Consider the following 72,089-nt stretch of genomic DNA (forward strand, 5'->3'; position numbering starts at 1 on the left):
TTGTGCGTATAGTTGAAGAAAACTGTGCTGGAAATCGTAGCAGTTTGCAAAATGATCTGACAAGCTGATGATTTGTTTGCTGGCTTGAAAGAAGGAACATGGTTAGTACGTTCGATTCAAAGTCTCTGATGAAGGTTATGTCAGTGGCTTGTGTAAGCCATGTTACCAGGAATGTGATACATGAGGTTTCAGAGATTTCAGAGCCCTCTAGGATGCCAATGATTCGCAAAATGCCCCTGCAGTTCCTGTCTTCCAGGTCCACTACCTCTTTGTGAAGGGTTTTCGTGGACATCCAAAGTATCCTGAGTTCTTTTTCCATTTTGGATGATGCACCTTTAATGACACTGGTTTGTTGTTCTGTGTCAGAAAGCTTGTTACTAATATTACTGATATCACTCTTATAGTACTTAGTTCTAGTTGCATTGCTTCCGTATTCATTTTAGTTGACTTGGGTAGATCATGGACATCGAACAGCTTTTTTTGGAATCATTTCCATGGTCACGTTAATGTTTGTTTTCCCTTTTATCAGTGATTCTTGAGCAGGGTGATCAGCCTTAGAGCACTTTTAAAAAAAAATTTTAATTTTATTTCTCATTTTCAAAAGAATAATACACAAAACATGTATGCAATTACAGATGAGGTATTGGTCACACAGCAAGATATATATCCAGTGCATTGGATAGAAAGCGGGTCACATAAAACATAAGAAAATGAGCATAGCCAGCAGTAGACATCATTGACACAGGGATTGCCAGTAAATACGACAGCTCAGGGGCCATTTAAGCCAGGGGGGAGGGGCTTTCATCAGGGAGGAGTATAAGCTAAAGTAGAGGTTGTACCAAGTCAGAGGCCTGGAGGTGGGGCGGTGCATCGCCCAGTCAGGCAGACACCTGGTATCGGGGTAAGTGTCATCAGGGCCCAAAGCACAACAGCACTCTGCCCGTATCTGGGGAGCATGGCGGTCGCACTCAGCCCACACCCATGGGGACCACCTGACTCACCAGTTGGGACTGGCGTGCAGCAGTAATCTTGTCGATGTAAGAGCGGTAGGGCCCCCAAATGTCCAAAGGGCGTGAAGGGGCAGGGACCATAGCCGAATACTCCACACTATTGACATTGCAGCAGGACATGCTCCGAAGCCAGGAATGCAAACTGGGAGGCTGCTTGGCACACCACCGTATGGCGATCTCTCTCTTTGCCAACAGAAAGCCCAGTGCAGCTAGTTTGCGGACAGGACTTGGAATCTGCAAGACATAACCCAAAAGGGCGATTTCGGGTATGGGGTTCAAGTGGACCCCGATTATTTGACCAAGCGTGTGGTGAATCTGGGACCAGTACACGCCAAGCAAGGGGCAGGTCCAGGTTAGGTGGGCAAAGTCAGCATAGGGAGCATTGCACTTGGGGCAGTGGTGTGGTCGGGCCGGGTCAATCCTATGGGCCAGAGCCGGGGTGTGGTATAACCTTCGGAGGAATTTAAAGTGAATGAGCTTGTGTCTGTTGTTCATCGACACTTTTCTAACAGCACTGCAGAAGTAGGTCCATTGGTCGTCTGTAATGGGGCCGCCCAGGTCCGCCTCCCACGCTGCGCGTACCTTGGCATCTAGTGCAGGGTGTGTGGTGTTGCATAGTTTATACAGCCTAGCTACCAAGTGTGTGCCCTGTGGGTGTTGTATGATAAGGGACAGAGGAAACCTCATCAGGAGCAAGAGGAAATGTAGGAAACGCAGCGCGCATCATGGATAACAGTCTAGTCAGCACAAAGGAGTCCATGAAGGTGCGATCTGTGAAGCGGGGGTCTTCCGTCATGGAAAAGGCATGTCCATCAGGGAAGAGATCCCCGATGGTGTTGATGTTGAATTTGGTTAAGGTGTGTTTAACTACCGCTTCACCAGTTATAGGGAGCCAGTGTGCGTTGGGGAGAGGCAAAGAGGGAGAGTACAATGCTACTAGTCCCAATAACCTCCTTATCTTATCCCAGGCCCAGCATGTGGAGGAGACAGTTTGTATGGAATGGAATGGAATGGAAGGGGGATTTGTAAAGCGCGATGGCTACCCAGGGGCGTCCCAGCGCTGTAGAAAAAGAATGAGTTGTGCCAGAGGGTATGGGGGAAGAGGCTGAGTGAAGAGTTAAGTTGAAGTTTTACTGAAGAGCCAGGTTTTGAACAGTTTGCGGAAGGCGAGATGGTTAGGTTCAGATCTGATGTGGGGGGGAAGGGAGTTCCACATCCTGGCTAGGTTGTATGAGAGCATGCGGCCTCCACATCTGGCCTTCCTGATGCGTGGCACTGAGGCGAGGTGGGAGGTTGCGGATCTGAGTGGGCGAGAGGGTAGGTAGGCTTCCACCAGGGGGGGAGTTGATAACGGGGCCTGTTCCCCAGTAGGAGCGGTGTGCGATGCACATGCTCTTGAACTCGATTCTGGATTTTACAGGGAGCCAGTGGAGGTGTCTTAGTCGGGCTCTGACTGAAGTTTGGCGGGGAATGTCCAAAATCCTTTCCGCACAGTTTTGGATGACCTGGAGTCTTGGGGGTCTCGAGGGATCCCCTTAGGTAGGACCGTGTGTAGAGGAGTTGGTAGTGTCAGGTCTGCTTCAGGTTTTAAGTATGGTATGCGGGCATCTGGGTGAAGCCAGGAATATGCAAAGGAACTCTGTGCCACCAAGAAGTATAGATAGAAATCAGGTACACCGAGGCCACCCTGCTCGTATGGAAGTGTAAGTACTTTCCAAGAAACTCGTGGGTTCTTATCACCCCAAACCAACCGCAATAGCAAGGAGCGGAGCTGGGGGAAAAATACCTTAGTGAGGGGGATCGGGATGTTGTTAAAAAGGTACAAGAACCGGGGGAGCACAACCATTTTAATAATGGCTATCCTACCAGCCATGGATAAGGGAAGGCGGATCCAACGATCGATCCGGTCTTCAAGGTAGTCCAGGGCTCTGCCGTAGTTTAGCCTAACTATGGCTACAGTGTCGAGGTGTATATGTATCCCCAGGTATTTGACCGAGTCAGTGCACCATTCCAACGGGAACCAACAGTCCCAGCTTGAGGTACTGGGGGTGAGAGGAAAAATGAGGGATTTGAGCCAATTAATCCTGAGTCCGGAAAAAACACCAAACCTGGTAATCTCTAAGAGGAGCGGCTCTAAATTGACATGGGGCATTCTAACGTAAAGAATAGTGTCATCAGCGTACAATGACATCAGTAGCGGGCCAGTACGAAATTGTAGGCCGCGAAACAGGTGTCTCTCTTGGAGGTGCCGGACTAAAGGGTCCATTGCCAAGATAAAAAGCAACGGGGACAATGGGTATCCCTGTCTTGTGCCACGAGATAAGGTGAATTGTTCTGTAATCGTGCCATTCAGCCGGATTCTAGCTGTGGGGCGAGTATACAAGAGGGCTACCGTCACTACAAAGCATTCCGGCATCCCCATGCGCCTCATGATGGAGATGAAAAAAGGCCATTCCAATGAATCAAATGCCTTTTCGGCGTCAAGTAAAATGGCAGCCACCGGGGTGGCAGGATCAACTCGGTGCAGAACCGAGAACAGTGTCCTCAAGTTCGGGGACGTGGAGCGGTGAGGGACAAACCCAGACTGAGCCGGTGATATGATTGATTCCATGAGGAGAGAGAGTCGGATGGCAAGGACCTTAGCCAAGATATTGTAGTCAAGGTTCAGGAGAGATAAGGGTCTGTACGAGCTACATGAGGTGGGGTATTTTCCCGGCTTGGGGAGCAGAATTATAACTGCTTCACTGAGCGTGGGGGGCAGTCGTCCCTGCTCCAATGCCTGAGCATACACCTCCGTCAGCCGCGGGGTGAGTTCCTCCTTATAAGCCTTATAGAAATCGGCCGAAAAGCCATCCAGCCCAGGGGCCGAGGAGCCCTTCAGTGCGTTAATGGCCTCGTTAATGCTGTCAGGAGTGATCGGCATCGCCCAAAAATCTTGCATGTGTTTTTCGAGATAAACCATTGCAATCTCATTTAAATACTCGCCCTGTGCTTCCAAGTCTCCAGACAATGTGGATTTGTATAGAGACCTGTAATAAGTCAGAAACGTGTCACAGATCTCCGGTGTAGAGTGGAGCAAGACCCCGGTGTGGTCCGCGAGTTCTGTGATGTACGGTGGTTGGTGTGGGGGCCTGAGTAGTTGTGCCAATAGTCTACCGGGTCTGTCGCCCTCCCCGTATTGTCGCGCCGCATGTTGTTTGGAGAGAAATTTCAGTTCTCTGTCAGCTTCCGCACGGAAGTCATTCAGTAGCGCCAGCCTCTTTGCCTCATTACATGGAGAAGGGTTATGCATTAGTAAGTCGTCTAAAGCGGCAATGTCGTGTTCAATGCGGGTTAGAGTGGATCTGCTGTCTCGTAATGCGCCCACATGTGTCGCAATACAAACCCCGCGAATCGTTGCTTTGAACCCCTCCCATAGAGACGCCCAGGTGTCTACAGACCCCGTGTTGAGCTCAAAGTAATCCTCTATGGCCTGTCGGATCGTCTCCGTGAAGGTCGGATCTGTTAACGCCCTCCCCGGGAACCGCCATTGCCTCTCATAGCCTCCTAATCTGGGGATCTCCAGTTTAAGCAGCACAGGAGAGTGATCCGAGAGCGTGCATGGAAGAGTGCGCAGGTCCCTGACCCATCCCGCTATCCCCGGTGAGAGGAGCCAGTAGTCAATTCGCGTCCATGTGTTATGGAATCCGGAGTGGTGTGTGTACTCCGGGGCGTGGGCGTGTAGTCGGGCCTCTATATCAATAAGGGAGAATTGTTTGCAAAGGTCCAGGAGAACGGGTCATGATCGGGGCTTCATGTCAGGGGAAGTAGAGGTGCTGTCCCTGGCGGGGTTCAATAAGCAGTTAAAATCGCCTCCCAGAACCAAAAGGCCGGGATCCATCGCTAGGAGTTGCAACTGGAGATCTTGAAAAAAGGAGGGAGTGTCAACATTGGGACCATAAATCCCCACCAAGGTGACCCTATGGCCCAAAAGGGAGCCGGAGACAATCAGGAATCGGCCATCATCGTCCGCCTTACAGGCTGACAGTGCAAAGTGGACCTTCCTGTGGATAACAATGCCAACCCCCCTTGAATATCTGCTGTAGTTTGAGAAATACCGATGTGGGCCCCAGTTCCTGGCAATAGCCTGATCGTCAGAGGGGGCTAGATGTGTCTCCTGCAGGAATGCAACATCCACACCATGCCTGGAGATATAGTTAAAAACCTGTCTGCGTTTCCGGGTGTCGTTAAGACCCCTGACGTTCCAGGACATCAGGGACAGCCCTGAAGGGCCTGACTGGAGACCTAGCTTAGCCATCTGTGATACCCCATCTGTCTTCTGGCAAGTAGCAGGCTAGCAGTGTGACACCCGAAATAGGAATGCATACTGTGAACAAGAATGGAAACAACAAACAACACAAAAACCCCCACCCCCCTGCCCCCACCCAGCCTCAAATAAACCCCATAGAGGCACACCCCAAACGTTTGCATCAATGTATAGAGGAGCAGAATCAGTCTTAGAACCATTTTGTACAGAAACTTCAACAATACAGATACCCCACTGAGCAAAGCTGTAGCGGCAACCGCCTTGGGGGGGGAAACGCCACGCCAAACGGGCGGACCGTCAATCAGTAGGCCTGCAATTTAAGGAAAGCGTAGAAACCAGAAGCCATCAGAAGATAAGAAAAATATCCCAGAGGGCACACAGTGATGGAGAGTCAGCCGTGACCTGTGTCCGCAAAGAGCTCCGCACTGGCCTGTGAGTCCGCGGGAGTAGGAGATCGGGAGTCATCAGCAGAACCCGCAGTCGCGCCGGATCCCCGGCGCTTGTATTGTTGGCAGAACTCTTGAGCCTCCGTGGGCGCGTCAAATATGTGGAACCTGCCATTGGCGTTTACTTTAAGGCGCGCTGGGTAAAGCATACCATATTTTAAATTCAAGTTTCGAAGGGTAGCCTTGACTCCGGTGTATTTCTTACGTGCCTCTTGGACTAATAAAGTGAAATCCGGGAAAAATGACAAGGTGTCGCCCTGCCATGTCACTGTCCCTTTCTCACGAGCCGCCCTGAGAGCAGAATCACGGTCGCGGAAGTTCATAAGGCGGGCAATGATGGGGCGAGGCGGTTGGCCAGGACGGGGACGCGGTCCCAGGGATCTGTGAGCCCGCTCCACCACGAACCCGGGTGTAAACACTTCCCTGCCAAATAGGTCTATAAGCAGTTTTTCGACGAAAAGGTCCATTCGTCCCATAGAGGCCGTCTCCGCCACGCCAATGATACGAATGTTGTTTCTTCGACCACGTGCCTCGAGGTCCTCATTCTTCACCGCCACCTCTTTAAGGATTTTTTCCACTCGTTCTAGCCTCTTTAGCGCCCGTGACGCGCCATCCTCAGTGTCTGAGATCCTAGATTCCGCCACGTCTAACCGGCGGTCGTGGGCTTGTATCTTGGAGCCCATGTCCGCCATTTTCTGTTCCAGGCTATCGAATCGGCTATCCAGTGCTTTGAAGCTCGCCCTCATTTCCGCCATCATGGCCGCGACCAGGGAGGACGTGTCGCCATGGTCAGGAATTTCCGTCGCGCCCGAGGAGGATCCCGGGGGGGGTCCGCAGAGAGAAGGGACACCTCTTCAAAGCTTAGTTTACGTTGGTTAGGGTCCCGTTTCCCCATATTGGCGACTGGATGGCGAGAGCTGCGGCGGCCAGGTGAGTAGTAGCACGAGTGATTTGTGGCAGTGGTATGCAAAGAAAGGCAGGGCCGAGGTAGCAGGTGGGGGCCAGCAGCGGGCAGTAGTGGAGAGGCCCGGATTCAGAGAACTCTCTTAGGGGTTGCAAGCAGGCAATCCAGGCTGTGGCACCCAGTGATAGAAATGAGCAGCCAACACTCAACAGGCGTGAGATGTGGGGGGGCCCAGAACAGCAGAATCGCCGTCAAGATGCAGCCGATCCGCGGGCAAGCCCGACGGGCCTCCAGCGCTGAGTTGCGGAGCGTCGGCGAGCGCACCGATCTCCGGGCGCAGAGCACTTAGACCAGCAGTAGCAGCAGGGTCAGGCCGGAACTGAGGCGGGCCGCCCCGCAGGCAGTGGAGCGCCGGCAGCCGCGGCAACCCCGTCACCCTCACTCCCGCCCCCGCAGCGTCCAGGCCGCCCAGCAATGCGACCAAGCCTCAGCGGCCCCAACTGCCGCCCCGGTTCGGCCCGGCCCACCGTGCCGAACCAGGCCCAAGGACGGGCGCGTCACAGGGACCCGGACCGAGCGCGACGCGGTACCGGGGAGAGAGAGGGCGGGGGGTCCGAGCAGGGTCACGGGCCAGAGCGCTCCGAACGCCGCAGCGGCGGGGGAGGGGGGACACGGGCACCTAGCCAGATCGACGCCACTTACCAGCCGGGCGCAGTCAGGGAGATCTTCCGCGTGAGCACCGGGCCCACGCTCCCCTCCGCCTAATCTTCGGTTCCCAGCGGCCGCAGAAGCCGAAACTTCGCTCGCCGACGTAGGACAGGATGGGCAGCAGGATGGAGTGTCTTGGGACCTTCAGCGGCGGGTGTCTACATAGAAACGCTGAAGACGGTCGCCCGGTCGGCGGAGCTTCAAGCAGAGGCGGCCATCTTGGTCGCCTCCGTGGCCACGCCCACCTTAGAGCACTTTAATGATGATTTTGAGTCTTTTTCTGCCATGATTTAAACCTCAGTAGATACAAAAGTAGGGGGTAGCAGAGTAGGTTGAGGTTACTGGGACTCAGTGTTGTAACCAGGTCGCTCTGCAAATCTCCTGTTAAGAGGTTACAGACATGTGGCGAGTTTCAAAATGACCAGCAAAAGGTACCTGCTGATGGTTTAAACAAGGAGGCTTTAGGTTGGAAAATACTAGGTTTAAGGGTACTTTTCACTTCACTTCACTTTTATTATACAGTTAATAAAAACCGTAATGTACAAACATAACAATACATGATAGAATAACATTTTAAAATGTATAAAATCATGATCAGATTCTTAGTGCTGAGCATTATGCAGTGCGGTTAAAATAATATTGACAAACTTCCCAGCTCTTGCTAGGGCCTGGGCTAAATTGTTGCTAAAACACAGAGCCGATTCTTCCCTGCAATGTCTCAGTGACTGTTCCCGGAAGACAGGAATCAGTAAGCGGCCATGGGCATCCGCAGAAATTTTTCCAGGGGGGGGGGGCGCTAACATGGCAAATGAAGGGGCCTGGCTAATGTTAATCAATAGGGACGGGGCTAAAATGGCAGACAATCAGGATTGGGTAATGCTCAGGCCAAGCTGAGGAAAAAAAAGTGGTGAATTCTACATTTGAAACTGGACAACAATTAGAGCACACCTATGAACCCTAATATTACACCCTGCCCCCTTAAAACTCATACATTCCCTAATCCCTGAAATTAGCCCCCTGGCACCCCAAAACCCATAACCCATACCCGCCCTGACCCCTAAAATTGTCCCCCTGCTACCCCAAAACCCATACCCGCCCTGAACCCTAAAATGTCCCCTCTTGCAACCCAAAACCCATACCCACCCTGAACCTTAAAATTACCCCCTGGTACCACAAAACCCATACCCACCCTGAACCCTAAAATTACCCATGCCCCCCCAAAACTCATACCCGCCCTGAACCCTAACATTACCCCTGGCACCCCAAAAAGCATATCCACCCTGAACCCTAACATTTCCCCTAGCACCCCAAACCCCATACTCGCCTTGAACCCTCAAATTATCCCTGGCACCACAAAACTCATACCCACCTTGAACCCTAAAATTATCCCTGCCACCCCAAAACCCATACCCACCCTAAACCCTAAAATTACCCCACTGGCATGCCAAAAGCTGAACACTAAGGGGCAGATTTACAAGCCCCTGCGCCACTTTTGGGTCATTATTAACATGGGAAAAGTGTCGCAAAAGTGGCCCAAGGGGCTTGTAAATCTACCCCTACAAGCTTACACTACATTCGCATATTCGGAGGGGACTGTCCTCCCTGAGGTTTCCATGCATGTAAGTCTAAAACACTGTAACCTAGATATGCAGCCAGTAGGTAATGCTGGTGATGCAGCAGAATGCATTAAAGTTACTGGTACTTACTTAAAAACTGCTGCCTGCTCTTCTGATACTATTTGGTGGAGTCCGGCTGATCAGCGGCACTGTCGTCCTGGCATCCAAAATCAAATGTCTCCTGGATTCTTTTTGCCTGGGCCTCCTCTGCTTCTTCGTCTGTGCCCTTGGATGCAAAAAGAGACAGATCCATGGCCCTGTTCACCATTTATCTGGTGAGCAGCGCCATGGATGTGTATTCCATACAAGTGCACAGACAGCAGGGAGAAAGGGATGGCAGTGCAGGTGACGCTTTCCTTCGTAAAGTCATTCCTGCTGGCGTCATAGCCCATGGTTTGCTGTCTGTGCACTTGTATGGATACACACCTATACAAGTGCATAGACAGCAAACCCTGGGCTATGATGCCAGCAGAAATTCCTATACAAAAGAAAAGCGTCACCATCCCTTTCCCCATGCTGTGCACATCTTCCCACTCCCACGCCATGACCAGGCAGCTAGAAGTGGTGATTTGTCATTCTGAGGGGTGTGAATGTTATAAGAATGTGTGTGCCCGGCTGAGACAGCTTCCCGGCACACCACACACACACAGCCGCACCCAAGTACTTCACACAGGTCTTTAAAAGACCATTTACTTGGTAATGAGGCTTTGTTGTGTTTTCACCCCTACTTAAAGCCCCTGCATCTCCACTCTGCACATGGCTTTGGCTGGATGAATTAGCCCGCCCCCCTCCCGAAATTTGAGGGAGAGTAGTTGACGTGAGGTTTAAAAGAGGGGTGAACAAGGGATTGAAGACACTGAGTGGTGACCGTGATGGGGCAGACATTTAATGCAGTTTCCTTTACAAATAGGTTTATTGTACAAATCTAATTTGACATACTCGCAGACAGCAAATGCTGCTGCCTTTCCATGGTGTCTGAAAGTTTTTTTCAGGATGTTGGGTTGACAAGCTGATTGGGTTATTTTCTTTCTTCATGTGGTGGTGATGAGTGGGTTGCAGGGCGCCTGCGCTTGTCGCCTCTGTCATTGGTAGCCCCCTCCATCTGAACGCCAAGGATCACCGCCCCCCCAACCACCGGTACCTGGAGGGGTCGCTGTGATGCCTAGAGTGACCAACTGGCATGGGTGCAAATTCAGGAGAGTGAGTGTAAAAATTCAGGACAAAGGGTCAAAATTCAGGACAAAAATTCAAGACAGGAGGTCAAAATTCAGGACAAAAGGTAAGGTTTAAAGACACACCAGAGAAGGTTGCGCAATAGTATATAAGTAAGTAAATAGACAACCACTAAAGTACAAGTGAAAATAAGTTTATATTAGGTTGAGACAATTGTGCACTTCATGGTTTGTCAGTATACGTGCAGCTTTAAGCAAATGTGCAGGTCTTTTTATGGTAACAAAACCGGCCCCACCTTTCCAGCTCCCAGAGAAAACGCCTGATGCCCGTTCCGGCCAGTCTGGCCTTGATACCACCCTCCAATGGCGCCCCTCATCTTCACATAGACCCTCTCTCATGTGTATTTAATTTCTTGTATAGTGCTACTCATCCCAAATCTGTGGGGCAGAGTTTTGGAGTGCGTTACAACACACACATATTATATAGAGAAAATCACTCATATAAATGAGAAAGTCAATATATAGGAAATGTTGCTTAAGATAATGGGACTTACAATGTGTAATCATACTTTCATCCATCATTCAGTCTTTCACGATTCATTCTGTCCTTCCATCTGTGTGCCGATCCATGTCCATATTCATCCATTTACAAACCTATCCATCACGTTTCCATCCTTCCTTTCATCTGTACACTCATCCATCTACTCTTCCACACATCCATCCATTAACTCATCCATCCAGCCATTCACCTGTTCAGTCATCCATTTACACATCCCCTTCTTCTTTCAATTCCCCTTTCACTTAGCCATCCATCCTTCCATCCACCCACCCATCCATCTACTCATCCACTCATTAATCCATCCATTGAACCTATCATTCATCTTTCCTTTCTCTCATCCATCCACCCTTTCACTCCTTCACTCATCTATCCATCTACCCGCCCTTTCACTCTCATCCAGACTTACATCCACCCTTTCACTCATCCGTCCATCCATTCGCCCTTTCACTTATCAATTCATTAATCCACCCTTTCACTTATCAATTCATCAATCCATCCATCATTTCACTCATCCATCCACCCATTCACTCGCCCGCCATCCACCCTTTCACTCATCCATCCATCCATCATTTCACTCATCTATCCAGCCATCCATCCATCCACTCATCCCATAACTTACTTACTCACTCACCTTTTCACATTAATTATGAGACCCATCAAGGACTCCACCCTCACTGTAGTTCCTAAAGTAAGGGGTGGGGTGGAGCAGGGTTCACTATGCCCCTGCACACAGGCAATCTGAAAAAGTGGAAGGCATGAGTCATGCATGATGCGCAGGGCCTTGACGTGGGGCGACTGTGACATGGTGTTGTTTCCAGAGCTTTAAGTGGGATGAGAAAACTAGGGGGTCTCTTCAAAAGGGTGTTTGATGTAACAAAATGCGTGCCTTAAAACACATAAGCTAAAATTCTGTGCTTAATATAATGTGCCGCCTGACTGGTATTTTTGTTGCTTCTGTCATTGCATCCAGATATATAATACAAGTAACGTTACACTTAGAACAAGTAACGTTACACCTACAACAAGCCAGAACTATTGGCTTTGTCAATGGTTGTTAGTTGAATAAAATAAAAAAAACTATAATCCTTTCCTTTCAACTTATTTCACGGCCTTCCTTTGGCTAACTGGATTCTCACCTAGCAGCAGCATGGGCGTTTTTGCACTTTCATGTGACAGAATGCCCTGCCCTGGACCGAGGCTGGATGAGGCCACCACATGCTGTGCGAGCCCAGACTGCCCAATTGTCATTCTGTATGGGGCAATCAGCCCCACGCAGAATGATAATGGGCGGGGTGGGGCTGCTCTTGTGCTCAGTGGAGTGCGAGGCGCCCCATCAGGGAGCTGAGGCCTTTTGTAGGGGAACAGCTCTGTTCCCTGCAATGCTTAAAAGCCCCGGCGTCAGGCCTCACTCCTGGATGCATTTGTACAGATGGGCTTGCGCAGGGGGGGGCAAGGAGAGGCGCTCCAGGGGGGGGCAAGCGCCCCTCCTTGCCCCCCCCTGCGGACGCCCATGTAAGCGGCGTCGGTCGGTAGCTAAAAATGGGCAGCAGCATAGCAGGTGGAGCCAGGTTTTGTGTATGTAATTGCAAAGCCTGCAAGTGGGCTGCTCATTCCACCAGGCCCACTGCGGATTGAAGTCAAAAATTGGTAGGGCTAACAGTCTCATGTATAGTATTTTATTGCGAGTCTGGGGATTGAGGGAATAGTTAAAATATGGTTGAGGTTTCCTCTTGATGTATGATTCATTCAGGGCTGTGAAAAGTACATTTTTAGAGAGCCCTGCAATGTCTGCCTGGAATGAAACTGAAATGATTTGATTTGTTATTGTTTTTTTCCACATTGACAGGGGGATAGTTGGGTTAGTAAGGGAGGAGGCTTCAATCTTTAGTGTGGAAATGGCAAGGTGCAACTGTTTGTGCCAAGGGGAATGTTCGTCCTTGAACACGGCTTGTAATTGTTCTTTCAGAGATTGTCCTGGAGCTCGTAAAATGTGAATGTAAAATTTAATTAAGTCTCCCAGGCAATAGAGGTTTACGCATGTCAGGCCCAGCTCAAGTCTCAACCTCGACCTCCTTGCGTGTTGCGGGACGGAGAAGATTTTCTTGTAGGTTTTTGTTTGTAAGTTTCCCAGAAATGCATCAATTTTTCCGGGGAAGGCCAGGTGGCCGTAGGTCACTGCAGGTAGTAGTTTGGCCCGTAGCACCCTTAGGATTGGTTCAGCTGAAGGTCTGTGTAGGTGACGGTTCAAACACCTCAGGCTGTGAGTGATCCCCATGCCCTTAGGCCTTAAGTGTCTAAGGTGTGCTGCTTGGTTTGCCCTAACATTAAACCAGACTCCTAAATAGTTGTAGCTGGTGCAGGTCGCTATTTGTAATCCCCCTGCTCTCCCAGTAAGATTTTTCTTTTTTTTGTAGTTCCCAAAGATCAAGGTTTTGGTTTTGGATTCATTCATCAAAAGATGGTTCTTTGTATTGTACTTATTAAGAGCGGTGAGCAATCTTTGTAGTCCGAATTTCGTGTGGTCCATGATAATAATATCATCGGCATATTGCATTGTCATTAAACGTATCCCACCCAGTTTTGGGGCGGCCAGGGCTGCGCTTGCAAGTTCTTTAGGTAAGTCGGCAGTGTAGAGATTGAATAGTAGCAGGGCTAGTACGCAGCCTTGTTTTAGGCCGTTTTTAGTTGCAATTTTTTTGGATAATGTTTTTGCACTTGTTTTGATACTAACCCAAGTTTTATGATGCAAGGATATCAAAGCTGAGAGAAGAGGAGATGGTATCCCCCAGGAATTAAATTTGTGCCATAGCATCCCTCGGTTGACTCTGTCGAAAGCTGCCCTATAGTCCACGAAGCAACAGAATAGAAGCAGCTGGTTGGCCAAGGTGGCTCTCCACGACAAGTAGGACAGTGCTAATATATTGTCCATCGTGGAGCAGCCCGCTCTGAAGCCTGACTGGGAGCTAGGCAAGATGTTATTTTCGTTGGCCCAATTTTCTAGTTCCGTCAGTAAAACACGGGCGTAGGCTTTGGCTTCAATGTCCAACAAAGCTATTAATCTATAATTGGCAGGGTTTGAGTGATTGGTTTAAGGGTATTTTTTGCGGTTTTGTGGCCTACACCTCAATGCACCTTAATGTCATGGACAGCCCAACGACCAGTTAGATAGGAGGTTTCATTGATACACGTGTTTTATTTTCAGTTGTTAAACAGAAGCTGGGAGCAAAACAGAGCAGCAGCCCATTGGTACAGTATGCACAGGATTGGGCACCCTGGAGTGGGCCCCAGATGGCTGCAGCAGAACCATTATAGAGGTAGGTGTTCTAGTGAGGATCTGCTATTTAATTTCCAAGTAAGAATATCCAAGTTAGTGCCATCATCCAGAACCACGCTTAGAAAATGCAATGGTGTAATGAGGGGGACATGGACTCGGGCCCTCCCGGCTTACAGGTGCCTATGTCCCCTCTTTCTGAACAGCACACCGACTCCTGGAAAACGACGGACATGGTATACAACCCCGCGCGGGATACCGAGGACCAGTGTTTCTTTAACTGGGCGGAGCTGGACCCTGAACCCGCCCACCTACCACTGGTAAAATCCAGCCCAGAAATCACCCAGGTGTGTTATTCACCCGAAGGTAGAGAAGGAGAGTGGCGACAGGAAGGAGAGTGGCGAGAGGACGGAGCAGAGCGGAGGTCGGAGGAGGCGAGAGGTGAACAGCGGAGGTCGGAGGAGGCGAGAGAGGAGAAGCGGAGGTCGGAGGAGTCGAGAGGTGAACAGCGGAGGTCAGAGGAGGCGAGAGGTGAACAGCGGAAGTCGGAGGAGACGAGAGGGGAAGAGCTGAGGACGGAGGAGACTGAAGGAGCAGACAGAGGAGCCCATACCATCGGAGGAGAATGGAGACGGAGCCGAGACTTCAGCGACAAGCCAGGAGGCCAACGGGAAGGAGCATCGCCCAGCCATACTTCCCGGGAAGTGTGGCTAGAGCAGGTACGGTCACGCTTTACGGGTTGGGCGGGACGTAGGTGGGCCAAACCACCCTGAGAACCACTCGGCATACCGTGCACTCCCCACCCCCCCTCACTAAATCGACACTTGTCCCTGGGTCGAGTAATTGCACGCGTGTATCCTCACTCCCTTCCCCTTACGCCTGCAAAGGTACCAGACTAATACTGGTTTCTTTCTTTCCTGGTGCTGTGGACCGGACGACGTGCCAAAACGGCGGAGGAACGGCCTACAAATCCCAGAAGGCATCGGGACTCCCGGAGGCTAGGAGTTGCAAAGTACCAGACTGAGGACACAGAAAACCCCCTCCCATATTACCGAGCGCCAATCCAGAAGAAGCGGTTGTACAAAACAATAAAGCATTCATTACCCAAAGCACCGTTGTCCGTGAGTCTGTTCGATTCTCCACTCGAAGGCCCACAAGTGGTGGAGAATGCGGACACTGAACTAGCCATCTGGGACACGAAGCTGGAAGAAATGCTACAGGCTCTGATTAAAGGCCAGGAACAATTGGGATGGGCAGTGGAGCAGCAGCTCGCATCCGCGCAACAAGACAGAGAAACCTTCAGGAATACAGTGGTGACACAACTCGAGGGGTTACAACAGACAGTCGACCCTGCCAGTAACCCTGTCAGAGACACACGACCGCACCCCACACCTTCCGGTATATCCCTGCAAAAGTATATTGCCGGCGAAGACCCCGACGCGTTCCTGGTAAATTTCGAGAGGGTGGCATTGGCATGTGGGTGGCCATTGGAGAAATGGCCGTTTTTTCTCGCCCCCCTATTGACCGGGGAAGCACAGGCGGCCTACCAGGTTGCCAACAGCAACGGGCAGACCCCATATGGACAGATCAAGATGATCATCCTAGACCACCTAGGAGTGGATGCGGAGGCCTACCGGGTACGCTTTCGCAAAGAAAGAGGGCTTACAGGGGACAATCCGAAGACCTTGTTTTTTCGGCTGAAGTCTGCTGCTGATAAATGGCTCACCCCCAACACCAGCACAAAAGAGGAAATCATGGACAAGATTTACCTTGAGCAGTTTCTCGAGGCTCTGCCCTACGGGACTCAGAGGTGGCTGAGGCAGCATTCCAACCTTTCGACAAAACAAGCCATGGAGATGGCCACCACGTTTGTTCGGGCCCAGCCCCGGTTGCATACAGGTGAGCCAGAGAAACCGAACAGACCGCCTCTCAGGCCGGACCACTGGCCACGAGTACCCCCTGGGCTCCCAGTTCCCCGTCTTGCGACCCAGGAGGTCCCCCAGTTCCGGGGTCCACAGTGCTTCGACTGTGGGGCCTGGGGACACATTGCTCGCCTGTGCCCACAAAAACGAAATCAAGAGGAACCCATGGAGGTCGGGTATTTACCGAGAGCTGTTATGTATACCGCAGAACTCGGAGGTGCATATCACTTAAGTGTCAGAGTTAATGGAACAGTGGTCAGGGCCCTGTTGGATTCGGGATGTAAACAGTCTGTGATACAGGGATGTTTTGTGAGACCCCCCCAGGTAATGCCAGATGCCCTAGTGTATATAAAATGTGTGCACGGTGATGTTAAAGGCTACCCGGTGGCTTATATTCCCCTAGACCTGGAGGGTAGGAGGACCCTGGTAGTTAAGGTAGGTGTACTGGACGCCCTTCCCGAGAAGCTCATGTTAGGGACCGACAACCCCCACTTCTTAGACTTGTTTGAGGGAAAGGTACTAAAGGGTAGATCTCCCACTGCCCCTCCTCTCCCTGCCCTGACATCCCCTGACCCCTGGGAGGGAGACAGGAGCTTCTGTTTTGCTCAGGCCAACGACTCTAACCTGTTCAACGCCAGGGAACAGGCCCATGCCGACCAGAATAATCCCCAGCCTCGATATCCCCGGTTTCTGATAAAGGATGACCTTCTCTATCGACAGGCGAAACAGGAAGACCCGTTGCAACTATTGGTCCCGACCTGCTTCAGGGAACAGATCATGTTTTATGCCCACATGCACTTGTTGGCGTGCCACACAGGGAGTGAGAAGACCACCCAGAATGTGCTGAGAAGTTTCTATTGGCCGGGAGTATACCAAGACATCAAGACTCATTGCCAGACGTGCGATGTTTGTCAACGCAAAAACACTCACAGACCGCCTGCTGTACCCCTACAACCACTCCCGATCATTGGAACACCCTTCGAGAGAGTCGCCATGGATCTCATAGGCCCACTGCCAAAAACGCGGAGGGGGCATCAATACGCCCTGGTGATCGTGGACTATGCCACTCGTTTCCCGGAAGCATTCCCTCTGAAAGCCCCCTCCTCGAAGAACATTGCTGAGAAGTTCCTGGAGCTGTTCTCGAGGGTGGGATTTCCCAAAGAAGTCCTTACGGACCAGGGTACTCCGTTTATGTCAAGAGTCATGAAGGAGGTATGTCAACTTTTAAACCTCCACCAGATCCGGACGTCTGTCTATCATCCCCAGACGGACGGACTGGTGGAGCGCTACAACGGGACCCTGAAGTCCGTCCTGAAGAAGATGCTCACGGTGAACGGAAGCGACTGGGACATGCTGCTACCTTTGGCTTTGTATGTTATCCGAGGCCATAAACAGAGCAGTTTGGGCTGCTCATCCTTTGAGATGCTTTATGGACGACAGACCCGGAGTCTTCTGGAGATGACCAAAGAAGTATGGGAAGCCGAGACCTCGGGAGAAACAAGAACCCTATTGGAATACACCCAAAGCCTAAAGAACAAACTGGGAAAGATACGCGAACTGGCATATTCCCGCTGGAAAGTAATCAAAAGAAGCAAAAGACTCACTATGACAAGGGTAAGAAATGGGGACATCTCGTCGTTGACGACTGGGCACTAGTGTTACTGCCCTCACCCACAAAGAAGTTTTACAATGAGTGGCAAGGACCATACTGAGTCCTAGAGACGATAGGTAGGACAACCTATTGGCTACAACTGAGCGGGAGGAAAACTCAGATTTTCCACATCAACCTCCTGAATAAGTGGTTGGGCTCTCCACCCGTGTCATCCAACCTCGCATCCCCCACAGAACACTTCCCGGAAACAACGTTGAGAGAACTGGTAATCAACGACAAATTATACCAGAGCGAACAAGAGGGGCTCCAGAAGGTCCTCCAACCCTTTGAGAGTATATTCTCCTTAGCTTCCGGGGACGACCAGATTGACGGAACACCGGATAGAGACCGCTGCGGGTGTCACAGTGAAGCAACGACCATACAGGATCCCAGCTGCAAAGAGGGAAGCAATAAGCAAAGAAGTTAAGGAAATGCTAAAGCTAGGAGTGATCCGACCCTCTAGAAGCGAATGGTCTTCGCCCATCGTGATGGTGCCCAAACCGGACGGAAGCAGCAGGTTCTGCATGGATTTCAGAGCACTAAATGCAGTATCGTCGTTCGACGCATACCCTATATCCAGGATAGATGAACTAATAGAGAAACTAGGGGACTCGCAGTACATCAGTACCCTCGACCTGACAAAAGGCTACTGGCAAGTCCCCTGGAGAGAGGAAGATCGAAAGATAACAGCCTTCGCCACTCCAGACGGACTCTACGAGTTCAACGTACTCCCCTTCGGCTTACACGGACCCCCCGCCACCTTCCAGAGGCTAATGAACGAAGTCCTAAGAGAACACCACGATTATAGCTCGGCGTATCTGGACGATATCATTATATTTAGCCCATCGTGGGACGAACAGCTAAAACACCTGCGGATTATCCTACAACAACTCCACGCAGCCGGACTACACATCAATTCTAAAAAGTCACGGATCGCGTTCCAGAAAGTCAAGTACGTGGGATATGTCCTAGGACACGAAGTCATAGAACCCCAGCTCGAAAAGGTTAGAGCTATAGCCGACACCCCGTTCCCCAAAAACCCTAAAGAAATGAGGGCCTTCTTGGGGCTAGTAGTCTACTACCGGAGATTCATCCCCTCTTTTTCAGACATAGCAGCCCCATTGACTGACACCTTAAAAAAACAGCCCAAGAATCCTGACTTCCAGAAACCGACCCCTGCAATGTGGAACGCCTTCCAGACCCTAAAGAGAGCTATCACGACCAGCCCAGTCCTCACCTCACCTGACTTCTCCAAACCCTTTATCCTGCACACAGACGCCTCCGACTTCGGCATAGGAGCCGTGCTGTCCCAAGAAACAGGGGCCGGTAGAGAACAACCCATTCTCTTTATCAGTCGCAAGTTGTTCCCTAGAGAGGTGAGATACCCAACAATCGAAAAAGAATGTCTCGCCATTAGATGGGCTATAGATAAGCTGCGCTATTACCTGGAGGGGCACTTCTTTATCCTGTATACAGACCACGCCCCGCTCTTATGGATGAGCCGCAACATCTCGAACAACCCAAGGGTTATGAGATGGTTCCTGGCCCTACAGCCCTTCAGGCATACCGTGCACTCCCCACCCCCCCTCACTAAATCGACACTTGTCCCTGGGTCGAGTAATTGCACGCGTGTATCCTCACTCCCTTCCCCTTACGCCTGCAAAGGTACCAGACTAATACTGGTTTCTTTCTTTCCTGGTGCTGTGGACCGGACGACGTGCCGAAACGGCGGAGGAACGGCCTACAAATCCCAGAAGGCATCGGGACTCCCGGCGGCTAGGAGTTGCAAAGTACCAGACTGAGGACACAGAAAACCCCCTCCCATATTACCGAGCGCCAATCCAGAAGAAGCGGTTGTACAAAACAATAAAGCCTTCATTACCAAAGCACTGTTGTCCGTGAGTCTGTTCGATTCCCCACTCGAAGGCCAATAAATGGGTATCACTGGTAAGGTGATTATTGGGCCAGAGTCAATACACGTGGTGAGAGCTGGGCCACCATGTCAGGCAAAGCAGGTTAACATGTCATTGTTCATGGTAACATGTCATTGTTTGTGGTAATTTTCAATCCTACAGGATGCCCCTGGTAAAAGATATCAGAGATAGTGGCATTGGTGGCGATTGTGAACATGCTAATGGAGCAGGGTACTACTTGTTTTGGGTCTTCGTTTGACTTTCTAACTAGAATGAGAAAATATACTGTCCTTCGCAGTGCCATCTTGGGGTGAGGTGTGTTGGTATATACAGTGTGGCAGAATTCTGCAGTCGTCTTTACCAGGGCCCTAGAGGCATTGTAGGCAGGTGTGTAATGCTGAAAAATGCGGCGTGTGGTAAGGAAAAAATGTTCTACTTGTATCTGGTCGCAATGAGAGTTCAGACATGTTTGATATCCACTAGCTTCGTAAAAGAGGGATCAGTGGTGGCCATTTTGTTGATTAGGATATGGGGTTGAGGTTACTGAACGTTTCAGTCAAAAACCTTTTAAAGTTATATTCACAAGCCACTTGGAGCGTTGCTGCTCTCTAGAAGTCATTTGAACCCTTTGATGTCGCAAAAGATCAATTTCAGGCTGGGTAAAGCATTTGAATCAACTTTTTAGGCCCAAGCAATCAGGAGTAGCAGAATCATGCTGCCATTGCCTCGCTGTCCAAGCCACGCCTACCACAGGGTCACAGTTTTTAAAGAGAGGATGCATTACAAAGTCCTCCCAAAAATGTGACTGGGTATGGAACTGAAGTCATATTGAAAAAAGTGGATATTGCCACTGTGCCTAATAATCTTTATCTGTTTTAAATAAAATGCCACGAAGACCCTTTAGGCCAGGTATTTGAAAAGCTCAACAAAACATTTTAGGTGCGTTGCACTTTCTTTGGTGGAACTAAGGTTGAGCTGGGGGTCTCACACAAGGCAGTAGTTCTGTCAAAATATGATAATGTTATATAGTCTTTTCAGTCTTGCTGGCTTATTATCTCCACAAGAGGACTTCCTTCTATTAAGACTGGAGCTAAATTACCAGAATCATTTAGGTTAACCTCCTCACAGATTTCAGAGAACAGCCCATTGCTTACCTAGATAGTTCTCATCATAGGTTATTCTACCTTGTTATAGTTACCCTTCAGTTTGAAAGTTTTTGGTGTGATCCATCCAAATGTCTCTATAAATCTAAAATGACCAGTTCAGAGTCATTTTCTCAAGCTCAATGCTGTTGTAAATGAGGAGTTATGCCGCTTCAGATCTTAGATGAGCTTTCAATGTTATATTTGAATATGATGCTGCTTGGCTTTAACGCCTGCTTTGTGATGTTACCTACCAGTTCTCTAACCATTGATGACTTTCCATCAACTGCATTTCCTGAGTGCTTTGTTTCCCCATGTTATTCTTCTTACCTATTCTACGTCCACCTGGGGCCTAATTATTCTATAGGAGAGGTTTTACTTATTCTAGAGCTAATTTCAATGTGTTGGGAAAGTGGTCATAATGGAAAATTCCTGGAAACCCAAGAGTGGAATTGCATGTTGTTCACATGTTTCTTGTAGACAGATTACCAAAATCGGCAAATGAAATTGGTTGTTTCTTTTTCAGTGAGAAGAGTTTGCAATTCAGCTGTTTTCATGACAAGAACCGAGGTAGCCTCCTAATACCAGTACTGCGATTACCGGGTATATTGGGCATATGGTTAGAGACTCCCACTCTGTGAGATAAGGCTGATGCTAACCATCTTCTGAGGAGCTTTTTCCACTTTTAGGGTCACACCGATAGACAGCTTTCAGCTATCTGTTTTAAAAAGACCTAGGGCCCGATTACAATGTTGTGCGGAAACTTTCCGCCCAACACCGTCTTGGAATCGGGATCGACTGACTCGAGGTCAGCGGTTCCGCCCACCCGATTACGATGTGACCGAACACTGTTCGGTCAGAGTCCCATTTTTTCCTATGGGAGCTTGTATTCCACCTGACAACACAGGCTCCTATAGGGAAACAGGGTGTGTGTGTAAAACCCTGCACCCTGCCGCGGGCACCATTTCGGTGAACGCCATAAAGTACAGGGTTTTACAGGGGGGTCCCTTAGGTACCCCCTTGGCCCCCAACTGGAGGCATCAGGATTAAGGGGGTCATGTATAAAGAAGACACAAGGGACACCATTATCACATGAAACCAGAGTACATACAGTTGAACAATAAAACGGAGTTTCCAGTGGACACTTAATGATTAATATTAATATATATATCAGCGCAATCACAATACAGTGGAGATACATAGATGTCAGAGAGAAAAATGACATATAATACTGAGTGTGTAGAGAAACAAGGTATGTTTTATGACAAATTCATATTTGCTATAGAATTACAGTGCAAAGTGTCCCAAGTGAAAAGGGAAACCTATCAAAATGGATTGTGACTTTTTGTGACATAAAAACGAGGTTTCAAAATTATTACAGAAACGACCCTTAAATGGATACAAAATAAATGGTAACAGCCTCCTAGTATAATAGAAGGAACTGAGAATTGGTTTGCTTCAAGTTGTCAACGGCGTTTCAACCCCGCTAACAGTGTGGGGTCTCATCAGGACCTATAAATGTAGGGACAGCTGAAACATGATAATCAATGTGTGAATGGGAAGCAACGTAAGCGAAGGATAGTGCCTTCTCTCTGACATCTATGTATCTACAGTATTGCGATTGTGCTGATATATATATTAATATTAATCATTAAGTGTCCACAGGAACCTCTGTTTTTTTGTTTATCAGGATGAAGGGGGCCCTGCTAAGGGCCCTCAAAGTTGCTTTGCGACAGCCTTTCCGTTTTGGACAGGCCGATTCGGAAAGGCTGTTGGAAATTGTCATTGTAATCGCGAGGTTGGAAAAGCTGCCCATAGAGGTGTACGATGCGGCTCCTATCGACAAGTATTCTCCGAGAGTCAGTGGGAACCGATTCGGAATGCCCACACGGTTTACATTACGACCGCGAACATTGTTATCGGTCGGACAGATTGAAAACCGACCGGGTCTGTCAGAAGGGTTTCACCACGGTTGAGGGGATTCCGACTGTTGGGAGGAGGCTTTCCGTCAGACATCGTAATCAGCCCCCTAATGTGGACCATACCAAAACCTGCAGTGGGCTTTGGCCCAGCCCACTGCTGCTTACTACTGGTTGGCTGTCTTGTCACTCTCATTACCTTCTTATTGGATTGCTTTGCTTCCTCTTATTGTGTTTTTCTCTCCCGCATAGGATCGCTTCTTTACCATCCTTTTGATTAGATGACTTGTATGCTTCTACTGCTCCCTACTTTTTTCATTTCCTTTCAGCCCTTTGTGAGACTATATGCATTCTTGCTCTCTACCTCGTGTGTTATTTCCCCTCTCAATTATTTGCCCTGCTAGGTGTTCTGTGTTGCTCCCTCTTCCTGCAACCCTAGCTTGTTAATTGCTTCCCCCACTTCTCCATGGTTTGTTTTCTCCCTCTCCGTGGTTCAAGTGCTTCTGTTGCTCCTCAGCCCCTACCCATTCCCTATTACTTCCCCCATGAGCATTTACTACCCCAAAATGCTCCTCCGTTTCTACCCTTCTGTTGAGTCCATTAATAAAAAAGAGTTTATTTTTAAAAGTATGATGTGCCCAGCAGCTTCCATTTGATACTAGGCTACTCCTTTTTCTTAAATGTGCTTTTGTGCATATTTTAATTCATTTTTTAAATTTCCTGCTCCAAGATCGGCATCCACCATCTTGGAATTGTTAATAGAAACAAGCATTTGCAATGCAATAGGTCTCGCATTAGGAAAGTTTGAGCTATTGGTATTGTAAATGACCATTTTTTTATTTATGTGTTGGTTTTGAAAATAGGTAAATTAATAGCTTTGTCCTTTACAATGCCAATAGTTATAACTTTCGCAAATGTGACACCTATAACCTGGGGTTGCGCTGAGTGATGCTGTGGTGGTGCTGAGTGGTGCTGTGGTGGTGCTGAGTGATGCTGAGTGATGCTGTGGTGGTGCTGAGTGATGCTGTGGTGGTGCTGAGTGATGCTGTGGTGGTGCTGAGTGGTGCTGTGGTGGTGCTGTGGTGGTGCTGAGTGGTGCTGTGGTGGTGCTGAGTGGTGCTGAGTGGTGGTGCTGAGTGGTGCTGTGGTGGTGCTGTTGTGGTGCTGAGTGATAATGTGGTGGTGCTGAGTGGTGCTGTGGTGGTGCTGAGTGGTGCTGTGGTGGTGCTGAGTGGTGCTGTGGTGGTGCTGAGTGGTCCTGTGGTGGTGCTGAGTGATAATGTGGTGGTGCTGAGTGATAATGTGGTGGTGCTGAGTGATGCTGGGGTAGCGATGAGTGATGATGTGGTGATGATGTGGTGGTGCTGTGGTGGTCCTGAGTGATGCTGGGCTGGCCCTGAGTGGTGCTGTGGTGGTGCTGAGTGGTGCTGTGGTGGTGCTGAGTGGTGCTGTGGTGGTGCTGAGTGATGCTGAGGTGGCGCTGAGTGATGCTGTGGTGGTGCTGAGTGGTGCTGTGGTGGTGCTGAGTGATGCTGTGGTGGTGCTGAGTGATGCTGTGGTGGTGCTGAGTGGTGCTGTGGTGGTGCTGAGTGATACTGGGATGGTGTTGAGTGATAATGTGGTGGTGCTGAGTGATAATGTGGTGGTGCGGAGTGGTGCTGTGGTGGTGCTGAGTGATAATGTGGTGGTGCTGAGTGATAATGTGGTGGTGCTGAGTGGTGCTGTGGTGGTGTTGAGTGGTGCTGTGGTGGTTCTGAGTGATGCTGGGGTGGTGCTGAGTTGTGCTGTGGTGGTGCTGAGTGATGTTGTGCTGCTGAGTGATAATGTGGTGGTGCTGAGTGATAATGTGGTGGTGCTGAGTGGTGCTGTGGTGGTGCTGTGTCTGCCGTCTTTAGTTATTTCAAAAATATTCGCTATTAAAATGGGATCATTATCTTTGGCGGTGCAGTTCCAATGTTTATAAACATAAAACAATATCCTGTGTTGGACAACTGTAGGGTTTGCAGCGTCGTGCCAGAGGACAGAAATAATTACCCACAGTCAAAGTATAACAGATGAACAGTTGGCAAAGGTCCATCAGAGCTCAAATAACTGTAGCATGACTCGAAGCCCCCAAGGCCGCCAAGGAATGAGTTGTTAGGACCAGCAAGTGAGAAAGTGTTTCGCAGGCTTTACTACACGGGGAGGCTGCACCACACCAGCATGAAATGAACAGGCAAAACATTTTCCAGAACAGCAAAAAACAAGTGTTGGACACATTATTTTAGCTTGGTGGAAAAACTGAAATTACATATGATACTGTATGCAGTGCAACATAATAGGAGTGAGCGTTTGTGCCACACAACATTTTAACTATATAGTGAAAAATAAGTCTAAAAGTGTATAACAATTCCAATTCGGAAACAACCTGGTCAAACTCGCTTCCTACATATGTACAGGTCAGTCCATATTTAGCTTACATGGAGTACAGCCAACAGACACCAACCACGTGTGGCAGAGAATGAAGGCGAGAATGTGCTAGCATAACAAGCTCTTGGCATTGCTGTGTGGAGGGGGAGGGGAAATGCGAGACACGGCCGCCAAGACAGGATGTGGCATAACGGCTAGAGCGGTCGCTTTTGAAGCAGGGGAACAGAGTTTGAGTCTCGGCGGGAGGGTCAAGATCCTGTGAATCTGGGCAAATCACTTAATCTCTCCATGCATAAAAATGAATCTGTCTGTGTGCATTGCAACTGGCTCATCATGTAAAGCGCTCCGATACCATCAAGCCGAGTTTGCGTTATATTAAAGTGAAGAAAAAACACAGGAGACTGAGTTCAAACACATGCACTTGTATGGAGTGTGGGGGCAAAAGGACGGCCGTATGTGCTAGCATAACATGCTCTTGGCATTGCTGTGGGGAGGGGGAGGGGAAATGCGAGACACGGCTGCCAAGACAAGGTGTGGCATAACAGCTAGAGCGGTCGCTTTTGAAGCTGGGGAACAGAGTTTGAGTCTCGGCGGGAAGGTCAAGATCCTGTGAATCTGGGCAAATCACTTAATCTCTCCATGCATAACAAGGCAACTACAGCCAACGTCAACTCAGTGCAGAGTTTAGGAGAATTTATTTAAAAGTCAGAAATCTGCCTAGGTAATTTTGTACCACTCAAGGTCACATTTTGGATTGGCAGAGGATATACTTTTTTTTCCAATGTTAGGCAAAAAACACAATACCTGAGGTTTGGGCAAAAAGTGTACACTCCCACCCTCAGTGGATATTAAAAGAATGTCTGTAGACGTCCTGTGGTTAACAACGCTCCGGTGATTACCACAGCTGTACTCGGCCTCCAATACTTTAAAAAAATCTGTACAATCAGTACAAATCATTAACGTGTAATATACATTTACTGCAATCTTCAATTTAAATAAATAAACTCCAAAGCGTTTGATATGGAGACGAGTGTTCCGATTTTAAAGCGTTTGATATGGATTTTAAAGCTGGCAGTACATCTGCTTTTATCTTTTTTTTAAATGTGAAAATATCAGTTAAAAGTGCACATTGTGGGATTCATAAATCAGAAAAAATCACTACAGCCCAGTAATCCAACCAATTGCAAGCCTTGTGGAGTTCTTCTGTTGCTGTTTCTTTAAATTGAAGCTCGCAGAAAGTTTATGTTGGTGTGGGAGGAGGGAAGGGGGGCAAGTTGGAGCCCGGCACAGCGGCTCATTACTGTAGCTGGAAGAGGCCTGCGTGGTGGGGGAGGAGGGAAGGGGGGCAAGTTTTACTGTAGCTGGAAGAGGCTTTTGCCAAATGGGCAGGCTGTTTAAGGCAGATGGCGTCTACACGCGTTCATGTGGCCTAAAGCTTGCGTTCATGTGCACGTGAATGCAAGCTTTAGGCCACATGAACGCAAGCATTAGGCCAGTAAAACAATAGTTGTTATTTCATTAGTGTCTGCGTCATTCTGAAGGTATGGTCCTGTCAGGGTAGGGGATTTTTTGTCCCTGTCCTGGTTATTTTTGGGGGTCTATAGTGGTGGTTACGATAGTTATGGTACATAAAGCTGCAGCAGTTTGAGAGGCACTCTGGGTGTTATGTTAAGCGGGCAATGAAGACCTCATTCAGCCTGGTGTGTTGTCGCAGGCCTTCGTGGATGTCACATCCCAAACGCTCTGCTGCCAGTGAGTTTGCAGTGGCAGTATTACCATGTTCACCTCAACAACAAACAAGCGTCGCAGAAATGTCAAACATGTAAAGTATCCTCCACTGAGCCGGGTTCATGGGTGGTAGAGCTGTAAAGGGTGTACTGTGAGGACGAATGACTGGAGATGTGCAGGCTGGCGAAAAGGGACAGAGAGGTTCGAATGGGGTGGGGATAGTCTTGATTACGGACAGGGCACTGGTGTTAGAGGTGAAGCAATGGGTTGTGAATAGGAAGACTGGGGACAACTTGGTGTTGTATGTATCATGTACCGTATTGTAGGGATGGGCAGAGTAATGGTAGTGTTCAATTGAAAGAGCTCCCGTGTTCAATGAAATTACCTTTAAAGTGGGCAACTGAGCACCGTGAATGTGATCTGAGGCGGAGTGGGTGCCCGGGCCTCTCTTCATGCACTCGGAAAAGGTGGGGGAAGGGAACCAATGAATTGGTGCTGAAAGGTGGGAGGGTGAAAGCAACAAATAAAACTAGTGCTACATCATAGCAGTGAGTTATGCGCTTTAGATACAGAAATAAACGAGGGAGGCTGTCTATGAGATCCATACATAAATGGCCATGCCCCTACCGTTTTTGTGTCTGTAACTGGCCTTGTGTGCGTTCTTGTGACATAAGTCAAGCACCATCGTTGCCTTGTTTCGCGCGCTGAAGTCGATGCTTTGTGCCCGATGTTAGAACCAGCAGCACTGGAAGTAACGTTCGTGGAGAAGCGAGGGTTCCTATTGGCTCTCTTCCGCACTGTGAAGCACATGCTTCGAAGCGCTACAAAACGGGATGTGGTCTCCAAGCAGTGACGTCAGGTCTCCATACAGGGAAGTTAAATACTTCGAATTTGAAACCCTTCTCAAAACTCGTCCTAAATACTAAGTATTGCTTAGTGATATTATTTAATTCATTTTCCATTGGTTTTGAGGACTCCTTTTTCTTTTTCTCTTCTACTAGGAACTTTAGGATACCTATTTGGACATCCAAAGTTTGATCTGAATTTTCAAGGATGTTTCCTAGGAAGGAGAGAACCGATTCTAATATTTCCTGTAATGAAAAAAGAGCCTTAGATAATGGAATTGTGGATTTGTCAAGATTATTGTTTTCAGTTAAGAAAGGGTCCAAGAAGGAGTCTTGTTCTTGAGATTGTTCTTGAGATTGTTCAGATGTTTTTTTTGAAAGAGTGTTTGATAGCTTTATTTCAGGACTATATTCTTCTAACTTTAAGTTAAGTATACCTGGATCCTCTGATTAATGAAGGCTCCCATTGCCTTTTGTAGGTGGTAACTTTATATCAGGACTATATTCTTCTGATTTTAGGTTGAGTATACTTGGGTCATCTAGTTTATATAGACTCCCATGGCCTCTTATAGGAGTTGAGGATTTCAAGAGAGTAGCTTTATAGTCCGTTAATTCTGGATCATTCGAGGAGTGGTTGGACTTATTAATAGAAGCCATGTCGCTTATATTGTGAGTCAAATGGGGAAACTCTGATAGGCATATTTGATCCCCAGTGCTTAGGAGTGGTTTAGTTTCGATGTCTGGAATTTTCTTATCAAGTTCCTTTTTTGATGGTATAGCAGAAAAATATTCATTAATTGCAGGGGTAAAGGAAGTACTTCGACCAGGTTTTATTGCTTTATCTGTAGATTTCCTGACTGCTTCCTCAGTACCCATTCGCTTCATAAATATTGTGCGTGAACGTAATTTTGTTAGACCCATTTCACCTTCCTGTAGGAGATTTTCCGATGGTATTACTGATGAAATTCTCGGTGAGTCGCGTTCCTGGTACGATAGACGAGTCAGCGCGAAACTCTAGGCAGCTCCTCCTTACTGGTAAAAGATTAGTTTGCCTCTTTTGTCGATAAAAAACCTTTTAACAGGGATTCAGTCTAGGTATATTTTTTGGGCTGTGATGTTAGTAAGGTGGCCCGTCCCGTCCACGATCGGCCCCGGACGGCCACAGACGGCCCGCCCTTTGCCCGGGCTTAGCCCCGGGCGCTCCCGCGTGCTCCCGCGCGCTCCCGCGCAGCGTGCCTTAAACATATTTGTAGTGAGGATAAGGGGAGGTGGGCGGGGCGGTCAGGGAGAGCGGGCCAGCTGTCACGGCCAGTGGAAGAACCGGGACTCCTGGGAAAGCGAGTCCCGGGTTCCACGCTCGCAGCCCTGCCCTGTCGCACACCCCTCTTTCCCCACAGCAAGCAAGCGCTCAGTCCTCTGAGCGAAGCGGGACCCGCGTAGCGGGTTCCGCGAGGTGTAGGCTTAGAGACGTTAAGGAAGAGAGAGTCTCTGCAAATTCAAGACTGTGGCAGCAATTAGAAGCACAAACAAGGAGTATCCCACGGCGCTGAGGCGTCCTCGCCTTTTCTGCTGGATGGAAGCGGGCGGGGCGGTCAGGGAGAGCGGGCCAGCTGTCACGGCCAGTGGAAGAACCGGGACTCCTGGGAAAGCGAGTCCCGGGTTCAACGCTCGCAGCCCTGCCCTGTCGCACACCCCTCTTTCCCCACAGCAAGCAAGCGCTCAGTCCTCTGAGCGAAGCGGGACCCGCGTAGCGGGTTCCGCGAGGTGTAGGCTTAGAGACGTTAAGGAAGAGAGAGTCTCTGCAAATTCAAGACTGTGGCAGCAATTAGAAGCACAAACAAGGAGTATCTAACCTATGACGTTCCCGTCCACGATCGGCCCCGGACGGCCACAGACGGCCCGCCCTTTGCCCGGGCTTAGCCCCGGGCGCTCCCGCGCAGCGTGCCTTAAACATATTTGTAGTGAGGATAAGGGGAGGTGGGCGGGGCGGTCAGGGAGAGCGGGCCAGCTGTCACGGGCAGTGGAAGAACCGGGACTCCTGGGAAAGCGAGTCCCGGGTTCCACGCTCGCAGCCCTGCCCTGTCGCACACCCCTCTTTCCCCACAGCAAGCAGGCGCTCAGTCCTCTGAGCGAAGCCGGACCCGCGTAGCGGGTTCCGCGAGGTGTAGGCTTAGAGACGTTAAGGAAGAGAGAGTCTCTGCAAATTCAAGACTGTGGCAGCAATTAGAAGCACAAACAAGGAGTATCTCACGGCGCTGAGGCGTCCTCGCCTTTTCTGCTGGATGGAAGTGGGCGGGGCGGTCAGGGAGAGCGGGCCAGCTGTCACGGCCAGTGGAAGAACCGGGACTCCTGGGAAAGCGAGTCCCGGGTTCCACGCTCGCAGCCCTGCCCTGTCGCACACCCCTCTTTCCCCACAGCAAGCAAGCGCTCAGTCCTCTGAGCGAAGCGGGACCCGCGTAGCGGGTTCCGCGAGGTGTAGGCTTAGAGACGTTAAGGAAGAGAGAGTCTCTGCAAATTCAAGACTGTGGCAGCAATTAGAAGCACAAACAAGGAGTATCTAACCTATGACGTTCCCGTCCAGTAAGTGTGTCACAGTGAGTGTGCTGGTGCCGGGGATCTGCTCGCTTCAGTAAGCTGACCTCTCTTCAAGGCAAAGGGAGTCTGAGGAGGCGGGAGCCTTGTAATTAGGTTATAAATCTGAGCAGAGCATCGAAGTTTCTGAGCATTACACATGAATGGAAAAGTGACGGGAAGAGGCGGCGTGAGGTGGCCGTGGCTGAGAGAGGGTGCGAGAAGGCAAGGTGGCCAGGAAGGGAGGGCGGGAGAGAGCGAGGTTTGGAAGGGAGGACAGTGAAGGGGCGAGGTGGGCAAAAATGATGAGGGCGCAGGGGTGGGGGGGCAGGATCGAGTAGGTGCTGGAGGTTAGCTTACATGGAATTCTTTCAACATGGCGACGGGGGAAAGGATATGCAACAAAAGAAAACAAGGGGGAGCGGCATGCATACTCCTGATCTAGGAAGAAGCCCAGGGGAGAATTTGAAGCTCTCGGAGAATGCGAGTCACGGCCTGGCGGCCGTGAAGTGTGAAGCAGTGGGCGGGGAAGCACAGGAGCAAATGGTAAGGGGAGGAGAAATGCTGCTGGCAGGCGGAAGGCTCCGGCAAGCTCGTGCACGAGGTTGATGCTCTCGGCATTGCGTGCTTGTGGTCACGTGATTTCACGTGAACTGTTGAAAATCCGCTTTTTGAGAGCCTTTTGAGAGCCTCTTGGTTTAGCGGCATTAGACTCGCATATTCCTTCCTGCAGAATGGAACAGGCGAGACCTAAAAAATAAACAAAATGGTGGCAAACATGCCCTATGTGTAAGGTAGATACATGCCCAAGTGTATGCATGTGTGGTGATGCATGTGCACGTCCAAGTCGTTGTTTACTTTTATCTTTATCTTTGCCTTTTCTTTTATGGATGTGGCATCCTTGACAAAAAGCTTTTTTTTTTTGCCGGTGCACTACAGCATTAATAACAAGCATTTACAATGCAATGGTTTCGCCTTTGGAAAAGTTTGAGCTATTGGCATTGTAAATACAAATTTTGTATTTATGTGTTGGTTTTGAAAACAGATAAATAAATGGCATTGTCATTTACATTGCCATTAGCTTAATCTCTCGCAAATGTGAGACCTATTGTACCCTACGGACGAGCTCATCAGACAACAATTACTACCACACACACACACCCAGAGCCACACACACACACCCAGAGCCACACCACGACTTGCAGTCCACACCATTTACATGCTTAGCTCCACCTACGCCCACCTTACATCCATCTCTCCTCGACCCATATCCTGCTGCCATCAATGCGGCCCAGCCACATCATAGACCATATACTTTCAACCCCTGGGGAAATGCGCATACACGTGTACATCAGCACTAAAAAGCATTGGCACAGCCAACAGGGCCAAAAGACGAGACCTATTGGATTTGCCAATGCTCGTTTATATACCGGTTCTTGTCACACATGGCGTTTATAAGTACTGTAAGTAACGACTTGCTATTACATCATCTAATTGTAATCAGATGTAATGGCTACTCCATGTCATCGCCTCCAGTCCTGTGCTTTTGTGTGACAACCTAATGCACTCTGGGTATAGTAGTTTTGTTTACTTCATTGACCCAACTACTTTAACACAGTCGAGGTTGCCACCCTAAGTATAGTGGCACAATTCACTGGACGCCCCCTTGACGAGTTGCCCTTGGCAACTTGCAATAGAAGTGGCTGTAGGGGCCCTGGCGAGGGGCGCTGGCGAGTGGCTCCAGCGCACGTCAGAGCCTCGAGAGCTGACATTTCTTCCAGTGATGTCAGGCCTCCTGTTCGGTAGGAAACTCCCTCCTCGGTTTACAGAGCTCGAGGGGAGCCCGGAGTGCAGATGTGCACTGAGCAGTGAAGAGAAATCCAGCACTGAAATCGGAGACACCAGCGCCGTCCCAGACACGATCCCTTCCGGGGCAAGAGCTCCATACTGGGCCCGGGGAGGACACAGACAATCGGCCATGAGGCCCCAAACTCGAGCAAAAGTGCAACTCGACGAGCTTTAGAAATGTTCATGGGACACCTAATTAGAAGACAATTGACAAATACGGTTCTAACTCACTTTGTGAAAAAAATAGCTGGGAGAAATACATATTAAATGCCCCAGGGCCACTGGTACATTTACACATGATTTCATAGCAGGGGAAAAAACATCGGAAAGAAAAAGTAAACAATAAGGAAAGAAAAGATGAGCAAAAATAAAAGAAGAACGCAACTTGCAATAGAAGTGGCTGTAGGGGCCCTGGCGAGGGGCCCTGGCGAGGGGCTCCAGCGCACGTCGCTGCACACACCCGCCATGCCATGGTTATCCGTTCATTTCACGTTCCCAAAAATTAAAAAAGTGTGTACGTCCTTGCAGAATGCTTCTAAAAAGGCTGTCAGAAAAAGAAAAGATAAGCCGAACATAAAAAGCATCGCCCGAAAGGAAAGCTGCAGACAAAAAACAAAAGGACTGATGGGGCATAGCGGGGTGAGAGGTGGGGATGCACCTACAGGCACACGGACAGCGGGAGGGGGGGCGGGAACGGACAGCGGGAGGGGGGGCGGGAACGGGCACACGGACAGCGGGAGGGGGGGCGGGAACGGACAGCGGGACATCACGAAACCCACCCCTGAAAACGATACTTACAAAATGGCGAAAAGAAAGCTTAAAAAAAAAAAAAAAAAAACACCGCCCACCGCCTCATGACAATAGCAAGGGGGCGGGATGAGTAAAAATCACGGGAACGCCCACGAATCTGCTCGGGGAATGAGTGACGCATCTCTGTTCCAATGGCTAGCCTCCATTTATGGAGCTAGCCAATGGGACAGAGAGGCGGGACGAAGCCCCATACATGTAAACAAAAGTTTTTTGCTTGCGGGAAAGTCTGCTTGCGCAGCTTTCGGCGAGGCGAAACCTAAAAAACATGGGCAAGGCCAATAGGTCGTACAGGCAACACGTATTGGCTTTGCTAATGCTTGTTCGATCTGGAATATTAATAGCTTGTCTCCTTTTCACATTATCGCCACTAATTCTCCTATTTCCATTTACCAGCTAGACACTGAAAGCATAAAATTTACTATTTATCCGGTTTCTGCCCTTAGCAGTTAGAATTCTTTTTTTACATATTTTACATCTTTTTCTTCGCCCAAGACTAATAATACATCACGGTAACCTGGAAGGCTCGCCCTTTCTACCCTCATCTTACAGCTGGCAAACAAATGGCTCCTCTCAGAGCGGTAACTAGCTACATGACGCCAAAACAAGGTGAATGTGTTTTTGTATCCAAATGCTTTAGTTCAGTGTGAGCTTTTATTAGCTTTGAGGTATTTCCTCTATTTAAGATAACACAGTACGTTGAAGGCGTATTTTCTGGAACAAATGGTAATTTGCATGGGAATTTCGGAGCTGAGGAGTTCGTGAGAGCAGATAGATGAAATATTTTAATACCAACATGCTCTCTCTCAATGAAACGCCATTGTCGATTACACTACACTGCACTTGCTATATTCAGATATGGACGAACACTTGCTTCATTGAGGCCAGAATTGGTTAGCCATTATTAGTCTCCAATATAGTTATTGATGTACATCAGATGTTGACCGAATATATATATATATATATATATATATATATATATATATATATATATATATATATATATATATATATATATATATATATATTACCTACTGCCGGTCGCCAGTAGGTATATATAGTTAGGATTTTTTCTCTATGGGATTTTTGAAAATTCTATGTCTAATAACTTTGGCGTTTGTGGACGGAATTGGCTGAAATTTTCAGGAAAATGGAACATTTTGTTTCTGAGCAGCCCCTGAAAATTTGGGGGGGTTTCGTCAAGGGGGGGCCGAGAAAAAAGGGGGGTCCTAAAACGTGTTTTTAACATTGAGTTTTCCATAGGGCGGTTGGCCTCACTTTTAGCCCGAACGGCTGAATGGATTTGCACGAAACTTGGCAAAATTGTAGGGACTGGTAGCCCGATGTGCCTTTGCTAGGTCTCAATATATGTGCTCCAGTGGATTTTGAGAAATTAACGTTAAAAAAAAGATATATATCTGTAACAGCGGACCGGGCAGCGTTCCAGTTCGCGTACTTTTTGCGGTACGGAGCTTTGTGAAGCGAAGCTGATTGGTTCTCCGGCGTCTGTAAACATTCCAAACAGTCCGTAGCGGCCGCCATCTTGTCTCTCGGTAGGATCGAGAGACAAGAGGAGGCCAAAGCGAAGGGGCAAATGACCATAAGGGGGCATAGTAGATCCTCGCTGACCCCCTAGGTTTGATGTGGAGGTTTTAAAAGGGCCCCGCGGGGCAAAAAAAAAATAAAATAATAATAATCGAACGGCTGAATGGATTTGTACGAAACTTGGCAAAATATTAGGGACTGGTAGCCCGATGTGCCTTTGCTAGGTTTCAATATATGTGCTCCAGTGGATTTTGAGAAATTAACGTTAAAAAAAAGATATATATCTGTAACAGCGCTCCGCTTCGCGTACTTTTCGCGTTACGGAGCTTTGCGAAGGTGATTGGTTCTCCGGCGTCTGTAAACATTCCAAACAGTCCGTAGCGGCCGCCATCTTGTCTCTCGGTAGGATCGAGAGACAAGAGGAGGCCAAAGCGAAGGGGCAAATGACCATAAGGGGGCATAGTAGATCCTCCCTGACCTCTTAGGTTTGATGTACCATTTTGCCAAGTTTGGTGTAATTCCGTTCAGCCATTCAGGCTGTAGACGTATCTAAATGTCCTATGGAAAATTGCATGGGGAAAACACATTTGAAAGTGTTGAAATTTAGAACCAATTAAAATGTTACTTTGGTTTTGTATTTGTGTGTGATGAAAGTTAATTGGTTATGTATATATCTAAAATGAGAGGAAACCACAGCCATTTTGTGATACTACTGTCTGAGGTACATTTGTGAGGAATTTTTGGTGCTCAATTTCTGGTGTTTGGTTTACACAGTACTAACACTTCTCCTACTTTTAAAAAGGTGAGTTGTTAATTTGTAAGGGGAACTATGTTGTACACTTTAAGATAATTTGAAAAAAATTTTCTGTTATTTATTTACAGTCCTTCTGTTATACTAAATACTTGATAAAGTTAGTTTTATATTATGTATTACTAAAAACGATAAATGAAAGTGATTATTTTTTTCTGCAATTTACAGCAAGCAATTTCAAAATAAAATGGCTCACAATGAAGAGACCGTGGCAATTTCTTTTGAATTATCCACTACATTTATTGAAATTGACAGCACCAATAATGAAATATTCTCACAAGGAGGAGATGACTTGAATGATTTTTTTGATCAATCTCTTGATGGCGAATTTATCGAATGTTTGGAGACCATAGAGTTACAAGAATCATCATTGCAGACTTTTCATGAGGAGATTCCAGATGAGATGATTGAAGAGGAAATTCCTGATGAGGACATGTTACTAGTTCTTTCAAATTTTGAAAATTCAGAAGAATAAATTTATATTTAGAAATACAAAAATTGTTTGAGACATTATTCATTTTTATTTTTAATTTATGAGGTTGTAGCAAAGTGATTGTAGTATAAAATGAGACTTATAGTATAGAGTGGAACATTTTTATGTTACATGGTAAGTTTACTCATATTTACTTCCCTTCTCCCGCTATATTATCTCCAATGTGTATTTGACATCTCTTCTTCATCTCCGGCCTCCTTTCTCTCACTGTCTGTCTCTGATGCATCTTATCGCTGCCATTTTGTGTAATTACAGAAGAGAGTAAAATAAAATAGTTCGGAACGTGAAAAGGGGGCAAAGTAGAGTACCCCTCACCCCCTAGGCCTTCTCAGGCGGTCCCAAAAGGATCAGTTTCTGCTTTCCTGAGAGATTATGGTATGAGTTCCATATACCACAATAACTTGCATTACAACATGCAAGATATCTATCTCCTATTACCAACTTTTGGAGATATTCGCGCTAAGCGCGAATATCTCCAAAAACTAACACCTGCCCTGAGCAGTTCTTAGCCATGTTATCCAATGGGAGGTGGATAACATGGCTAAGAGCATTAGCACGGTAATGCATGAATATCGCTGACTTTTTAGCGATATTCATGCATTGCGGCCGTTTTTTATCGCATTTGCGATAAACCTTGATAATAGCAAGGTTTATCTTCGATAATTTCTGACGATGCTTAGCGGTAAAAAATTCGTTGCTAAGCATCGTTAGCGATAAATATCGCTTAACTTTGGCAATATGCACCAACGTCTGTTAACGTTCGATTCGAAGGAAATGAGGAAGTGTTGAAAAACATTGTCTGCGCCATCTTGCCTTTTTTGAAATGCCACACTTTTGTTGTGCACGGCAGCCATTTTAGATGCCTTGACCAGACCCACTCTCTGCACGCTGTCGATTCATAGCATGGCTCCCCACCCTCGCAAGCATCTTCCCCAGGCACTGCTCACCCCCGCTCTCTGTCTTATGCATGGGCAATAAACCTCCCCCCATCTGCGCTGCTCTTCCCTGAGAATCACACTCTGTGCCCGCCCGACACCTCCCTTTCGCCCTATTCACTACCGCACCCTCTGACACTCCTCTTCCTCTGTGTCCGATTGTCCAGGCCGGTCCTAGGCTATCAGCTAGCCCTGCAGATGTAGTTTATGGCCCCAGCTGTAAAGAATCACCCCTCTTCAAAGGAGTTATAGTAGATCAAGGCCCACACCCGATGAGATCCGTCACACCACACGTGTTCATACTATCTGAAAACCATCCTGTATTGTGATTGGGGAGGGGACCGAGCCTGAAGCGGAAGATTCCAGGGATGACTCTTTGTACATCAAAGTTTTTACAATTATGTGTCACATTAAAAATATATAGCACTCCAACAAAGTAGTAGGAATATAAAACTTTAATAACTTATAAATATATACAACAAAACAAAAACAGTAAAAACATTTAAACAATGAAGAGACCGTGGCAATTTCTTTTGAATTATCCACTACATTTATTGAAATTGACAGCACCAATAATGAAATATTCTCACAAGGAGGAGATGACTTGAATGATTTTTTTGATCAATGTCTTGATGGCGAATTTATCGAATGTTTGGAGACCATAGAGTTACAAGAATCATCATTGCAGACTTTTCATGAGGAAATTCCTGTTGAGATGATTGAAGAGGAAATTCCTGATGAGGACATGTTACTAGTTCTTTCAAATTATGAAAATTCAGAAGATGTTGCCTGGGTGCCGCACTGATTTGGGTATCCGGCGTGGGGCGTCCCGGGGGGTGGGTTGTCAGTAGCGGTCTGTTGTGCGAATAGTTCCAAGGCAGCAGAACGCGCTGAAATCTGGATGTCACGAAGGTGATGTCTAGTAAGTTGCCGCCCAGCAAATAACGGCGTGGGGCGCCGCGGGGGGGGGGGGAGGCAGTCCAAAGTTCCGTTAAAAGGGCAAAGGAAAGGATCGGTGGTTTGAACCATCAGTCAAAAAGGGGAGGGGGTGCAACAATTTTTCCTACCGGGTCACACTGTGCTTTCACCGGAACTGAGGTCTGCAGGATTCTAGTCATTCAAACTGAGGCTGGCGCCAGCATGGGAGCGCCGACGTCTCGCGGCTACAGTTTCGTCACTCCACGGGCGATCATGGCAGTCATTCCCCATCGGGGGTGTCTGCAGGGGTCGGGGACTCCCGCGGCTCCTCTAGAATCTTCAAGGTCGTGGAGGACTACGGTGGTGGAGTCAACCAGTGACCGGGCCATTTCTTTATGCTGGGCCCGCTCTTGCCAGGTCGACCGCCATTTTGAGAGTTCGGTAGCTACTGGCGATCGCGGGGTCAAATGAGCGGACGGGCTCCACCCTGCCGGGCGAGACGTTGCAGCATCGCCACAGTGGAAGAACCCTTTTCCGGGCGCCTGGAGCGCTGAGGGTGCAGCTGGGAAGCCTCCACCTGGGGAGGCGGGAGAGGCCTGTTCGCACCATCTCTCCCTCCCAGTGCACCCCACGGCGTCTCGCTTGAGATTTGTTATGGCCGGACCAGGCGATGAGGACGAGAGGGGGGGGGGGTCGGAGGCATGTGCAAGACATCCCCCCCCCCAGGGTTGTTGCAGCAATTATTCAAGAAAGAAGAAATGTCCCGTCCGTCTTTGGGCCGGACCTCCGGTGGATGGCGGCCGGACGCCCTTTGCTCTGGCCCCATGAACGGGTTCCTTGGCTCATCGGCTGCAGCCGGATCCCGTCGGCCCCAGCCCCCGGCCGTTGGTGGCCGGACCAGGAGAGAGTGTGGAGGGACAACCTGCAACTCTCAAGGGCCACCGCGGCCGGACTGGGAGAGAGAGGGGAGGGTCGAGGACACGGACATTCCCCCCCCTGAAACTCTCCAGTGTTGTCAATCCCCCTGGCCGGGTCCCGCTGGCCTCGGCCTCTCCTCCGGCTACACCCTACGTGATGATCTCCTGGCCGAGGCGTGGCAGCAGGACCCGCCTTATATGTGTTGCTTCCGGCTGGGCGTAGCCGAAAACCTGTTGCCCTTTGGAAGTTTCTAGAATGGGGCGGATGTCTGCTGACTTCTATCTTTCCCAGTTTGCCGTTATTTGGCCGTGGCAGGCGGTGGGACAGACACGTTTTGGGGTAGTGAGGGGCGATGTTTTCAGGTTTCTTATTACGGGCTTACTTCTAACGTTTCTTGTTTCTAGGACAATAATAGGTTTTATCATTACGTATTGTTATCGTTTCTTTGTTTGTTATTTAATAAAAAGTTCATCAGTGGCCTACTGATTTTCGTTTTTCTATTCTTTTCTTTCCAGGTTGTTTCATGCTAAAGTTTCTGTTAACAGGATACAGTGATCACTTCGTTATTATTGCAGATGTCCTTTTCACTAGGGGTGCTCTCTGGTCGGGCCAGATGACCTATCTCTAGTAAATGGTCCGGGTGAAACAGGTGCATCAATCAGTGGGGAGTAGATAGGCATGACAGATTACAACGGGGGAGAAAGGTCCGCATTACGTACCCTTTCACTACTTGCAAAGATTTTCCTACGTTTATTTGCAAACAGGGAATACCTCCAAAAAGAACTAATTCCCAAACAGTCAATGTTCGGACAATCAATCAATCAAAGAGGAATGAAATAGGTACGACGTGTTAAAGGCTTGCGTTACCTACCCTTCACTATCTGCAAAGGGAGAGAGAATATTCCTATTCTTCCTCGTTTGCAGGCAGAGAAGATCCTTAAGAGAACCAACTTCGAACAATTCAATGCTCGCTTCAAACAATCAACAAGGGGTACTGTGAACACAAATGAACGCCGCTTATGTACATACACATTGCTATTTTCAACAGGTTGTTCCTAATGTTTCTATTTTAGCGAGGTCAAAAAGAGATCCCATTAGTGGCCTACTGATTTTGCTCGATTCCTTTTGTTTTTTTACACGATTTTTCGCTATCTGCAAAGACTAAACAGAGTATTGCGACTCTGTGCTTGTTTGTAAATAGAGAATGAACCAAAGAGAACAATCAATCAAATGGAGAGAGAAGCAGGCACGACGGATTACAACGGGGGCAAAGGCCTGCGTTAACTACCCTTCACTATCTGCAAAGAGAGAGTACTCCTAATAGAAATGAGGGGTGGGGGGCAGCATTCAAAGCAGATCAGTGTGCATAAACACGAAAATGTTTTTACTTACCACGTACTTGACATTCGACAGCTTATGATATTTGCTATTAAAAAACCATTGAAATTCACTGAAAAAAACATAGGTTATAGACCATATATAGTTAGGAATTAGCATTTACAAAACCTTGAAAATTCACTGAAAAAACCATAGGTTATAGACCATATATAGTTAGGAATTAGCATTTACAAAACCTTGAAAATTCACTGAAAAAACCATAGGTTATAGACCATATATCGTTAGGAATTAGCATTTAAAAAACCTTATTTTACTCACACAAAACCATTGAAATTCCATATATAGTTAGTTGCACTAACTATATATCGCGCACCCGCAATCCACTGCTGATGATGTCACATATTACATCATTCATGACATGGTCAGTGACATCACTGATGACATCACTGATGACATCACTGATGACAACATCCAGTGACTGTATGTTTCTGTAAAGTTAAAATGTGTCTTACATATTGAAGAATGAGTGGAAGTATAAGTGTCTGGACAAAGGATTTAGTAGGTGCATGACTGAATGTATGAGTGAGTGATTAAATGTGTCTCACTGAGTGCATGGGTTAGTGACTGAAGTGTCTTAATTTGTGCATCATTATGTCTGTTGTTCTGTAAACTGCTGCATGTGTTGATCAGTAGCTATATGATTAACTATATGGGTTACTGATTGATTGTCCAAGTATTTGTATGGGAGACTGAGTGTGTGTGTGGCTGGCTGGGAGGTGTGTGACTCTGTGCAGATCAATGTGTACTTGTATCAATGATTGTATAACAAGGTAAGTATGTGTTAGTATATGTTTGAAAATGTAAGGTGCTCTATGTTTAACTGTATAGACAAGAAAATGGAAGTGTCATTGATTCTTTACAGGACTGACTAGGTGTGTGAGTAACTCCATGGATGAGTGGCAGACTGTGAGTGTCTGTATAGGTGTATGAGTGCATATGATAGTGTTGTAAAGATGAGTGATTGTATGTATGAATGATTGTATGGGTGAATGAGTGAAGGTGTGTGTAGACGTAGGAATCAGTGAGTGCGTATGTAGTAACTAGTATTGGTGTGTCAATGGTTTCAAAAATTATATTCTGTATTTAACACTGGGTGAAACAGAGGTTATATTAAAATGTGAGGAGATGCATTGTATTGTCACATGAATGATATCATCAGTGATGTGGTCATTGATGTCAAATGAGATGTCATCAGTGATGTCATCAGTGATGTCATTTGAGATGTCATCAGTGATCTCATCAGTGATGTCACTGACCATGTCATGAATGATGTAATATGTGACATCATCAGCAGTGGATTGCGGGTGCGCGATATATAGTTAGTGCAACTAACTATATATGGAATTTCAATGGTTTTGTGTGAGTAAAATAAGGTTTTTTAAATGCTAATTCCTAACGATATATGGTCTATAACCTATGGTTTTTTCAGTGAATTTTCAAGGTTTTGTAAATGCTAATTCCTAACTATATATGGTCTATAACCTATGGTTTTTTCAGTGAATATATATATATATATATATATGATATACAATATGATATGATAAATGATAATATAAAACAATATAATATAATATATACACGATGTTTAGATCCTCTCATATAATAAATAAAATGTATTTCAGTACATTAATCCTCACTCCCAGAATGGAGTCCGGGCACAAACAACATAACTAAATGTATTAACAACAGCAACAGCAACACCATGGTGAATAGCAGAGACGAACACATAATTTGAAAACTGTTGCCCCTCTTTTCACATAACTCATATTGCACCACAACACACTCTCTCCTGTGTCATAATTCCAGCATCCTTTCATGCTCTCTAATGGCATGCCCCCTCTGTGTCAGCATCCTTTTTTTCCAATGCCGGTCCTTTTACCTCAGCAAACAAAAACGATTCCTCTTCTGAGACATCAGATGTAAACATAGGCGAATAAAGGTTTTAGACCAATGCTCTCCTGTTGAGATCTGAGACTCTTACAGTGGACCTGTGTTCCTATCAATAAACAAAAATGTATCAACACCAACCTCTTGCTTTGTAGTCCCTGAGAAAGGACTGGTCAATATATCTCAAGATAGCGATCAGGGATGTAACCAGTTGACCGTCCTTTCATGAATGGCTGGCTACACCTTCTTCTCTGAGACATCTACAACAATCGAAATATCATGGTGCAAGCTGTCAATTGAAACAACAGATTTAACTTGCTGAAATCAGGCATCAGTACATTGAATAGTAATGCTCTGAAACCCGATAAACCTCATTTAATAGACCACAAGCTGTTGCTGCTGCTATAGCCCAAACATGCTCAACTTACTTCTCTCACATATTGTACCAGAACAATCAGTCTGGCCTACAATAGGGAACTTGAACACATTTTCACCCCAACTGCCTTATGCTGGATCTCATGACGGATCAGCAATATTGCCCAGTGGCCATACTGTCCCTGGCTATTGTACCTTCTTTGCCCTTTGCTATTGCTGCAAGAAAACTATTTCATGGGTACCCTCCTTTCACCTGCTTCACCATTGAAAATGTAGTCAAAATACATTGCCTGCTGAAGGACATTAGCCACCTCATTTCAATCACCAAGACTCGATTGACATATTTCTCTGCAATGGCAAAGCAGAATTTCATCCATTTAATGTCAATATCCTCTCCAGAATCAGGGAAGGGGCAGACGCAGTGGTGTGGTCCTTCTATATCAGCACACATTAATTTGCGATGAAATTGTACCCTTTCAACTTCTTACTCACATAGTGTAATACTAGCTTGGCAACATCCTTCACTTGGGTCTTGGTGCACCACCCCAACAATAAGACCCCCTGCTCTTTCCAGCTACCTTCCTTCAGCCCACACAATGTATTCTCACGTTCCCCGGAAGGGTGTTCATCTTAGGTGACATCGTCAGCCAGGCCAATGACTTCTCTAATGTCTGCACTTAAAGCTTCGCATAAGATCTGAAAAACACATTCTTCCAACAAATTGTAGATCATCCAGTTCATAGTGGATGTGACAACCTCTGGAAACCACTCGATTACTAAGCTCGCGATGTACAAATACTGGGTCCTCTCCTGGTCTGGCCACATCATAGTTTCCTTTCCTCATCCAAGATAAGGTGAATGCTGTACTCCAGTGAATTATTAAAACTAACTGTGATTCCTATAAGTGACTGGTATAAAATGTCTCAATCCTTCAAACCATTATCATCATTAGAAATCCGGCCACTGTCTTTCATCAATGAAATCATGACTGATTATAGAGTAATGATCATGAAAGTCCTCACCACCTGTCTCTCTCAGGCAACAATTAAAGAGCCCAATACTGAGAACAATATGTTATTCATTGATGACCTTGATTCTCCTAAAAATAAAAAGCACAAATACAGATACTGTATCTAACTGCAAGCCAATCTTTACCCTCTCCTGTACTGAAAAGGAAATTGAACAGTGGTAGGTGAATAACTTTCAACACACATTGAGTCCAGCAATCTGTTGAATGACCTCTGGTCTGGGCTATGTCCATGAAATGGGACAGAAATAGTATTTCTGAATATGAGCAAAGAGATACTCAATACCTGCAACACATTGTCCCTGGACTGCTTACTAGCCTTTTCTCTGATACTTGCAGGAGTGGCATGGAACCACCAGTACCTGTTCTGATCCAAGCTGTCCATCATAGAGGAGCTCTGAGTAAATACCCAAGTCCAAAGAAGGGTAAGGAGATGAAGCAGATTCAGATGTAATCTGCTCTGCTCTGCCCTTTGTATCCAATTTTAGGCCCAAATGATTGCCACTACAGATGAACAGAGAGGCAGACATAAAGCTAGTGGGAATTATTGGCACACCACAGTAAAAATGATGTATATACCTGGTCTTTTCCATGCAGATTATTTTACTTTGGAGTAGAGTAGAATCAATGCTGCAGTCTTCGGTTTTCGTCCTTTGTCTTGGCTAATGCATGGTAGAAAACATGCAAACCATTGAGGATTATGAAGTTGCAGCACACGGTAGCAAACCATACCTATGAATCAGGAAATTCCCTCAGATGGAAAATGTCTCCAACTAGGTGATTTTAACCCTTTTGTGAACGCCTATGTTATGCAACTATGCAGTTACACCACTACATGCCATAAGGCTGGGCTTTGTGGTTTCTAAGTTCCAATGTTAAAGGAACCAAGAATCCTTTTTCTCGTCATCAAAGCACAGCTCTATTCTGTAAGACAAGCTCTGGATACTCTCTGCTTTGTCCAATGTGTACACTAACTTGATTTGTTTTATTTTGCTGTGTTTGAAATGGCAGAGCCATTGCTGATCCAGATGATGTGCAAGACGATGCGTGGAGGCTGAAGGCGATATAAAATGTGGTAGGTGTCGTAAATTGACAGCAATGGTTTAGCATTTAGCTGAAGCCATCTTGTATTTAGAAGTTATCTTATCCGCTTTGTGAAAGCCATTTTGTATTTCTGGTAGCCATTTTGTTTTTCATGTGCTTGCCTTGTTCTCTGTCCTACCTTTCTGTTAACTGCTCTTGTAGTCTGCCTAGAGACAAACTATGTTTAGCATCTTCCACTTCGCACATGCCCAGAAGGGCCTAGCTAGTAGAATGCACCTGCTTCGCTAGTATAACTGTCAGGCTATTTTTGCTGCTGTATGGAGAAGTAACTCTCCTCCCACTTTGTTGAGCAAGCAGATCTTGTGTACCCATATTAGTCATTTTGCATGCTGACATGAGCCAGGACTGCCCCTTGGTCTTATGCTGAGTATGTAACCTTTTGTACCGCTTTTGGCCACCATAAGTGTGGCAGGGTATGCTCAGACGTGAGTCCCTTGCTCACTTTGCCACTGGATTCAAGCAAGCCGGGCTGAAGACGGCTGGAATGCCAGAAACTGGTCCTCGGAAGCTTGTTTCCGGTCCAGGGGAGACATGGCTTGGCAGTTCGGGCTGGACTGTTCCCATGAGGCACAGGGTCAGACTGATTTGCATATGGCCATGTCTGAACTGGGGTGGCAGAGTGGGCTAAAGAACGGTGATGGATTAAACCCAGATCTTTTGACTGGGTGTGAGTGTTTGATTGATTCAGATGCTCCGTCCATCACCACCCCCTTTTGTACCGCTTTTGGCCGCCATAAGTGTGGCAGGGTATGCTCAGACGTGAGTCCCTTGCTCACTTTGCCACTGGATTCAAGCAAGCCGGGCTGAAGACGGCTGGAATGCCACAAACCGGTCCTCGGAAGCTTGTTTCCGGTCCAGGGAAGACATGGCTTGGCAGTTCGGTCTGGACTGTTCCCATGAGACACAGGGTCAGACTGATTTGCATATGGCCATGTCTGAACTGGGGTGGCAGGTTGGGCTAAAGAACGGTGATGGATTAAACCCAGATCTTTTGACTGGGTGTGAGTGTTTGATTGATTCAGATGCTCCGTCCATCACCACCCCCTTTTGTACCGCTTTTGGCCGCCATAAGTGTGGCAGGGTATGCTCAGACGTGAGTCCCTTGCTCACTTTGCCACTGGATTCAAGCAAGCCGGGCTGAAGACGGCTGGAATGCCAGAAACCGGTCCTCGGAAGCTTGTTTCAGGTCCAGGGAAGACATGGCTTGGCAGTTCGGGCTGGACTGTTCCCATGAGGCACAGGGTCAGACTGATTTGCATATGGCCATGTCGGAACTGGGGTGGCAGAGTGGGCTAAAGAACGGTGATGGATTAAACCCAGATCTTTTGACTGGGTGTGAGTGTTTGATTGATTCAGATGCTCCGTCCATCACCACCCCCTTTTGTACTTCTTTTGGCCGCCATAAGTGTGGCAGGGTATGCTCAGACGTGAGTCCCTTGCTCACTTTGCCACTGGATTCAAGCAAGCCGGGCTGAAGACGGCTGGAATGCCAGAAACCGGTCCTCGGAAGCTTGTTTCCGGTCCAGGGAAGACATGCCTTGGCAGTTCGGGCTGGACTGTTCCCATGAGGCACAGGGTCAGACTGATTTGCATATGGCCATGTCGGAACTGGGGTGGCAGAGTGGGCTAAAGAACGGTGATGGATTAAACCCAGATCTTTTGACTGGGTGTGAGTGTTTGATTGATTCAGATGCTCCGTCCATCACCACCCCCTTTTGTACCGAGTATGTAACCCTAAGCATATATAAAGCCTCTGTTTTCTGTACTCCTCAGACTGCCTCATTCATTTGCTAAGGCTTCTTTGTGACGTAGTCTCACTCATTTGAGTTTAATAAAAATGTAACTTTTATATTTCAGCTTCTGTGGCAATTTCTTCTTTGTTGGTTTAAAAGGACCAAGTATCAGTGGGACCCCTAGGAAGGTTTCTTGATTTCTTCATAGGCATCAGGAGCTCCACATTGTTTCATAATCAACGTACAGTTCTCTTCTTTTTAAGCCATATTTTGAAGTTTTGGCTAGAGTGTGCATTGACTGTTTTTTTTTTTGCAAGGCAAGGATATCACATACCCTTGACCGCTCAAGGCATGGTGTGCATAATAGTTTACTTTGAGGTGATCCTACTGAGGTGTGGAGGCTAAAGGACATCCTGAATATGTTAAAGATATGGTTCTGAAGGAGAGCTGACTTGCAGAAGCAAAGCATGCATCTGGATATGAGTTTAGCTTAAACTGATCGCTGTCCCCAACAATTCAAGCTAGTGTTTTCATGGAGCCATGCGGAAACTCTGTAAACAGCCTGCAAACTCCCTTGAAAAGTCATGAACCTGTGGGTACACAGCATACCCCTGCAAGTAAATCCACATCTCAAAACACCACATGTGAAGCACAGTGCCACACTGGGAATTCCATGGAGAGTACTACAAAACATTGTGTAGTACCACAACAAAGGTGCGTTAGGCTATCAGGGATGACAGGGATAACTAGATGTGAGTGCACCAAATGAGTTTCAGTGCTGTGGGAAAGCATCAGACGGGTCATGACAGCAATTGGCACCATGGATCCCTGTGGGATTCTAAGCACCTAGGAAATTCGGTCAATGTGGGAAGGGGATACCTAGCCTGGAACCCATCATCCTCACTAGTCAGACTAAACAGGCCAATTCTGTCCCATTCATCACTGAGGCACACTCATCTAATGTGGAGCCTATCAAGGGTAAATTCCTTACAGGTCTGACCCCAGATACTAAATTAACATTCAAACTAGGGAGAGAATGTTTGGAAGTGATTTGCTGGAAGGACAAACTGGCTGGCGAGACTCTTATCAGTGGGGAAAACATAGGCCCAAATTGCCTTTCTCTGGGTCTTTGCTGAATGGGACTTCTAGGCACTTCACAGTTAAAGGAGGTGCTTTCCCTCACAAAACTCAGTTCATCTGTTACGGCCAGCTGTGCCACTCTGTCACCTCCTACCTTAAAGAATTTCGGGAATATTGAAGAATTCAACCCATCTGAAGCCAAGATCACAATGGTAGCATCCTGGTCAACAAGAGCTCCCTCAATGACAAATCCTTAATTCCTATGACTCATTCTCATTGTGTGGATGAGATGGCAGAGAAAGATTGGGGCATGCCGTTATGGTCTCACATTCAGTGGACATTTCCGCTAAATGTGACCTCTTTTAGTCAAATTAAGAACATCCACAGAGTGCACAGGACACAAGCTCGGCTTTTGAAAATTGGACTCTTCCTTAATATGCAGGTGGTGTTGTGACTACTTTTTCATGCTCCCTGGGAGTGTCCAGGTATCTAGAAAGTTGTCCTTCAAAAACTGACTTGGTTTCTATCCACCCTTAAGTTTCGGTTCCTTCTTTTTTTTAAGTATAATTGAAAATAGTTGTGCTAAGGCTATGCTGCATTTTAGCCTGTGCGTAGCTCAGAACCATGGGCCTTCTCTCTTTGTGGATAGAAGTCATGCATAAATGTATGTTTCTTAAACGGTCTATATATGAGGCAGAAGGTTGTCCTCGCAAACACATTCAGATATGTGACCTTTGCAAAAATAGTGTTCACCAGGAATAATGTTTTGGGAACTGTACCTTAAAATAATTAACTTACACTATATTAGATTGAACATCCCTGTAACTTTGTATGTATGTACCGGCCTTTCAATCATATTATTTTCAATTATGTGCATCCACATAAATGGTCTGATGATGATTTCTTGCTTTTTAGTTTTGCATCGCTAAAAATGACTAATACATTTTTTTAAATGATTTTTGCCCAAATTGTCCGTATGTGCCAATCAATGTCATCTTCGTAGGCATCCTAATTTCTGTAATTGCCATGTGCACAGGGATTCGCCATCAAATGTCATAGAAGGCCAAGTACCCAGGCATTCATCAAAGGACAATCAGTGCCATGTACCCATGTATAGTCCATGATATACCACTCAATATTTTAAATACACATGTACCCATGTATGTTAATCAGTGCACCAATACACACTTTTTTGAAAAGAGGGTCCAAGGGCTAGTTTAAGGACTCAAAACTAGACACACGCCCCTACCTATAACATTAATACACAACAAGTATCTAGGAGTCAGAGAAAAAGAGAAAAGGCTCTGTTCAGAGAAAACCAATGACATGACAAGTGTTAGTTTCTAGTAGGTGGAAACCACGAAATTCATTATGTGCAGTGGAAATTAATCAAATATACATGGTCATGTAGATCTGGGAAAGAAAAACCTCGAGGGTAGGTGACATTTTCCCATCAGTTGCCGATCTGTTCCGCCATTCTTTACATCATATGGGTTCTCCTAACCCAGGAGACAGGACTTTCACAGTCGAAGGGATATAGTGGGGACTGTGGGAACCCTATGACTCAAATATCAGCAAATTGGTGGTGCAGATAAAGAATAAATGTAAATAGGCAACTGAAAAAAGCAGTGCAAAAAAGTGTAAGTAGTGATAAGATAAAATTGGATCAAGCTGAGTAGAGGTTTGATTTTTAATGTTTTCTCTCAGCTCCTCCAAGTCTAAAATGAAGTGAGATGGAAACAGATTTAACAAAATATCTGTTCAGCAATTAATGGTCGACATGTTTCTGCATAAGTGGATGATGTGTCACTGCATTCGTCAGGACCTAGATGTTGCTACTGCTGTTAAGTAAGTGAAAAGAGTTAAAAAGGGTATTATATCACCTGCATTTCAGGATGAATACTCCACCACATTCTTATTGTAACGTCATGTCAAAGGTAAAATAATAAAAAGAGACAAAAGGAAAATTAGAAACATTTCATAATACACTCATATGTAATGTATATGTAATTTCTGAAATTAATCAGATCATCTTCAAATTCATATTAGTATATAGCCACTCACCCAATATTTGTGGAAATGGCGCCTCACCCCACCTGGCTGCAGCTCAGGTAATGAGGAGCACCGCTCTGTTTAAGAGAATAATAATAATTGTAAACATTCTGTTGTTAATCTATTCATTAAGGTACTGACAGTGTAGTCAGGAACTGTACTCGATAGGTGATATTACTAGTGAACCCTCTGTTCTCAAAGGAGAGACTGCAAGATGTCGGTTTAGTCACGAGGGTAACAAATTAATAGTCTTCAATTTCGTCGTCGGAAACATCGAAATGATGGGAACAGAAATCTGTTTTTCATTTTTTGTATTTGACCCCGATCTTTCCCGGGGTGTTAATTATTAATCGTATTGTGTGTTCGATTAGCATCACACACACGTATCAAATTCCAAGTTGTGATACCCTTATATTTAAACAGCCCCAAAACATTCGTTATAGGTGACTCAAAGGGCGCAAGAGAGGTAGTATTTGTATCCAAGCACAAACGCTCTAAGTTGAAATGGCTAAAGGTGCCGGCTCCGTTCGTGTTAGTGACAGAGCCACAAGACCGCAAAAGCAAACAAAGTAAAGCAAAAGCGGCTATAGCGGCTTCACTCAAAACACAAACATCAAAGTTGAAATAGCTAGGGTAGACGGCTTCGTTCATGTTAGTATCAGAGCCACAAAACCGCAACAGCAAACAAAGTGAAGCAAGAGCGGCTATAGCGGCTTCGCTCCTTACCTATCCGTTGGTGTCTCCCGGCGTTCCTCTGCGCTATCTGGGGAGGCACCGAACGTCTCTAGAGCGGCTATTTTGTTGGATCCACCCTTCCGCACACGTGACCACACCTAAGGATTGTGGGAATTGTAGTGCGAAGCAACAGATTTCGTAATAAGGACATTCCTCGATTTTTTCAATATCAGGGTTATCAATCCTATTAGATTTAACAAGAGTGAGAGAAGAGGACGCTATCACTTTACTGTATGCTGCACGATATAGATACATCTGCCGAGTGTCTCTAGGGCGGACAATTAGTTGGCACCACCCTTCCGCACAAGTGACTACACCTAAGGATTGTGGGAGTTGTAGTGCGAAGCACCAGATTTTGTGATATGGGCATTTTTTGGTCTGTTCAATATCAGGTTTATCAATCCAATTAGTTTTCTCAACAATAAGTGGGAGCTATCACTTTGCTGTATGCTGCATGATATACATACAATAACGCAAAAAAGCAACAGAGGTAGATAGAACAACCACAGTGTTGGAAACCGGCTATTTCGGGTAGGCTAAGGCTGACGCCAAAGCCAGGCCGAAACCACCATTCCAGTCAGGGCAAGGAAGTCACACGCCAAGATAACCCCTGCTCACCCTCTAGGTAGCATGGCGCGAGCAGTCTAGGCTAAACTCGGAGGCGATGTGTAAAGCATTTGCGTCAGCGCACAACAGCAACAACATACTAGGTACACCACAAAAGAGACTCCACACAAGGTTATATTAAAATAACTTTTGTATTGTCAAAACATATCAGATAGATATCACACATGTACATTGTGCCAACTGGCACGGCAATATTCACAAGGGATTATTTACAAGACAGGGCCACATGGGCCACTGTCTGAATCAACACTTTGCAGATATAGAAATACTTGTCAGAAATTAGAATAAAAGTATATAAACTTCACTGTAACACAAAGTAACAGTTATAGATCACATCCAGTAACTACTGGGGACAGGTAAGTACCACCTACGCAACCCTAAACCCGTTAGGAGACTGTCGCGCAGGGGACCAGGACCTCACTAGGACCACCTGTACTAAAAGAACAACCACCTAAGTATCACACAGCATTTAGGGGTCTAAGAAAGAACACATTACCCATGATGCATAGATATACATTCAGAGGAGTAGTAAAGAGAAACACATAATGTATAAACCTACACATTCAGCGGTGTTAAGAATAACGCACATGATGCAATAAAATTACATTCAGAGGTACCAGAATAATACAGCAGCGCAATAGTCACATGATGTCTAAAAACATTCAGAGGTGCAGGAATAAGACATGATGCAAGAAATCACATTCAGAGGTGCAAGAACCATACAATTGCGCAAAACCTACATAAGCCACCACCCGTGGCAGTCCCTAGGCCAACTGGCCTTGTTGGGGCTAGAACGCCCTGAGTCTCAATGTCAGGGCCTAAACGATGCAGGGGCCCACTACTTGCTGGGCCCCTGGGAACATTCACAAGGGCCTAAACGCTGCAGCTGGCACTAAGTGCTGCGCAGCTGTGACTGGCCGGGCACCTCTGTGCCAACTCCATCCCTCTCAGGGACTCACTGTCCATCTTGTGCCTAAACGGTGCAGCTGCCCACTAATTGCTGGGCCGCTGGAGAATCATCAAAACTGCGCCAGGGCCCTCACTGGCCCTCAGGCACAAACTGCGCCACGCTGGAGCCACACAGGCTCTACAAACATCTACGTCCACGTTGGAGCCACACAGGCTCTGGGTCACGTTGGGGCGACCCGCTGCCAGCCGGGGCCGCCCTTGAAGCCCTCGGGGCTTCCTGCTGACGATGCACGCGCTCGCACTACTGGGGGCGGGGAGTCCCTCTCGGGGGACTCAGAACACAATGCCCCCGATGCGGCCGCTGGGCTGGCAACCCAATGCCCCCTGGACGTGGGAGCCTCGCTGGCTCTAGACTACGTTGGGGCGACCCGCTGCCAACCGGGGCCGCCCTGACTCTGTGCCCCGAAGCGGCACCAACATCCAGCAATTCGGGCCCTCAAGAGCCCCTCACGGCTCTGTAACCTCGGTGGGGCGACCCACTGCCATTCGGGGCCGCCCTTCCTCGGTGCCTTGACCGGCACCGCACGGAGCTTCCTCCCCCCCGCAGCCCTTCACTCACCGGTTCTGCTGCGGGGGGGCTCCAGCGTCGCGCCGCCCTCTCTGCGGCGTCCTCCCGGCTGCCGGCACCTCCCTCTCGGCTCCTAGCGAGTCCGGTCTCCCTCTCCACACGGGAGACCGGCGGCGAGGCAGTCCGGCTTTCCCCTTCTCTCGGGGCTCCCTCTTGGTCACGGGAGCCCCGCAACGGCCGCCATCTTCTCCTCGGGGCTCCCTCCAACGAGAGGAGCCCCGCGCACCATCGCCATCTCCCGCCTTCCTTTGTTCTTCCTCCCTCCCGCCGACGGCGGGGCGGGACTTCCGGCCAGCCGCGACAGGATTGGCCGGCCGGCCAACCACTTCCGGGTCGCTGCGGGCAGCGCAGCAGCCCTTCTCCGCAGGTAGGCAGGCCGGGGCTGAATCCGTTTACGGCCACAATTAAACAGCGCTCTCAAGCGCTGGGGGGAAACAAAGCGCCCAGAGCACAGCTAGAGTGCTCCCCGGCGCCGAAGGAGATCCAAAGCGCTCCATGCGCTAAAGGATAAAACCAAGCGCCCAAAAGTACATGCAAAGCGCTATCAGCGCTCAGAATCCTAATACAGCGCTAGAACCAAAATAAAGCGCTCTTTAGCGCCGGAGCACCATCCACAGCGCTCCCAGCGCTAGAACAGCAGGCAGAGCGCTTCCAGGCTCTCAGGAGGAAGCTCAGCGCCTCAAGGCGCTAGAAATACAGTTCCAGCGCTATCCACAGGGCAATGCAGCTCCTCCACGCTGCCAAAGCCCCAGAGCCTCCCAGGGGGGCAAAGCCAAGTCCCCCCCTCAGCCCAGGCAGGGCAGAGGGGTCCCCCAGGAATCCAGGCAAGTCCATCAGGAGTCCAGGGGCTGGGCAGGACTCAGGGATTCCCTGAGCCCAAGCAGCAGCACGCCCCTGGCAGATTCAAGTCAGGAAACAAGAACAAATTGGAAGGGAACACAGCCCCTTCTTATACACAGAAAAGGCTTTGAAGTCTTTTGAAGTCTTTGTGTAAGCGAGCCCTAAGCCCTGGGTGTATCTGGTTTCCCTCTCCTGTCAGCCTCAGGTCAGAGGTGACAGTGGGTTATCAGGAGGGAGAGCCATCAGGGGTGGGCCGACAGGCACAGCCTGGTTCCACCAGACGCTCTTTCCTCCCCTCCCTAACAGCAGATGGGGGCCTTTCATCTACGGCTGACTCAGACCCCCTCCTCCAGACAGTCCATCTACCAGCAGGCCCAGGCATCCAGGGCCAGGCCCATCAGCCAATCACGTGCTAGCAGACTCACTACACAATTATGCCAACTTCTAAAAGTGGCGCTTCTGGACTAGATACAGCCGTGCCGCATATACCATTATGCAGCATTCAGTCTCACGAGTTCACACATATCAAACTCGCCCCTGCACTCCCCACGCATCAGGAATCTACCATGGGCATACATATTTCCCATTCATTCCTATGGGAGGGCAGGGCGCTCACCATCCATACACAGAAAGCACACGCACTTTACACTGTACCACAGTGAAAAAGTGCGCAGAGGCCTAAAATCACCAACCCAGGTTCCAAAAACAGGCTAGGAAAAAGCAAAAAGTCACGGGGTGAACCTGCCCAAAGGACCGGGTCCAACACATCCCCCTTCCAGCCAAAACGCAGGGTAGACCAATCACTACACTGATGGCCTTCACTGCTTTGTGCGACAAAAACCACGGACACGGGCCTGCACGGCAGGGCCAACTTCCAGTTTTTTTCGCCACTCCGAACCCACATAGATTTCCCTCAACAATAGCTCTCTGACACAACTAGGATACCCCGCTGGTACACACTAGTCATCCACAGCCAGGACCAGGCCCTAGCTCATCCAAAGATCACAGGTTCTAACCAATCCACAGAGTGGGGGCAGAAGCCCCTGGCACACAATAGCCAATCTCCACTCTCTCTCTCAGGGTAGCTACACTACCACTGATCCTACAACCTAGGGACCACACCCTCAGGCTGACTAGAGGTCACGGCAAGAGTGCCCGATCCTACCTCTACTCCACCAATGTTAGAACTGGGGGTCTCTAGTTGGCAGAGGTAAGTACCTTAGACCAAGCAGGGACCCTTGCTTCCAGTCAGGGTGAAGGAATAACCCTCACAGGGAAGCACTCACCAGAACACAACTCTCCTACCAGATCAGGACCTCACTCCGTCACTGGTCTACCACCTGGAAACGATTCCACTTCTGAGGTACAAAGCACACAGCACAGTCCCTCTTCAAGCAGGTGGGGGGACACAGCACACAGCAAAGCCCCCTTTCCTCTACCTTAGTGGAAACAACAAACTGCAGGTGGGCCCCAGAACACACAGCAAGGGCAGCCCCCTCAGTCTCTTCAGCTGATTCACGTTGGTAAGTTCCTCTTGACCTAGAAGTTTCCTAATCTCCCAACCTAGGATTTACACCCTTAAGTTGCACCGGGGTCAGAAGTACACCGTCCTTCTGCACCCCCTTCCAGTTCCATGATCACAGGCACAGTATGTCTCAGGCTAGACAGAGCACACGCCAGCGGCGTATCAGCGACACACTCTCCTCCCACCGGGGTCAGAAGTAAGGACACCGTCCCTCTGCACCCCCCTCCAGAGTCCTGCACCCTCCCACCTGGGAGCGGTACCCCTGGAAGCCAACAACCGGTCAGGACACTGATTACAGATGCCCTTCCCTCCAGGTCAGGCTGAACCTGAACCTGGCCTCCCCCCTCCTCGGGGAACGACCTCCAGAGGCCCCACAAATGGTCAAGCCCTCTAGATGGTCAAATGCCCAGCGAACCAGGACCTCTGCACCCTCCACTTAGGAGCGGTACTGCCCGACACTAGGACCGCCGGAGTTCTGATTACATACACTCCCCGTCCTCTAGACACAGGAAGATCCTCTTCAAATGACCTGTAAGTACAGCCTAGGCCCCTGACCTGGCGCTCCCTTAGGGAACCCTCCAGGCCCTGAGATACGGTTTCGGGCCAACGTGGGACACACCGTCCCACACTCACTCCACCTCCACTAGGGCAGGACGCGAGCCCCTACACCCCTACCATGCTAATGGGACCAAGCTGGGCTACACATGAACCTCTTCACCTATACAGGATCATCAGATACACAAGCCACTACTTTTAGAATCACTCCCTAATGTCTCTGCACGACATCCAGCACACCGCCAGACATCCACCTTCTTGTCCAATGCCTCTGCAGGATCTCCTGCACACCACCAGAGGTACACCTCACGTGCAAGCGCCTTAAAAAAAACCTCACACCAACTCCTCCAGTTCAAGACACCACACATCCACACACTCCCCCTCCAGACTGGTGAGACAGTTCCTCACTGCCTCTGACTCTCAACCTTTCACCCTCTTACTGAGCACCAGGCACCATACTCTGGGACTGGGAATGGGAAGTCACGCACTGGACACATTTAAGCTGCCACCACTGGATCCTACCATACTGGGGAATCCAGACACACCCACTTCACTCAGAGAATAACCACCCTCCTGAGCAAGCAATTTCTCCTCCACCCTCCCTCTCTTCCATCTACCCACACAGGGACAGGAATAGGGATTGGACATTGGACCCAGCAAGGGGTTCCTAACCTATGGTAACCTCCCCTATCTGCTGGCGTCCCGCCCTGTCATTTTCTCTCTTCTGCCACTAAACATAAAGCGCAGGAACACCATCTGAAAATGACACTTTTGAGGAAAAACAAAATCAAAAACAATAATCCCAAATATGTGACTATCTGAAAAACGCAGAGTTTTTGTAATGTAGCCAATTGTCGCTATGGCACTGGGCAAACGCAAGTCCACATCCGCACCGCTGACCCACCAATGTTGGAAACCGGCTATTTCGGGTAGGCTAAGGCTGACGCCAAAGCCAGGCCGAAACCACCATTCCAGTCAGGGCAAGGAAGTCACACGCCAAGATAACCCCTGCTCACCCTCTAGGTAGCATGGCGTGAGCAGTCTAGGCTAAACTCGGAGGCGATGTGTAAAGCATTTGCGTCAGCGCACAACAGCAACAACATACTAGGTACACCACAAAAGAGACTCCACACAAGGTTATATTAAAATAACTTTTGTATTGTCAAAACATATCAGATAGATATCACACATGTACATTGTGCCAACTGGCACGGCAATATTCACAAGGGATTATTTACAAGACAGGGCCACATGGGCCACTGTCTGAATCAACACTTTGCAGATATAGAAATACTTGTCAGAAATTAGAATAAAAGTATATAAACTTCACTGTAACACAAAGTAACAGTTATAGATCACATCCAGTAACTACTGGGGACAGGTAAGTACCACCTACGCAACCCTAAACCGGTTAGGAGACTGTCGCGCAGGGGACCAGGACCTCACTAGGACCACCTGTACTAAAAGAACAACCACCTAAGTATCACACAGCATTTAGGGGTCTAAGAAAGAACACATTACCCATGATGCATAGATATACATTCAGAGGAGTAGTAAAGAGAAACACATAATGTATAAACCTACACATTCAGCGGTGTTAAGAATAACGCACATGATGCAATAAAATTACATTCAGAGGTACCAGAATAATACAGCAGCGCAATAGTCACATGATGTCTAAAAACATTCAGAGGTGCAGGAATAAGACATGATGCAAGAAATCACATTCAGAGGTGCAAGAACCATACAATTGCGCAAAACCTGCATAAGCCACCACCCGTGGCAGTCCCTAGGCCAACTGGCCTTGTTGTGGCTAGAACGCCCTGAGTCTCAATGTCAGGACCTAAACGATGCAGGGGCCCACTACTTGCTGGGCCCCTGGGAACACTCACAAGGGCCTAAACGCTGCAGCTGGCACTAAGTGCTGCGCAGCTGTGACTGGCCGGGCACCTCTGTGCCAACTCCATCCCTCTCAGGGACTCACTCTCCATCTTGCGCCTAAACGGTGCAGCTGCCCACTAATTGCTGGGCCGCTGGAGAATCATCAAAACTGCGCCAGGGCCCTCACTGGCCCTCAGGCGCAAACTGCGCCACGCTGGAGCCACACAGGCTCTACAAACATCTACGTCCACGTTGGAGCCACACAGGCTCTGGGTCACGTTGGGGCGACCCGCTACCAGCCGGGGCCGCCCTTGAAGCCCTCGGGGCTTCCTCCTGACGATGCACGCGCTCGCACTACTGGGGGCGGGGAGTCCCTCTCGGGGGACTCAGAACACAATGCCCCCCGATGCGGCCGCTGGGCTGGCAACCCAATGCCCCCTGGACGTGGGAGCCTCGCTGGCTCTAGACTACGTTGGGGCGACCCGCTGCCAACCGGGGCCGCCCTGACTCTGTGCCCCGAAGCGGCACCAACATCCAGCAATTCGGGCCCTCAAGAGCCCCTCGCGGCTCTGTAACCTCGGTGGGGCGACCCACTGCCATTCGGGGCCGCCCTTACTCGGTGCCTTGACCGGCACCGCACGGAGCTTCCTCCCCCCCGCAGCCCTTCACTCACCGGTTCTGCTGCGGGGGGGCTCCAGCGTCGCGCCGCCCTCTCTGCGGCGTCCTCCCGGCTGCCGGCACCTCCCTCTCGGCTCCTAGCGAGTCCGGTCTCCCTCTCCACACGGGAGACCGGCGGCGAGGCAGCCAGGCTTTCCCCTTCTCTCGGGGCTCCCTCTTGGTCACGGGAGCCCCGCAACGGCCGCCATCTTCTCCTCGGGGCTCCCTCCACCGAGAGGAGCCCCGCGCACCGTCGCCATCTCCCGCCTTCCTTTGTTCTTCCTCCCTCCCGCAGACGGCGGGGCGGGACTTCCGGCCGGCCGCGACAGGATTGGCCGGCCGGCCAACCACTTCCGGGTCGCTGCGGGCAGCGCAGCGGCCCTTCTCCGCAGGTAGGCAGGCGGGGGCTGAATCCGTTTACGGCCACAATTAAACAGCGCTCTCAAGCGCTGGGGGGAAACAAAGCGCCCAGAGCACAGCTAGAGCGCTCCCCGGCGCCGAAGGAGATCCAAAGCGCTCCATGCGCTAAAGGATAAAACCAAGCGCCCAAAAGTACATACAAAGCGCTATCAGCGCTCAGAATCCTAATACAGCGCTAGAACCAAAATAAAGCGCTCTTTAGCGCTGGAGCACCATCCACAGCGCTCCCAGCGCTAGAACTGCAGGCAGAGCGCTTCCAGGCTCTCAGGAGGAAGCTCAGCGCCTCCAGGCGCTAGAAATACAGTTCCAGCGCTATCCACAGGGCAATGCAGCTCCTCCACGCTGCCAAAGCCCCAGAGCCTCCCAGGGGGGCAAAGCCAAGTCCCCCCCTCAGCCCAGGCAGGGCAGAGGGGTCCCCCAGGAATCCAGGCAAGTCCATCAGGAGTCCCGGGGCTGGGCAGGACTCAGGGATTCCCTGAGCCCAAGCAGCAGCACGCCCCTGGCAGATTCAAGTCAGGAAACAAGAACAAATTGGAAGGGAACACAGCCCCTTCTTATACACAGAAAAGGCTTTGAAGTCTTTTGAAGTCTTTGTGTAAGCGAGCCCTAAGCCCTGGGTGTATCTGGTTTCCCTCTCCTGTCAGCCTCAGGTCAGAGGTGACAGTGGGTTATCAGGAGGGAGAGCCATCAGGGGTGGGCCGACAGGCACAGCCTGGTTCCACCAGACGCTCTTTCCTCCCCTCCCTAACAGCAGATGGGGGCCTTTCATCTACGGCTGACTCAGACCCCCTCCTCCAGACAGTCCATCTACCAGCAGGCCCAGGCATCCAGGGCCAGGCCCATCAGCCAATCACGTGCTAGCAGACTCACTACACAATTATGCCAACTTCTAAAAGTGGCGCTTCTGGACTAGATACAGCCGTGCCGCATATACCATTATGCAGCATTCAGTCTCACGAGTTCACACATATCAAACTCGCCCCTGCACTCCCCACGCATCAGGAATCTACCATGGGCATACATATTTCCCATTCATTCCTATGGGAGGGCAGGGCGCTCACCATCCATACACAGAAAGCACACGCACTTTACACTGTACCACAGTGAAAAAGTGCGCAGAGGCCTAAAATCCCCAACCCAGGTTCCAAAAACAGGCTAGGAAAAAGCAAAAAGTCACGGGGTGAACCTGCCCAAAGGACCGGGTCCAACACACAGAGGGTGTAAAAGTATGTGGAATTTACACAATGCAACCAATCATTCTGATGTTGCATAATGGCGCCTTATTGCAAAAAGATATTCTTAGTAAGTGTTGCAAAATTGTAAAGAGTAACAACTCAAGTAATACCATACAAGTTCACACATGTTGCCTATACTATTTAATATATCATTTTAAACTCACATTGCATAAATATATTTGCTTAGCGAAATGTCTAGTCAAAAGAGTGTTTTATGTGAAACAAGAGTTACCGAGTGACAAAGGAAAACACAGGTCCAAAAGCTTATACTAGAACAGACCACTCATCGGACTACAATCTAAATGTTTCGAACTTCAATGGGTTATAGCGACATCAAGGTATCGGCTCATTCAAACCTCCTTTGTCGCTATTTAATTTATACACCCACTTTTGTTCTCTCCTAAATAAAAATTTGCTCACATCAGGGCAATGGTCCAGGATCGTGGGTTGTTCTAGTACTGTCCAAGTGAAATCATTAGGAACATGGCCCGCTTCCAAGAAGTGTGATGTTAGGCGGGTTGCTTGTTTGCGACAGCGCACAGTACTTTTATGTTCACAGATTCGAGTCTTTATTTTTTTGTAGTCATGCCTTCATACCTTTTAAGGCATGGGCATGTGATAAGATAGATGATGTTTTCACAATTACAATTTGTGAACTTCCGCTGCTGCCATGGTCTACTTGTACCGATATCTACAGTAGTGGATTTGGTGGTTTGAGGACAAACGGAACAAGTGCCACAAGGATGATGACCTTCTACCAGGGGGAGACCCCACAGTGTTCCAACTGGTCTTGTGACAAGATCATACGCCAGTCCAAGAAAAGAGCGTCCAATAATAACCGTGACGCCCTTCTTGAACTGGCAGTACCTAAAGAGGAAACAGAGAGGATAACATTTGTAAATACTTTCCACACAAAGTCCAATCAGGTTCAGAGGATTGTGAAAAGACACTGGTCCATTTTGAACACTGGGGGTGATAATTTGCCAATGCCACTTTTTGCATTTAAAAGAGGGCAGAATATAAAAGACCAACTTGTACATACCAGACCAAAAAACAAAATCACAAGACAAGTTGGAACACTGTGGAGTCTCCCCCCGGTAGAAGGTCATCATCCTTGTGGCACTTGTTCCGTTTGTCCTCAAACCACCAAATCCACTACTGTAGATATCGGTACAAGTAGACCATGGCAGCAGCGGAAGTTCACAAATTGTAATTGTGAAAACATCATCTATCTTATCACATGCCCATGCCTTAAAAGGTATGAAGGCATGACTACAAAAAAATAAAGACTCGAATCTGTGAACATAAAAGTACTGTGCGCTGTCGCAAACAAGCAACCCGCCTAACATCACACTTCTTGGAATCGGGCCATGGTCCTAATGATTTCACTTGGACGGTACTAGAACAACCCACGATTCCGGACCATTGCCCTGATGTGAGCAAATTTTTATTTAGGAGAGAACAAAAGTGGGTGTATAAATTAAATAGCGACAAAGGAGGTTTGAATGAACCGATACCTTGGATGTCGCTATAACCCATTGAAGTTCGAAACATTTAGATTGTAGTCCGATGAGTGGTCTGTTCTAGTATAAGCTTTTGGACCTGTGTTTTCCTTTTTCACTTGGTAACTCTTGTTTCACATAAAACACTCTTTTGACTAGACATTTCGCTAAGCAAATATATTTATGCATTGTGAGTTTAAAATGATATATTAAATAGTTTAGGCAACATGTGTAAACTTGTATGGTATTACTTGAGTTCTTACTCTTTACAATTTTGCGACACTTACTAAGAATATCTTTTTGCAATAAGGCGCCATTATGCAACATCAGAATGATTGGTTGCATTGTATAAATTCCACATACTTTTACACCCTCTGAGGTTGTTCTATCTACCTCCGTTGCTTTTTTGCGTTATTGTATGTATATCATGCAGCATACAGCAAAGTGATAGCGCCCACTTATTGTTGAGAAAACTAATTGGATTGATAAACCTGATATTGAACAGACTAAAAAATGCCCATATCACAAAATCTGGTGCTTCGTACTACAACTTCCACAATCCTTAGGTGTGGTCACTTGTGCGGAAGGGTGGTGCCAACTAATTGACCGCCCTAGAGACACTCGGCAGATGTATCTATACCATGCAGCATACAGTAAAGTGATAGCGTCCTCTTATCTCACTCTTGTTAAATCTAATAGGCTTGATAACCCTGATATTGAAAAAATCGAGGAAGGTCCTTATTACGAAATCTGTTGCTTCGCACTACAATTCCCACAATCCTTAGGTGTGGTCACGTGTGCGGAAGGGTGGATCCAACAAAATAGCCGGTCTAGAGACGTTCGGTGCCTCCCCAGATAGCGCAGAGGAACGCCGGGAGACACCGACGGATAGGTAAGGAACGAAGCCGCTATAGCCGCTCTTGCTTCACTTTGTTTGCTGTTGCGGTTTTGTGACTCTGATACTAACACGAACGGAGCCGTCTACCCTTGCTATTTCAACTTTGAGTGTTTGTGTTTTGAGTGAAGCCGCTATAGCCGCTTTTGCTTTACTTTGTTTGCTTTTGCGGTCTTGTGACTCTGTCACTAACACGAACGGAGCCCGCACCTTTAGCCATTTCAACTTTCAGCGTTTGTGCTTGGATACAAATACTACCTCTCTTGCGCCCTTTGAGTCACCTATAACGAATGTTTTGGGGCTGTTTAAATATAAGGGTATCACAACTTGGAATTTGATACGTATGTGTGATGCTAATCGAACACACAATACGATTAATAATTAACACCCCGGGAAAGATAGGGGTCGGATACAAAAAATGACAAACAGATTTCTGTTCCCATCATTTCGATGTCTGTCTGTTGATCCGACGACGAAATTGAAGACTATTAATTTGTTACCCTCGTGACTAAACCGACATCTTGCAGTCTCTCCATTGAGAACAGAGGGTTCACTAGTAATATCACCTATTGAGTACAGTTCCTGACTACACTGTCAGTACCTTAATGAATAGATTAACAACAGAATGTTTACAATTATTATTATTCTCTTAAACAGAGCGGTGCTCCTCATTACCTGAGCTGCAGCCAGGTGGGGTGAGGCGCCATTTCCACAAATATTGGGTGAGTGGCTATATACTAATATGAATTTGAAGATGATCTGATTAATTTCAAAAATGACATATACATTACATATGAGTGTATTATGAAATTTTTCTAATTTTCCTTTTGTCTCTTTTTATTGTTTTACCTTTGACATGACGTTACAATAAGAATGTGGTGGAGTATTCATCCTGAAATGCAGGTAATATAATACTCTTTTTAACTCTTTTCACTTACTTAACAGCAGTAGCAACATCTAGGTCCTGACGAATGCAGTGGCACATCATCCACTTATGCAGAAACATAGCATCCATTAATTGCTGAACAGATATTTTGTTAAATCTGTTTCCATCTCACTTCATTTTAGACTTGGAGGAGCTGAGAGAAAACATTAAAAATCATGCCTCTACTCAGCTTGATCCAATTTTATCTTATCACTACTTACACGTTTTTGCACTGCTTTTTTCAGTTGCCTATTTACATTTATTCTTTATCTGCACCACCAATTTGCTGATATTTGAGTCATAGGGTTCCCACAGACCCCACTATATCCATTCGACTGTGAAAGTCCTGTCTCCTGGGTAAGGAAACCCATATGATGTAAAGAATGGCGGAACAGATCGGCAACTGATGGGAAAATTCCACCTACCCTCGAGGTTTTTGTTTCCCTGATCTACATGACCACGTATATTTGATTTATTTCAACTACACATAATGAAGTTCGTGGTTTCCACCTACTAGAAACTAACACTTGTCATGTCATTGGTTTTCTCTGAACAGAGCCTTCTCTCTTTTTCTCTGACTCCTAGATACTTGTTGTGTATTAATGTTAATCAGTGCAACCAAGTGTTCATGTATTTGCCACCCTATACCAGCCAATATCTGAATAACAAGTGCCAAAGTATTCCTACTTTGCAAAAATCCCACCATGTTCTAAGACATACCCAATGAGCTGGTCATTTACATGTGCCAATGTGTGTACCACAATATGACAATAATTGATATATTATGCTAGTCAATGGCACGCTATTGTCATGTATAGCCAATTCTATGCTGGCCAATGAATAAACAGCATGTGTCTGGGTATCCCTCATGTCCACCATATGCCATCTATGCACAGTTTTGAGGCATATGCCTTTCAATGAGTTGTGCCCAGGTATGCCACTTACGTAGGTGAACATAAAGGGTTTGGGTATACGCCAAATGCCAAACAATACTAGTAAGGAGAGAGCCCGTGCTGTGGAGGATAACCTTTGGTATTCTATCATTGCCAGGGAAGCCTAGGAAGAATCTCTCTGTCACTGCTCTTAAATTAATTTCTATAACGGCTGATAGAGAACTGAGGGCCATGTGTATGAACACATTTTCCCATAGACACAGAATGGGTAAAACCGTTTGATACATCTGGCCCTAAGGGCATGCAATGGACATACTATTTCAGACCCAGAGAGAGCACTTACATTCAAGAGAGGCTTCCATACTAGTGTCATTGATTATGTCTTCTAGACGTGACATTATGGTCACTTCTGGCTGATTTGAAAGTGGATTCACATCCAGGTAGTGATCATAACTCTCTGAATCTAACACTAACTGGGGAATCCCTGAATTGGATAAAGAATGTATGTTATACAATTGTATCAGAACCAATTTTAGCTAATAATCGCATTTATGTTTCATGGCCAAATGTCCTGTCCAACCAAAAACTGTATTCACATATATATGATTTGTTTGTGGCTTTTGTATTGAACTATGTAGGGTTAAAATATGCAGATATACCTATATTAAGCATACAGAATTTACTTTTTAAAGAAATGCAGAAGATTTTTTACAAAGAGGTGGCTCATATGAAACCGAATTTGGATAAGCAGGTTAGGCGGATCACTATGCTTGTAAACAGGAAAAGTGTTCTTTGAGATCAGCTGTCATGGGTGGTGAAAGGATTTGAATAACCAAAACCAGATGCAATTACAATGCTTACTTGAATTTAGGCAAAAGGAACTGGGACAACAAAATTTGGCAAGACATGCTTGTTGCTGTAAAAAATAATGATAATCTGACTTTTTGGAGCACAGTAACTTAGTCTAGGTCAGAAAAAGTGAAAACCTATCATTATCACATTCAAGCTGATAGATGGGTAGCCCAATTCTCTGAACTATATGCTGTAAAAAAATCTTAATGAGATGAGTGGCGATCAGGTGGCTGTTATTGAATCGTCACCCTCAGGTAGCATAGAAGTGCCCGGACCCAGTTATCTTTAGTTTCGAAGACACAGACAGAGCAATCAGCTTTTTTAAATCAGCCAAGGCACCCGGACCTGATAACATTTTCGGATACCGGTATAAAACAGGGCCACTAATCTGGACAAGTTACATTAACCTTCTGTCAAATGCAATATCAGCAGGGGGAATACAAGAATGCTGGAGAGGAGTTGAAATCACGATTTAGAAAAAGAGTGATGCATGTGTCCTCTTAAATTATAGGCCACATAACAACTTGTGGCGAGTTTTGACAAACATGGGGATCCCTGGGAATACGATCCAATTTATGGTTAAACTTCACACAAAAAACTTTGCCCACGTTCGATGTGGTAGTAATGGTGAATTAACAGAATGTGTCCCTATCGATCACGGTGTGTGTCACGGGTGCATTCTTGCACCTACGTTATTCACTCTACACATGAATGATGTAGTGGACATACTGTTGAACTGTAGAAATGACATCCCTGTTTTGAACAATCAAAAGGTTCCTAATCTTTTGTTCGTGGATTACTCCCTCCATATTTCCAAAACACATTTGGGGCTCCAGCTCCTAAATGACAAGTTTCTAGGGGTTTGCTCATCTATGGGTCTGGAGCGGATGTATGACGTTACAACGCATACTTTTACCACGCATACCTTTACAACGCGGTATTTACAATGAATACCGTTACAACGCATAGCGCTTTGGGGCGATGGATAGTGGTAAGTATAATTTTCTATTCCAACTCCAGTCTCCGTGGACACTAGGGAAGGTGTTGGATAGAAAATTAAACTTATTCCCTATCCTAGAGCGCCTCCCAGCGCAATGCGTTGTAATGGTATGCGTGGTAATGCCTGCGTTGTAATGGTAGTGCGTTGTAAAAATTTCGTTGTAAACGTTGTTCACCGTCTGGAGCTCAATGCAAATAAGACACAATGGGCCAGATGCATCAAGCATCCATTTTGCGATTCCTTATTAGCGAAAAATAAGGAACCGCTAATAAGGAATAGCAAAATGGAATGCATCAAGCAATCACTACAAAAATAGCGATTCCTTAGAATCCCTTCATTGTGACTCGCAAATTGCGAGTCGCAATTAATGAATACCTCCCCATTCATTCCTATGGGCCCAGAGGCCCATAGGAATGAATGGGAAGACAATCTCAATTTGCGAATCGCAATTAGCGATTCGCAAATTGAGATTGCGAGTTCAAGGGTGCAGGGGTGTCCAAAGGACACCCTGTTGCACCCCTGATTTTGATTTGTGCACATATGTTGCGCACACACATGCCCTTAGAGCATGTGTGTGCGCAACATGAAACTTTGAAATATGCACAAAAGTGCATTTTTCTAAGTTTTTGCAAATTACCATGAAGTTGTACTTCGTGGTAATTTGCGTGCCCTATTAGCGAATTCGCTATTTTTGAAACTTTCATGCATTGCATTTAAGGAATCTCAATTTGAGATTCCTTAAATACAAACAATCGCAATTTACCTAATTCTCTATTTGCGATTTTTGCATTTGGGATGATGCATCCCAAATGCAAAAATACCGGTCGCAAAGGGGCAGATTCTGAGAATCTGCCCCTTTGCGACCGGTTTTTAGCTTGATGCATCCGGCCCAATATATGGTATTTAGCAAGGGAATGATCTAAAATTCTGTCATCCATGTTGGTGGTGAACCACTACAGAGGGTACACAGTTTTGACTACTTAGGGGTTAAACTAACGGAGAGTTTTAAATGGACAGGACAAGTTACCAAGAGTGCGATGCTGAATGAACTTACATCGAATGCTATTATCAGATTGCATAAGCAAACAAGCTCAAGCTCTATGTCACTGTCCCTAGAGGTGTACCGCGCTAAGCACAAGGTGCAGCGTTTTATGATGCTGAGATCTGGCGCTGCACTGATGTCAATTGTTGGACTTTGCCCTTTTTGCAGGGTCATCCCTGAACTTTTTGCCTTCCTCCTAGTCTTTTTTTCTAACCTGGTGTTGGTGGTTTTAGGACTCTGGGCCCTTTGTAAAGTCCAGTGTAAGGTCCAGTGTAAAGTGCGTGTGCTCTCTGCGGTAAACAGGTAAGATTGGTCTACACCTATTTGGCGTATTTAATTTATCTGTCAATCCCTTGTAAAGTGGTATCTCAGATACCCAGGGCCAGTAAATACTGGTGGGCTTGCAGCGCTGATTGCTCCACCCACTAAAGTAGCCTTTCACACCTGTCTCAGGCCTTTGCTATTCAGGGCCTGTGACGTGGCACATAAAGTGGGTGCCACGCCCATGACTCCCCTTTTACTACATGTCAGTCACCCCTAAGGTAGGCCCTAGCTAGCCCTATGGGCGGGGTGCATTGTAGGTAAAAGGTAGGACATGTACCTTAACTGTGTGACATGTTCTGGTAGTGACAAACAGCCATTTTGGCTTCTCACTGCTGTGAGGCTGCCTTCTCAAATGAATGAATTGGGGATTCCCTGATAAATGCTTCAGTGGTAATTCTTGATCTGAGAGGAGTAGCAAAATCAAGTTTGGTATGTTTGGAATAGTGGTAATAAATGCTATGTTTTGATGTTCGCAGATTTATTATCACTATTTTAGAAATGCCACTTTTATAAGTTGGAATTTCTGTGTGCTATTTTTCTTGTGCCTCCCTGATGTGGATTGCATGTCTGGCTCTAGAGTGACAGGGACTGGGGAGGTGCTGTGCCTCCGGAGGGGCTGAGTGAGTCAGTGCTAGGCTGAAAGGACCTGATCTGCATTCAGAGTAGTGGGAGGAGTAGCCCCTGACCCTGAATAGGTCTGTGCCTGGCTGGTACAATGCTGGCTCCGCCCCCATGGGGTGTGTCTGCGGCCAGAGCCTAACCTGACAAAGGAGGGTGTTAGCACTGTAAAGGAAATGCTTCAGTACCCCACAGAACCAGTTGGGACTCGATCCCCAAGCCCTGTGCCAGGGCAGAAATCAAAGGAAACAAGTGATATAAATATTGGGGCAGTGACCCCATATCTGTGTGCTTACTTGTACCGGTTTTGGAGCAGAAGGACTGCTGGGCATCAGGCGGAACTGCCGTGTGACCCAGCTGCTATCCCCTGGGAGGTGTCCCTACGTGCTGGCCTGCCTGCGCCCACCTTTGCCCTAGGGAACTTGAGACGTAGCGCCTCGTGTGCGCTACATCTTTATTGCCTGAGCCCAAAGAGTGGGACTCCAACTCTGTCTGGTGCCAGGGACGGGAGGAGCACTTGTGCCCAGCAGCGTGGGCCGTGCTTACATCCTTAAAGTGACCGGAGCCCCAGAGCGGGCCCCGTACGGCCCAGGGCGTGAGGAGTGCCCCAGGTTTCTTGGTGCTCGACAGCGCTGTGCCGCAAAGTGTTCTGTAGAATCCCGGCATGGGGATTCCCCTGTGCTGCCTGGAGGTGGAGCGGGAGCCTACCCCGCATTTTTGTTGCACTGAGAGCTGCCACATCATGAACTGTGTCTAGGAAGCCAGACAAGCTGCCTGGTTGTGGGCGGGGCCACCCCACATATGGCAGACCAATCAGGGTGGACGTAGCTGCCAGAAGTCAGGCACGATTGAGCCTGGAGGTGGGAGGGACCCCATGTGCTGGTGGGAGCCCCGCATGCCGCCCGGAAAGGAGAAAGGGAACAGCCGAGACTCCGATCCGTACTGAGGGACCCCCGGGTGCCTGCATCTAGAGAGGCCAGGGACAGACTAATTTGCATACAGCCAGGTTCTGAAACTGGGATGGTGCAATGAGCTAAAAAACGGTGTTGGATCTAGCCCTGATCTCTTGACTGGGTGAGAGTATTCTGCTTAATTCAGAGACTCTGTCCCTCACCACCCCTTGTTGTAAATATTTTTGTCCACCCTAAGCGTGGAAGGGTATACTCAGACATGAGTCCCTTGCTCATTGCACCATCAGGATTCAAGCAAGCCGGGCCGAAGACGGCTGTAATGCCAGAAACCGGTCCCCGGAAGCTTGTTTCCTTCCCAGTGTAAGAATTGGCTTTTGTAGTCTGGTCTGCCCTGTTCCCATGATGCACTGGGCCAGGGACAGACTAATTTGTATACAGCCAGGTTCTGAAACTGGGATGGTGCAATGAGCTAAAAAAACGGTGTTGGATCTAGCCCTGATCTCTTGACTGGGTGAGAGTATTCTGCTTAATTCAGAGACTCTGTCCCTCACCACCCCTTGTTGTAAATATTTTTGTCCACCCTAAGCGTGGAAGGGTATACTCAGACATGAGTCCCTTGCTCATTGCACCATCAGGATTCAAGCAAGCTGGGCCGAAGACGGCTGTAATGCCAGAAACCGGTCCCCGGAAGCTTGTTTCCTTCCCAGTGTAAGAATTGGCTTTTGTAGTCTGGTCTGCCCTGTTCCCATGATGCACTGGGCCAGGGACAGACTAATTTGCATACAGCCAGGTTCTGAAACTGGGATGGTGCAATGAGCTAAAAAACGGTGTTGGATCTAGCCCTGATCTCTTGACTGGGTGAGAGTATTCTGCTTAATTCAGAGACTCTGTCCCTCACCACCCCTTGTTGTAAATATTTTTGTCCACCCTAAGCGTGGAAGGGTATACTCAGACATGAGTCCCTTGCTCATTGCACCATCAGGATTCAAGCAAGCCGGGCCGAAGACGGCTGTAATGCCAGAAACCGGTCCCCGGAAGCTTGTTTCCTTCCGAGTGTAAGAATTGGCTTTTGTAGTCTGGTCTGCCCTGTTCCCATGATGCACTGGGCCAGGGACAGACTAATTTGCATACAGCCAGATTCTGAAACTGGGATGGTGCAATGAGCTAAAAAACGGTGTTGGATCTAGCCCTGATCTCTTGACTGGGTGAGAGTATTCTGCATAATTCAGAGACTCTGTCCCTCACCACCCCTTGTTGTAAATATTTTTGTCCACCCTAAGCGTGGAAGGGTATACTCAGACATGAGTCCCTTGCTCATTGCACCATCAGGATTCAAGCAAGCCGGGCCGAAGACGGCTGTAATGCCAGAAACCGGTCCCCGGAAGCTTGTTTCCTTCCCAGTGTAAGAATTGGCTTTTGTAGTCTGGTCTGCCCTGTTCCCATGATGCACTGGGCCAGGGACAGACTAATTTGCATACAGCCAGGTTCTGAAACTGGGATGGTGCAATGAGCTAAAAAACGGTGTTGGATCTAGCCCTGATCTCTTGACTGGGTGAGAGTATTCTGCTTAATTCAGAGACTCTGTCCCTCACCACCCCTTGTTGTAAATATACATCTAGAGACGGCGCCCCGCTGGGACACAGGACCCCGGGAAAAGAGGACCGGAGCCTCGCGGGCTCCCGGTTGAAGTCCTGCGCATGTCCCCGTTGCCAGAGGAGGAGAAGGGCCCCAGTGAGTGAGGCATGTCCGGAGCACTGTGGGTGCAGGGCCATACTTACAGCTACACTGCCAGATCTCGGGTAGCTGCAACAACGGCGGCATCTCTTTTGCACAAGAGAGATAAGAGTGAGTTGCACCCTCGCCCCATTGGAGTATGGGCTGGTGGAGGCTGTAAGAAACTGGCTCTATATATATTGCAAAACCAAAGGGGATGATGGATGGGGTGTTGAACAATGCAAGCACTCACCCTCAGTCAAATGATCTGGGTTTAATCCATCATCATTCTTTAGCTCACTCCGCCACCCCAGTTCAGACATGGCCATATGCAAATCAGTCTGACCATGTGCCTCATGGGAACAGTCCAGCCCGATCTGCCAAGCCATGTCTTCCCTGGACCGGAAACAAACATTCTGGGACCGGTTTCTGGCTAATCAGCTGTCATCAGCCAGGCTAGCTTGAATCCAGTGGCAAAGTGAGCATGGGACCCACGTCTGGGCATACCCTGCCAACTTAGAGCGAACAAAGCAAAACCAAAGGGGATGATGGACGGAGTGTTGAACAATGCAAGCACTCACCCCCAGTCAAATGATCTGGGTTTAATCCATCATCATTCTTTAGCTCACTCCGCCACCCCAGTTCAGACATAGCCATATGCAAATCAGTCTGACCCTGTGCCTCATGGGAACAGTCCAGCCCGAACTGCCAAGCCATGTCTTCCCTGGACCAGAAACAAGCATCCTGGGCCCGGTTTCTGGCTAATCAGCCGTCATCAGCTAGGCTAGCTTGAATCCAGTGGCAAAGTGACCAAGGGACCGACATCTGGGCATATCCTGCCAACTTAGGGTGAACAAAGCAAAATCAAAGGGGATGATGGATGGAGTGTTGAACAATGCAAGCACTCTATATATACTGCACCAAAATGAGGTACAGGGTGTATAGAGTACAAGGGTCTTCAAAGGTTTGGCAGAGGTTAAAGTTAAATAGAACCTTACTCTCTAAAGTGGTAGCTTGGTCGAGCAGTAAGGCAGTATCAGAGAACAGTGTTAAGCATTTGATGTACACACTCAGTCGGCAAATTAATTCACACACTCGATGTCAGATTTAGTACCTGAAATTTCTTGATATCCGCAGGAATGCCAGGCTGAAGATGATGCTTGCTCCCAACTCCCTCACACCACTGCGCCAGATTTCTCTTGCCTCAGTGACGCGGGGGAAAGGGGAAGTGGAAGAGACAAACAGAGAGACTGCCCACACTAGAATCTTCACCTCGAGTGTTCAGAAGAGAAGAATATTCTTCCTGCAAGATTTAACACACATTACTAAGTTCATGCAATTTAATGTTAACAGTTAATTCCAAACTCTCTCTCTCACTCTTTCTTTACCTGACTTAGTGTGAGCGTTAGCCTCTCTCAAGAGAGTCTCTGTATGGAACTCTACTGCCATGTACTATCGCCAAATGAATATATGTTGAAATGCAGACTGAAGATATAGTTGGTACACAAGAATATATATATATATTGTTATCTACTTGAAGACACAATCTCTTGAAGAAGAGTTCCTTAATGTCCATTCACTAGAAATATTCAAATGGCAATGACTATAGAAGTTCCAATGCGGCGCCTCTTTAGGTCAGAAGAGGGCGCTCTTGTATATGAGTAACTGCTCTAGCTCCTTAAAGTCTTACAGCTGAGTTCAATGAGGCTATGACTTCTATGGTACTCATTGCGTCATGAGCAAAAACCCATTTGAAGTAGCATTACATTTGAGGGTAGTCTTTACAGATGAGAGGAATAAATGCTCAAAAAAATAACGCAAAAATGTGACCTGATAACCTTCACATAATAGAGTTCAAAAACAAGGAAAAATCTCACCAATACTCGGTGAATGCTGCTTCTAGTACACGAAGCCTGAAGAGAATAAACTGTCTCTGTTGCTGGCAATGCAGAAATGCTGAGGAGGAAGAACTGCGAGTGAACAAACCAGCTCCTCAGCAGCCGTCTGTAGTACTGAGGCGAACCGAGAGCTGGCAAATCTTCCGAGACCGGGAGCTTGACGACTGAAGCCGTCTCAGGGACTGGTAACTGGGAAGGACTAGATACGCCAAAACTCAAACAGGGTACTAATTCTCAGGTCTCACAAGAAAAACAAAGGGGAGCGCGAAAAACACATCCGCCTCCCGAAAATGAACGGTTGAAGTGCGACGTTTAATTAACGCTCGCGCTCAACGTTCAGCTGCGTCAAAAATTCAATGGGCAACTAGAGCGCTAACCTCTAGAACTAACAGTGGCAACAGGGAAGTGCCTGACCTGGCTCAATCTATATGTAGCGACCAAAGAGCTCCAACTTGTTAAGGGGCATGGGCTCATTACGGGC

The sequence above is a fragment of the Lissotriton helveticus genome, chromosome 2_1, assembly GCF_964261635.1.
Source record: "Lissotriton helveticus chromosome 2_1, aLisHel1.1, whole genome shotgun sequence".
Taxonomy (NCBI): Eukaryota; Metazoa; Chordata; class Amphibia; order Caudata; family Salamandridae; genus Lissotriton; species Lissotriton helveticus.